This window comes from Myiozetetes cayanensis, unplaced genomic scaffold, assembly GCF_022539395.1.
Source record: "Myiozetetes cayanensis isolate MyiCay16 unplaced genomic scaffold, myiCay2020 scf1, whole genome shotgun sequence".
Lineage (NCBI taxonomy): Eukaryota > Metazoa > Chordata > Aves > Passeriformes > Tyrannidae > Myiozetetes > Myiozetetes cayanensis.
Genome location: NW_026086604.1, coordinates 85,603,265 through 85,675,020, shown reverse-complemented (window position 1 = coordinate 85,675,020; position 71,756 = coordinate 85,603,265). Strand labels below are relative to the sequence as shown.

The 71,756-nt window shown below is 39.3% G+C and overlaps 2 protein-coding genes and 1 long non-coding RNA gene across 4 annotated transcripts; 2 read left to right on the top strand and 1 right to left on the bottom strand.

Moving 5' to 3' along the window:
* Positions 1–27,049: 27,049 nt before the first annotated feature.
* On the bottom strand, positions 27,050–28,199 carry LOC126641192 (uncharacterized). Its single transcript, XR_007629214.1, has 3 exons — positions 28,150–28,199; positions 27,365–27,524; positions 27,050–27,264 (listed from the first exon to the last, which is right to left on the bottom strand). It is a non-coding gene; the product is annotated as an uncharacterized LOC126641192 (long non-coding RNA).
* A 3,350-nt stretch (positions 28,200–31,549) lies between these two features.
* EEF1E1 (eukaryotic translation elongation factor 1 epsilon 1) lies at positions 31,550–47,995 on the top strand. Its single transcript, XM_050316774.1, has 4 exons — positions 31,550–31,687; positions 34,068–34,268; positions 40,739–40,834; positions 47,329–47,995. The coding sequence occupies exons 1-4, from the start codon at positions 31,607–31,609 to the stop codon at positions 47,467–47,469; spliced, it is 519 nt and encodes a 172-aa protein (XP_050172731.1). The 5' UTR covers positions 31,550–31,606; the 3' UTR covers positions 47,470–47,995.
* Positions 47,996–48,147: 152 nt separating this feature from the next.
* On the top strand, positions 48,148–69,607 carry BLOC1S5 (biogenesis of lysosomal organelles complex 1 subunit 5). Of its 2 annotated transcripts, XM_050316057.1 has the most exons (6): positions 48,148–52,433; positions 52,736–52,832; positions 57,824–57,906; positions 59,979–60,108; positions 63,600–63,658; positions 67,514–69,607. In XM_050316057.1, exons 2-6 carry the CDS (start codon positions 52,754–52,756, stop codon positions 67,691–67,693), a joined length of 531 nt encoding a protein of 176 aa, XP_050172014.1. In that variant the 5' UTR covers positions 48,148–52,433; positions 52,736–52,753; the 3' UTR covers positions 67,694–69,607. The 2 variants fall into 2 exon arrangements, with proteins under 2 accessions (XP_050172014.1, XP_050171922.1); XM_050315965.1 differs by lacking the exons at positions 48,148–52,433; positions 52,736–52,832 and adding an exon at positions 56,472–56,691.
* The last annotated feature ends 2,149 nt before the right edge of the window (positions 69,608–71,756 follow it).

Genomic DNA, 71,756 nt, shown 5'->3' with positions numbered 1-71,756 from the left:
GTAGAACATAGCTTATATTATAAACTCTGTAGTATGTAGGTACTTCCTGGAAAAATAATTACAAAGCATTTTGTGCTTTAATAATCTATTGCTGATTGCTCTGAACAACCGCTTTAAAAGCAATACTGAAATTACTGTACTAATGTGACAAAATTGCTGCTGGGATTTTTTGTTATCAGAGGGCCCTTTATTCCTTCATTATTAGTAGTAGATGGAAGTACCAACACAGGCATTTTTCTTAATAACAATAATCACAAAACCTACTTTTAAGATCTTTCCCTTACTGAAATTTGAAGTCTTGTTCATGCACACATTCTTGTCGAGAGCTCTTTCTTTTCCTCACTATCCACTGACAGAATCAGTGTAAGAACCTCTGCTGACACAGCCTGCATGAAATTATGTCCTGTAGTCTCGCTCATACATCTGCATGCAGGTTTTCTGTATTGGTGTGCTATGGAATAGTACTAGGCAGCCTCAAGTTTCCTCACCCATCCATCTGTCTGAAGCTGCATCAATGGGGCATCTCAGCATCCTGAAACATATATCTCTATGCCTTTTGGCTCTTTCTTTGGTAATGCTGATGAAGTATCTCTCCTGTATGTGCATAGGAAGAAAAGGAAAGAGAGGAGACCATGTGGCGGTTCAAAGATGCAGTACAGCTGAATGCTTTTGTCCAGGTAGGGAAAGCAGTGAGAAGAGATGTGCTTGCCCAAGCCTTCCTGCAGATCTCAAGCAAAGCTGAAGATAACAAGCAAGAGTGAGAATGAGGGGCCAGGTCAACTTCAGTCACTGGATTCAAGTGTTATTCTTCAATATCTTAATTCGAGCCATAGAAAAACAAATCATATAACTTTCTTTACATTAATTTGAGCAACACATGTTTTATCTGTTTTTTAATCTCGATAAGCAGTTTACTATGAAATACTCATTGTAGGCTGTATTTGCCATAGAAAATTTTGTAAAGGAAATGTACAGAGAACTGGACTTACTAAGACTAGGGTTTCTCTCATATCTTCCTTTAGCTCCCAACAAGCAGCAGCCTTCTCTGGTTGGTGCTAAACTAACAACAGAGAAGGGGTGACATTAGAGTCTCCCAAGTGGCTTTTGCTACTTAACTCGTTGGCAGAAAGTCACAGTACACATCAGCAGGAACACAGCCAGAAAACAACAGGGGAAGAAAGCATGAATCAGATGATTGGAGAGGCCCATCAAGGAGAGAAATGAAAGAGAAATAATTGCTAGGAAGTTTTCTTAGTGCATTTCCAACTTAGACACATGCATAGAGCTACTGAAGACAAAGATGACAACCAATAATAATGCTTTGCTAGAGAGGCAGGTCTAGGTCACTGCTGCATTCATGCTGGTCAGATCTGATTGTCTGTGACAAACAGTGCTGAGTAATTGCTCTAATCACTCCGGTAGGCATTGTACCTTGGCCCAACAAAAGGATGATGCAACAGCGGCTTCAGAAGCCTGCCAGCCCTTCAACCTGACATCTCTGACAGCAGCGCATTGGTTTTAATGGGAGGGTTATTTGGAGTTGCTGCTGTTCAACAGGGGAGAACCCAATGAGTATTCCTAAGTTGGCCAGAGATAAGGGCCTCATTAAAGTGCTCAGGAGTACTTATTTGCAGGTTGACTTGCTGTGATGATCAGTTGGTGGAAAGCTATAACAACGAGAAACGCAAAAACATGTCATAGAGCATCGGCTGCAGGTTTGTCCTTCTCTAGAGCAGTGAACAATTAGGGTGGTGTGTCGTCAAAACTTTCACGTCAACAAAGCAGCACATTTGCTTTAAATGAGACAAAGTCAAATCTACTTAGAGGAAACAAAAACTGGAACATTCTTCTAAAGTGTATGCCACTCCAGGATGCCAGACCATTTGAGAAGAGTACTGGATGAAAGACTCCATGAGGAATCTGTAATTCCCTTCCATAATTCCTGGGTTTTTTTCTTCTTCATGTTTGCATATTCTACTTACAGTAACTAGGTTTTGTGAAATCTGCTTTCCCTTCTAAAGCAGCCTGAGACATCTACCTCTTTCCTATTACAGGATGTCTTCAAGAATGACTCTTGTGTAGAAAGGAGCAGTTTGTTTGCCTAATTGTAAAGGGATGCTACATTTCTAAAACCCTTCAGCCACTCCACTCTCCTAACCACTTGCTGCCTCTGGAAGTCAAGTATATTCAGGGCTCTTCGTAACTGAGCAAGTCTGATGCACATATTAAGTGCCTGAGATGAACTTGAGTGTCTGTTTTGCTGGCTGCTACAAGACACATCTGCCTTCCAAACAGTATGCCTTACGTGATTTTATTGCCCACTCTCTCGGTATCAAAAGCAAACTCTGCTTGCTGGGATGCACTCCCAAGTATCTCATCTGTAAACACTAAGTGAATTGTCATTGAAATATACAGCATAGCCTTCCATTACAAGAGCTAAAATGTTTAACACATGGGTGAGTCCCCTCTGGGGGACTAACACTTGGCAGAGCTGGCCTCCCTTAATAACATGTTGTTCTCCAATGGAATGGCTACAATAGATAATACTAAGTGGATGTGAGTGAAAGGCATGCTGGTAAATACTTCGTTTATTTTTACTCATGTCTGTGTTTGTGTGTGTGTGCACACATGCAGTAGTGTGTGTCTGCAAGGAGGTCAGGCTGCTTGACCTTCAGAAAATAGGTGGAGCTGCAAATTCAGCAACACTGTTGTTTGCACTGCTTTAAGCATTCATCCCCCTGTAACAGAAGAATTCCAGAGCTGACCCTTAGGGCATGTTTATAGTTTATATCACCTAGTCACTGCCAGGCAGTAGGAGCTGTGTTTCAGCTTTATATTTAAAATGCATTTTTGTCTTAATTTTTTGCTATTAAATTAGGTTCTCAGCATTTTACAGGAGTGTGTGCATGTGCATGTGTCGGTGTGTGTGAGAGAGAAAAGACTTGGAGCATGACTGAGCATCAGCCCATTTAAGGAAGGTTGTGGCTTCCATGTCAGTGACCAGTGAACAGGAAAGCCATGCTGTGCTTGGAAAGGTAGCCACATTTGCCTTCTCTCAGAAGTTTTGTCCCGGAAAGGTGAACAGATTGGCCCACACTTACTAGAATTATAAATGATTGCTGGAAGCCTGGAGAATGACCTGCAGGATCATTTTAGTAGTATCACAGAATGGTGATATTACCCAACTCTTTGCTGGGTTTGATTTTAATTTCTGTTTTGCAGATATTCAAGGATTTCTTCAGCAGTCCTGAAAATATCTCTTTAAACCAAAGTCCATTAAGTTGGGACTTTTCTGATGAAGGAAGACAAAGGAAGAAGAAAAGCCTCCAAAGGTACAGATCACAATGCAGGGGAAGAAACCTGTGGAAAAGCAAAGCCCTAGAAAAAGTATTTTTAGATCTTCTGGTGTTTGTTATTTGCTTTCTCAAAAATGGACTTTGCCTAGACATTACACTCCATATCCCATGCAAGCAGACATAGCAGCCTAATCACAGGATTTCAGAAAGAAATCATGGGCTTGCTGACGAGGCAGCAAAGGCAGCACTTGCAAGTCATACATATAAAGGGATGCAGTCTTAGCCCATGCTTTCTTCAAGACTGACATATATGCCTTCATTAAATTAAACTTAAATTAAAGACTGATCACCCAAAATGTAACCTATTAAGCTAGTGGGCTCTTACTGTGGCTTGTCACGGGTGTTCTTGGGCCACTGAAGTCTCTCCTGAGCTAACTACTGATACACTGCTATCCTTGTATCCGACTCCACTTAATTTTATTCAGGGTTACATGAAGGAAGGTTTGAAATATTGGAAAATTTTAAAAGTTATGTAGCTTCTGTCAATTGCTAATGTGAAAGCTAATTTATTTTGACTCAATGGTCCTATTTTTTTCCTTTTGTCATATCAGTATTTATGAGTGAGTCTATTTACTTCATTGAAGGTAGTTATATCCACAGCTGGTGTCCACAGATGCAGCTCCAGTGACCTTGATTTGCACAAGCTGTGGATTTGGCCCACATTGTCAGTGGACCTATTGGGGATACATATGAAGGTTAGAATCCAACCCAACAGGTATCCAGAATGGTTATGTTTTTAATTGTGGGAATTACTTGTGTAGGGACATTACACTAAAATTTGATTATAGCTGCTTTGACAAGTGTAACACTCTGTCGGAAAATCAATCCCGTTTCTGTAATGAAGAAAAACAAGTAATTTTGAAAAGGAAATATGATTATACATTCACAGCTTAGGTTGAAGAAACAGAAGGCAGCTTAATACAGTGCAGGCTTGCTCAGAGGGAATATCCACTCGCTGAGGCCAGCATAACAAGATTGGATTCCAGTTTAATGTGGTTGTGACTCAAATCCCTTTGGAGAGTTTGTTTGACAATCTGACAAAGTTATCTCAAGAAAAATAGGTTAAAAAACATAAACTTGACTTCAGTAACTGCATTTCCTCTTCAGCATGTAGAGTATTTTGCCTGGAGGCCCCTGCAGCCTGAAGCCCCATAGGTAATACCACTTTGTGCCTTTACATAAACCAAAATGTTTTAGCAGGCGTTTTGCTTCAAGAAAAGGTTTGCCATGTGATCTTAATACGGGGAAATAAGGTCTTTCTGATCTCTCTATATGAAAAAGAGAATATGAAGGAGATGAAGTGTAACTGTTGTTCCTGCAAGGACATGGGCTCATCTCCAGTAATTTCTAACTACTGTTTTAGTTATATTTGAGTAGATGCCTCATTCCCTCATGATGCATTTCAGAAATTCCTGTTTAAAGTTGAATCCTCACACTTAGTGTCAAAGCAGAATGTGCTAAGTGAAAGTGAATGCACAGGACTGTTCTGCTTCTGCATATGGGAAATGGAGGCACAGAGAAATGTGCCATGTTGCCTTTGGGGCTAATTGCTTAGTCACTGGCAGAGTCGAGTCACTCCCACACTCTGTCTTCGGGCATAGTCACCGAGTCACAACAGCAGTAATTGGAGCCTTCAAGATATTACAACCTCTAACTATTCATTACTGTCCTCAGTTGTCATTTACCATCTTTCAGCTGGTGGTTGCCAACCCACAGTGGAGCCACCAGAACAGATTATGTAAATCCTAGAGATTCAAAGTCTAATCAGACAGATCTTCTCAAGTCACCTTTACCTCCTATGAGGAAAGGCTGAGAGAGTTGAGTTTGTTCAGCCTGGAGAAGAGAAGCTTCCAGAGAGATCTTATTTTGGACTTTCAGTACATAAAGGGGACCTATAAGAAGCAGGGACACAAATATTTTAGTAGGGTCTGTTCCAATAGGAGAAGGCCTAATGGTTTTAATCTACAAGAGGGTCAATTTAGATTAGCTATAAAAAAGAAATTATTCTGGATTCTGCACCTGGGACAGGGGAACCCTGGTTGTGTGTAATACAGACTCTTCAAACTCATATGTTTTACAAATATTGATGAATTTTGTTCCTTCTGGTACATTTGAGTTACTTTTATTTAGTTCAGGATTAATGTTTGTTATTCCTGTCATTTTTCATTAGAGAGGTGGGCAATCAACAATCATATGAAGTTTAACAAGGGAAAGCACCACATTTTGCACCTGGGACAGGGCAACCCTAGTTGTGTATAGACTGGGGAATGAGAGGCTTGAGAGCAGTGCTGTGGAAACAGACCTGGGAGTCCTGGCTGATGACAAGTTGAATATGAGTCAGCAGTGCCCTGGCAGCCAGGAGGGCCAACCGTGTCCTGGGGGCATCAGGCAAAGCATCACCAGCCGGTCGAGGGAGGGGATTGTCCCGCTCTGCTCTGCACTGGCGTGGCCTCACCATGAATATTGTGGCACTTTTGGGCGCCACAATGTAAGAAAGACATTAAACTCTTAGAGAGTGTCCAAAGGAGGGCAAAGAGGACAGTGAAGGGCCTTGCAGGGAAGCTGTACGAGGAGTGGCTGAGGTCACTTGGTCTGTTCTGCCTGGAGGAGACTGAGGGGAGACCTCACTGCAGTCTACAAATTCTGTGTGAGGGGAAGCAAAGGGGCAGGTGCTGATCTCATCTCTGTGGTGACCAGGGACAGGCAGGACTCAAGGGAACAGCATGAAGCTGTGTCAGGGGAGGTTTAGGTTGTATATCAGGAGGTTTTTCACCCAGAAGGTGGTTGAGCACTGGAACAGGCTCCCTAGGGAAGTGGTCACAGCACCAAGCCGGACAGAGTTCAAGAAGCATTTGGACAACGCTCTCAGGCACATGGTGTGATTCTTGGCGTGTCCTGTGCAGGGTCAGGAGTTAAACTTGATGATCCTTGTGGTTCTCTTCCAACTCAGCTTATCCTATGATTCTATGAAATCTTTCATGATGAGGTCGGTGAAGCCCTGGAACTGTTTTCCCTGAGAGGTGGTAGATGCACCATCTCTAGAAATATTCAAGGCCAGGTTGGACAGGTCTCTGAGCAACCTGGTCTAGTTGAAGGGGGGTTGGACTAGATCACCAAGCTATTCTATGATTCAACTATCCTATCTCTGGTTTGGGTCAAGTTGGACGAACTGAAATGTGACCCTGCTGGCAGCTCTGTCTTAAAATTAAGAGGTAGTCACAAGGAGCTGGGAGAGGTAATTTCTTAAAATTCTCAAACTTCTTGAGTTACATTTGCAGTAGTAAATCTGACTACATCCTTTTTTTCTCCACCAGCAGTGCATCCCATGTTTTAGAGCACCTAAATCCAAATCAGAAAAAAAAGTGATCAAAAGAGCAAATCATTGGCATTAAAAAAAAAAAAAATTGGAACCATAACTTATCAGAATATATAATTTAATTGGGTATTAGCTGATAGCCTTACTTCATTAGAGATCCCTCTGTAGTCTCTAGAACCCTTTTCCTTACATCCTGTTACCTGCACTTTGAAGTGATAAGCAGACTGAACCCGTATCTTGTTCCACCTGTTTGGAAGTTTACTGATGCTCAGTGTGTCCCTTACCAATGACATTTTTTTCACCACTACACTAGTCATCATCATGACCTCACTTTCCCAATTTATGACCTCACATATTCTCTGCTAGGACATGCCACAGATGAGGATCTTATTTTTGTTGAACCCTATCACCTTGTTTTTCTCTCAAGGTTGAGCAGCTGGACACATCAATGCCAACAGCTGTAGCTGGCTCCCTTCTCACCTGAAGTGACTCCAAGACAGGGCCTGACCCAGCAAATCAGTGAGGCTCTGTATGCTTAAAATTTTCAGTAGACAGACCCTGGAAAGACAACCCCAACTAGATGCAAGCACTGTGTAGTAGGATTCTCAGAAGTAAGTGTGGCATGGGATATTTTTGAACGCACAAAATTACATGAGTGGTTGACCATGACAGCAGACTGTCCTGTCTCCAGGGCATCAGTTGAGCAGCACAGAGAACACAACCTTCCATGAGGTCTCTGAAACCAGCTGAAGATGACCCCAGCACAATGTTGCACTGACCCAAGATGTTGATGAACAATCAGGACAGGTCACAGGATAGAGGGAGAGGATACATACTCAGCTGATCAACTTTCACTTTGAATTCCTGCATGTCACACTCAGATCACAAACTGGGGCCCTTCCAGAGAGCATTCTGAAAATTCCAGCACTGTCTTAATGCCTTTTAAACCCAAAACTGATTGGATCCCAAATATTAGGAGTCAAGAGCTGCCACCTCACAGATACCTAAAGTCCCTTTCTCCTCAGTGTTCAGTAAGCACTGCTGGTTGGGTGGGCACCTTCCTGGGAAACACCTACAAGCTGATACTTGGGAACATTTCCTTTCATAAGCTCTCATCATATTCTGGATCTCCTCATCTTTGAAGTAGAACCTTCTGCTGGTATTCATAGCTCTTTTCACAGACCCAGATGCTTCAAGGAATAGAAAACTGCAATTCCTTGGCCTTACTGTGCTCAGTTTTATCACCAGTGAGGAAAGGTCTGGCAAAACATTTATTCGTGTCCTCTGTTGCCCGTTCCCTGCTAATGCAGCTCAGTGTGAAACACCATTCTCTGAGCATCACATCTACACTTCTCTATCACCAGCCTCTAGCAGGAAATGGGCACTTTAGCGACATAGCCAGCAATAGACCCATGTTGCCACCTGCTGCACCCTGAAAACCGTGATGCCCTGACACATTGTGACGTTCAAACAGTGCCTTGCTTGGGACACTGACATTCTGGGGCTGTTCCTGTGGTAATTACAGCCTTGTAAGTAGAAGCTAACTTTCCTCCCACAGTGGAACAGGCCATCATCCCAAACTACACCTGAGAGATGAGAATGAATGGCATATGGGATACATCGTACTCTAGGCTATCTCAGGGCACCAGCTGACATAAGCACTATCTGATGTGCTGTGAATAATTCAACGGGAATGCATGCCTGTCTGCACCAAATTTGTATTGCCAGGTGATCCAGTAATGCATAAATCCAATCTTAGTGATCATCTGACCACAGCCTAAACGTTCAATGCTTGGCTCTATCATTAATCTCACTGTGTGATTTTAGACAAGTCATTTTCCCTTCCCTGAGAATCACTTTCCCACAGCTGGAAAATGGGACATACCAGGTTCCTGTAAACCCATACCTCTTGGGGGCTTACTGTCCCACTGCAGGATATAAGTAAATCTGCAAGGTTAGAATGAGTGTTTGTAAACAACAACAAAATAATAATCATTTAAAAAAAAAAAAAAGAGATGAGAAGTGAGGATGGAGAACAGCTATGTTTTAAAGGTTGGTGAGAGGCTGTCACCAAAATAAGGAGCTTTATTTTCATTCAGAAAACAACTTTTAGAGAAATAAACCATTTCTCTGTCCATCCTGTAGTTGCAATTATTCCAAGGGAGCCTTTTCTGAGGGCTGTACTCTGAAGCACAGAGACCAGCCTCAGCATTTGCAAATGCTGGTAGTGCAAGAATCTTTATGCTTCTGTAATTAATTAGATTAAACTGAAATAATATTCGCAGTTTTATCTACCTACTCATTTTTCTGTTTTCAAATGGATACTTCTCTTTATTAGTAGACTGAAATACTTCTGTGAAGAGTATTAGGTGATTTCACATAATGTTAGCTTGTGAATCATCACAAAGTTAAAAAATAGATGTGTGGGAATAGTATGATGAAATTCTTTGTTCAGCCAAATAATTTATTTTTAAAAAAAATGAGAGAAAATGGCATCATATGGATTAGAAGTCATTATACGCCATACTTACTATCTGTTACAAAAAGCACCTTTTAACCTTCTAAAACAAGTTATGCTAAACTAGTTTGCAATGTTAAAGAAAGTATTGCATTTACGCTTTGCATTTATATACCAGTGTCTGCCATACAATGCCACTGTCACTACTGCCCTTAGTGATTAAGGGGTTTGCCCACGTTTTGGAAGAAAAGCAGTTTTAACATTATGGGCTAGATTCACTACTGTACTTGAATGCCACAAATCTGTCTAAAGCCTGTTTTAAGCTCATATATCCTTTTTGGTTTGTTCCTTTTGTTCCCTTTTTTAAAAAATGTATATCCCTATTGCACGAAACTGAGACTGACTGTAGGTGAATTAGTCCTCATTTAGCAAAACTGTTAAAGTTAGAATGTTTAAGTATGTGAGTGATCAATAAGATCGACTCCAGGGACATGAAATAAGTATGTGAATACACAGCTCCATAAATACATGCCTTGGCATGGCTGAGAAGCGGGAAGTCTTTGGCATAAAGCTGATCCCAGAGCTGCTGAAGAGTGAGGAACTACAAGTTAAAGCAGCCACCCGTGTACTGAACAATCTTCTCTCTTAACATGACCTCCTGAGTTTAGTTGTCATGCTTTGCCCATCATCATAGTACCTGAGCACACTTGGAAAGTTAAGCCGATCATTTTACACTAGACTTTAGGATTAAAAATGTTTACACTTAAGTTTTCAAGCATGGAAATTTACTTATAATACTTTCTGGCCATAGAGGGAGAGCATATTTCTTTACACACCTACCCAAACATTACTGACGATTTCACAAAAACCTCAGGCCTAGAGAATGTGAAGGAAATGTATTGTTCCAATCAAGGTTAAATTTATAATGCGCTTTGATCTTCTACTAAAAAGTAACAAATTAAGAACATTATCCTATGCCTACTACAGATTTAAAAATATTAAAAATTGAGAAACTCCTTTTACTCATAAGGATCTAATGTCTTTTACTATTGTGCAGGATTATTTCTTAATTAATATCACATTTACTAGCATTTTATCCAGCAAAGGTTTAAATGTCTCAAAGAAGGCATTTTACAGTTTATATCATTCTGTCAGTGCTGAGATAATGGTCTTACTGGTATTGCATAAAAATCACTAAGTAAGTGTTAAAAATAAGAGGAAAGGTTCTTGCCATTTTCAATGAGAATGTCTGCCATGTGTTCACTCCATGTGTCTGAAATTGAGCTGCTATTTCAGACAGTGAATTTTAGTAAATCCTTCAGGTAAAATGGAGGGCTAAGTCTCTGCCATATTACTGAGTCAAAAAAGCTGATTACTACCAGCTCCCCATACCCCCTTTTATTTCTGAATTATATTTAGGGCAGATATTTTCAGACAACAAACCTGACCCAGTGGACAGTCAAAACCCCTTCCGTGAAAGGCTGATATGTCAAAGATTTTTTTTTTTGAGATAAGCTGGTGAGCTTTTTATTTTTTTATTACAATGAAAAATGTGAATCTTTTTCTTCTGTTTGTTTTTTTTTCCCTATACTTGTTTGCTTTAAAAATAATGGATAAAATCTTGCCTGGTTTAAGCCCCTGGGAGACCTGCCAAGATATCACTCATCTAGTGCAGCTTTTGCACCGCAATGTAAGTATTATGGATGTTGAATTTTAAATAAAAACATCCTTTTTCCAAGTGGTTTTTAGCCACTAAAATTAAACAAAATGAAAACATCAAAACAGTCAAGGCTAAAAACCCTTTCTCTCCTGAACACTTGACATTGTTGCTCTTGACTCTTCCAAAGTTATAGTTTAAACACTTTTTTGGTTCCCACAGGCAGGCACGAAAGACACAGCCTGAACAGTGAACATAAAATCCCTGCTTTCTTCTCACCTCCTTTTAAAAGATACATATCAGACAGTCTTTATATGAATTTAAAAAAAAAAATGAAATAATAAAATAAAGCTAAAAAATCTATTCTATTTATGGGTCATTATTAAAACTTCAATTGGTTGGCTTACTCAGTTAATTCAACTTTTAGCTAACATTTCATTTTTGAGCAAGAGATATTGACTCATTCCTGAAGTTCCTAACAAGCAGTTTCACTCTATTCTTTTAAGTAGAGGTTTCTCACATTTTTTTAAATTGTATTTTTTTCTATATTCAGGATATTTTAGTGTTTGCATATGCACATAGACCAGAGACACTGTTAATTTAGATGATACCTACATGCAAGCACCAAATGATACTTCCTTTCTCATCAGATGGAGAGGCATTTTAAGAGCACTGGGGCAAGGCAAATTTAACTTGTGACATTGTAATAGGAATTCTTGAGAAGGACAAAGTGCTCAATAAATGACAAAGGTATCTCTTGAGAAAGAGCTGAAATCCATCTATACACAGGCATTTCTACATCATAAGAAAAGCAGAATGAAACAAATTTGTTGTTGTTATTTTTATTGATTAAACTTCCTCTTAAATTTGAAGTAAGTGTATTCAATGGCAGTGTAGTCTCTGGAACTCACTGTCTAATCCAACTAACTTGAGGATAAACTCACAACTGTACAGACAATGTGTATTAAGCAGCTATTAGGTGTGACACATACACAGTGATATAGCACAAGAAAATTTGGGAGGGCGAAGATTCTTTATGCTGGAAAGAGGCTTGTAAGGTTTCATGACAGGACACGCAAAATACTCTTCTATTAAATAAAATTAATAATATGCAAAAGCTAGTGAAGGTATAGCTGGCACATGAGCAAATGGGTTATAAATCTTTCTCCATCTGCTACATACAAGGCTTTAAGAACACAGATTCCTGTCAGGACACAGATAGGTATTGTCTTATCATATATATGTTGAAAAAGACTTGTAGATGAAAGGAACACAGCAAAACACAGCATTATCTCCACATGGCTACATGAGATGGATTTCAGAAAAGTTGGTAACTTCTTTATTAAGAGAATTTACTTAAGTCTCCCCACTTCTTTTTTAAAATTTATATGTCCCTGTGCCTCTCAGTGAGGCAATGCATCGTTCACAGGGCGTCCACAGTCTAATCACTGTAACTGTATTCGTGTTTCTTTCCCTGAGTTAAGCTAAAGAGGCCCATGCCACAGCCTCGTGTCCTCTGTTAAAACACAGCTATGGACTAGGCTTGACTGTGTCCCTGCTGTTAGTGGCCTAAGATCCTCACTTACAGATAGACAAATACAGCTGGGGCAAATCTCATTCCACCTCATCATTCCTTATGAGCACGTGAAGGACATCTCTTACTTTGCTTCAGAGAGAGCAGCTCCCGCCCTGGGGAGTAATCCTGATCTCCTTCTACGGACTCTTGCTCCTTACTTTCACTGGCAGAGTTCAGAAGTGACTTCCTAGCACAGAAGTTCTTTCCACTCTAAAACGTACCTATTATTATTTCAATGTCCTACTACTTTACAACGTTCTTCACAGCCATGTAATGTAATCTCATTTTTGTTGTCCTGTTGTGTGTGACATCAGGGGAAAGGTAGGTAACTCTCTTGCTTTAATCTGGCCCTCACCTCTTCAGTGATGGCAGATCTGAGGACTGGTGTCAAGCTCTGGTAAGGAGGCAAAATATTCTTGCCTCTTTCAGAAGTCTAATGTAAACTTCTGATACATCTGAGAAAGGTCATTTGTAGCCACTGCTCCTAGAAGGGCTGTCTGATATGGAGATAGCTCTTCTGAATTGGATTTGTCCCTGAGCTGTGAATTATGCTTTTCTGACTATTCAGTTGTTTAGTCTTCATCTTCTAATATCTTCTCTTTGAACTGATTGGGGAGGATGGAGAGGACAGAAAGTCTTTCTTTACAGACCCTTGGGGTTCCCTGTATGGAAGGAAATCTCCTGCAGATTCAGCGATGGGCTTTGTGGAGTCAGTTTAGATTGGTGGCCTGCAGGATTACCAGGCATGAAGTTCTGACCCACAGAAGGCATTTTTGATGTTTCCTCCCATCTCCTTATCTCTTCCCTACTCCCCACAAGATTTTATTGTTATTTTAGAGGACCAGTTTCTAGTGCTTCCTGTACACTATTTCATCCATCCAACTGTAAGTCACTTAAGTTAAGGATGTGTCCCTTGAAGACTTAGTCCAGTGAATAAAAGACCTAAATTTCATACAGATCAGCTGTATGGTAAGGACAAAGGTTAATGTTACCCACTAGTTCATGTGCCTAGCCCAAATTTACTGTGTTTAATGGAATGGTGATAAATTCAGTTACCCAGTACAGCAGATCCCCTCTTCTTTCCCAGACATCCATCAGTCCCCACTCAAACAATTCTATATTTATGGGGATTTTAGGTATTCACCTACAGCCACCATACAGCAAAATATAAATGGGGACAACTGCAAGAGGAAAGACAAACTGATAGATTGTTAGACAGACTGAATCAGTTTGTAGAGTTGACAATTATATTCATTAACTCAATCAGCCTTCCGTTAATAGTGTGGGTTTGATTGCAGTCTTGCCTACAGGTAAATCTCCATCAAAATTACAACCATCAGTTAGTCCCCATTTTTAGAAACTATATGTGCTGGGGAGAAAAAAAAAAAAAAAAATCTGTTGCCGTATCCTTTCTTCCAGCAGCAAAAAGCTGCTCCGAAAGCAACGGGAGGTGCGGAGCCACAGTGACCTCAGCCGGCGCTGAAGAGACCATGCGGCGCCAGCGCCCCAGCGGGGACAGCATCCACAGCTCTGCCGTGCAGTGCTTCCAGAGTGAGGGTGCTGAGCATTTTCCTGCCCTCTGGTACTGCTTTTGCTCCCTGTTATAGATCCAGACGCTGGATCTGACTGGACTGAGATCTCCTCCAACTGGCATTCTCACTCCCTCCTAGAAACAGGGTTCAGGATGGCCACGTCTCTGTTGTCACTGGGTAAGGATGTGTGACAGCAACTAGGTAGACTTTAGCTGGTACTGGTGAGAACTGTTTATCGCAGGCACTTGTAGCAGACTTTTGGAAACTGTCCCTGACATTTATTAATATAAGCAGCATACATCTTATGCTGATGTCAGCATCAAATTTAAGGGCTATGACTTGAAATACGTAATTTTCAGTAAAACTCTCTGTGAAGCAAACCAACATCATAAAAATGTTCATGTTTTACAAAATTATATGCATCATATTCTTATATTGTTAATTCTCAAGTCACAGCACAGCTTAATGAAAAAACAATGCTGAAAAGAGCATTTACATACACATTTCAAGGTGAAAGGTGATCATTTCTGTCAAAGAACTCATTTTCATATTTCTGCATACATTTGGTGCTAATTTATTGAACTGAGAAGATCATTATGTTTGCAAATAACAGAATCATCATTTTCACCAAAGAGCATCTTTTAGTTTCCCTCATGAAGTTTCTATCATTTAAAAATACATCAGGTGTTACTAAAGCTATATAAATATGAGTGAATCTTAGTTTCCTGGACAGTAGAGACCTATATTTTCCAATGATAAGGAATAAAACCAAGATTTTATTCTCAGCACAGCAAACAGATCCTGTGTAAATCCAGAATATACAGATTGTACACTCAGCTAAAACAAATACATCTTGTTCCGTATACACACATGAGGTGATGTAGATTTCCACTAATCCAAGAATCCAACTTTTTGTGTGTTCAGGGGCAATGTCTCTGTAGTCCACAAGCCTCATAAAATCTAACCCAACTTTTCCTGGCCCAGATTCACATGCTGTGAAACAGAAAGCCTGTTATTGGGAGCTGGAGTAGGTCACAGCACCAAGCTGTGCTGTAAGAAAAGGTCACTCAGAGGGCTGGAGACTGAGGGCAGTTCAGGTTAACAAGTGAGAAGAGCAAGATGGGAATGGGACACAGCCAGTGTTCACAGCAAACTAGTTCACATCAACTCTGTGACAAAGTTTCCAGGGAGCCACAATTTCACCCTCAAGCTGCTTCTCATTGCAGGAAATTTTGAGAAGGGATTCTGTGTTCCTTATTCAGAGGAAACGCTCCTAAAAATGGTGCTGTAGAGAGACATGACTTTTTTTCTTAGATCTGACATGATGTGTCTGGGTCCTTTGTATCTGACCACTTGTGTCCAGAAGCTTTAAACCTGAACTGCATTCATTTTACACAGCTGTAAGCAAGTAGTGCATGTTTCCTTCCCCCTTTTTGAAGTTAGGAATCTATATGTGCCCTTGGTTTGTTGTTTTCGGGTTTTTTCTGCTTGCATCATATGTAGAGCCGGAAACACTCTAGATGTTGCTCACGTGTCAGAAAAATGTAATTTTTTAGTCAGATTCCACCACTGCTATCAAGAGAGTAGACATTTCCATTCTAACTGCAGCCGGGAGTCAGTGTTCTTTTGCATGCTCTAATGTGCTTCAGACCAGCCAAGGGTTTTTTTCTTGTTTTTTTTGGCAGGGTTGGATGTTGGCTTATTGGTTATGAGAGCCTGTACAATCATTGCAGTGGAAATAAAAAGCCCTGACACTAGAGCAGTAGAAATAACAATGTTGGTTTCTTCCCACTAAGTGGAAATAACATGCTTTGTTCCACCAATTTGAGGTACAGAATACCTGATATGAGATGGTGTACAACATTTTGTATTTTTTCTGGGAAAATGTCTCAGCATCACTGCACTGTGTCAGAGCAAAACTGCACCAAAAATGGTCAGGTACAAGGTCAGTGATAACAGTCCAGATTCTCAGGGTTGAGGTAAGTGGGAAACATGAGGCTACAGGATTTCTATTAACTGATAATACGTCCCAAAACATATATGTCCCTGGCTAGCTGAAAGTCAGTTCTTGAGTATTGGGCCCTAATACCCATGTATGACAGTCTTCTAAAAGATTGTCTCTAAATTCCAATAAATAAATATATAATGAGTGATAGGCACTTGCAATAACTGGTCACATATAACTGACAGGAAGAAATGGTGAGCCTGGTTTAATAAATCATGCAGCTTGCTGAACTCAATAGCATCATATATTTTTAAGGTAAGCCCTCATAGATTTTGAATAAAAACAGAATTGCTCACGAAAAGGCATACTTTTGCCTGTTCCTTATCTCACTATGTTAAGGCAATAAAAAGCCAGTAGGTTGCCAGATTCACCTATTTCTTCCACTGGCCACTTTGCAGTGCTGCATGGTCACTGATAGATTGAAAAGGTACCAAATCGTTCCAGTAACCACTTTTAACTTCGTTGTTAGTATATACTCTATCTTAAAGGACTTAAAAAGAAATCCTTCTCTTTGAGGTTTTTCCATTCCCTTTTCTCCACTAATACTTTTATAGTCTTACTTAGGGCAGTTCCTACAAAGCTGTTGTCCAAGACTTCTTTAACTTTCCTTCACATTTGTCAGCAATTTATAGTGAAAGCAAGTGTCACTTATCATAACTGAATATGCACTGGGGTCAGCAGTACTTTCTTTCAGACATTGAGACTTCATCCCCTCTTTGTGAGCACAGCTGGGGCAGTACAGTGGAAGGGGATCAGCACTGCTACTTGACTGCCTCTGTCTCGAATGACCGAGAACATGAGCAGGGTGCTGGGCTATGCTGGTGGAGCCAAGGGAAGCACCTTTGAAACTTCCTGGTCATTGGACTGGTTGCCTGTTAATCGCACGATAACAGTAAGTGTAAAATCAATTGCCTTTATATAACACCCTCCATTTGTCAGCTCACAAGACAGACGTCCCCACTTTTCTGCATTGGTTAAGCTGGAGTATAAATAACTGACTCTCCAAAGATTATCGATAAAGCCTGTATTAATTAAATAACAGAAGGTGAACTAGGCAGGCAGAAGTGGTCCAGGGACTGGGGCATTAGCCCAGCATGAGAAAAACTCATGCTCTTCTGATACATCTTACCATGTTGTGTCCTGTTTGACCAGACTGGACAACTAGCCCTTCCTTGTTTCATGAGGAAACTTGATGTAAGAATAAATATATCAATGATTGGAGAACATAGTCTGTGTAATGGAGTGATGTACCCATCTTACAGCACAGTTACAGTTATGAGATTTTTTTGAAATTTGGTCTGATTACTTTACACCTTCCTTGAAATAAACCGTTTTTTCTGTCCCAATGTAATTCTATTGAATCTTCATAAAAATCCAATCAGAGTATTTGTCTGAAATTTTTCCCAGCACTGACCTGAAGGAAAAGAAAGACATCCAAGGGGAAGATGAAGCTATACATGGATGCTTTTCTAACTGTTACAGCTCCTGGATCAGATTCTCAGCTGACAGAACTACAGGGTAATTAGATTACAATTAATGTAAATTTCCTAAATGACACCAGCTGACAATCTAGTCCCATCTTCTAAAATCAGTCGCTTTTTCAAAGGACTGTGATACCTGTAAGTTTTTTTCTGCCTGTTTGTTACAAGATGTAATGAGAAAATAGAATGAGCTTTAACAGTGAACTTCTGAGCTTTTCTGAATTTCAGTTTACTCTCACTGTAATACAGTTTTTTATGTCACAACTAGACGGCAGATAGAAAGGCTGACTGTGTCGAGGGAATTTGGTGTTTTACATTTAGAAGGAACATTTAATGAATTATGCTGCCCCCAGATAACCCCTATTTCATTTGTATATAATGCTCAGGGCTAAGGATTGTCTTCCTGATCCTTCTCAGATGTTAGGCAGTACGATTTGAGAGTGGTCAAATTACTGCTCCCATCCTTACTTCAGTCCTGCAAGTGCTGAGTGCCTTAACTCTCCACTGAGGACATAAAATGGCTTTAATACAACAGTAATCTTAAACTGATCAAAAGCATGAAGTTCGGAGTGAAATCAAATACCTAACTTTTTTTCTCTGTGTGGCTATTATGTAAACATGACCTTTTAATACTATATTATTTAGTGCTTTTTAAATTATTACCTAATTGCTAGATTCTGGTTTTTATGAAAAGTACTCCAAAACATTAGATTGCTTATAAATATTCTCTTCCCTTAATCCCTGCAGGTATTACTGACACCTAGCTCCCACTAACTGGGCTTGTCAGTTTGTGATTCAACATCTTCAGGAGGGAAGGTACAGGTGTTTAAGTTGATGTCAGAAACAAACTAAGAGGAATACATAAAGTGGCCTATTGGTAAATGGAATAGCATTGGTCTTAGGAAAAAACTACTTTTACTTAACAGCCTGTCAGTAAAAAACCTGAAAAACTAATCAGACATCAGGCTTCAGGGTGCAAGTTAGTTGTCTGTCAGGGTCAGCGAAAAGGTTTCTCCTCCCTGCCCTCTGTCAAGACACTGGTATAATTGGCTCCACTCATTAAAGAAAGTAGTGCCTCTCCCCATGGCATGAGGCAATCATCAGTAGCCTCTGGAAACTGGGCTTTACCTCCAACATGCTTATCTGCTTCCCATCGTACGTTCCCATTGCGTGTTTGCTTTCATTTTGTTTGGTTTTAAAATATGTGAATTATTTGTAGGCTATAAACACATGTACATATTTGTATGTATTAGAGGTATCAAGCCAGGTGAAAAGTTTCTGCCTTTCACCTGTGAGGTTAAGCAGGTGGGTGGAAGCCAGTGTGACTTAGGTGTGGCTGAGGAGACTGACCAGCTGCAGTTGCAAAGCCCTGCAAGTGACTGGACCCTTGCCACAACTGTACAGTTTAACCAGTACAAGCAGTGTCCAGCTGCAGCTACACATCTCTGTAAAACTAAGCTGTGAAAAACAAACTAAATTCACTCTGAAAATAATTTACATTTTTAATACAAATTGCAGGCAGTCTTCTGTAACACTTCTGAAGTTTTGTCCAAGGACTGCATTTGACCTCTGATTTCTGTCCCGCCAGATGGACAGATAGAGCAGCAGCCTATGTTCAAACAGCAATATGTTCAAACACTGTCAGCCTGAGCCTTGAATTGGAAAAATTGGTATAGCTTCAGTGAATACAGTACATATCACCAGCAACAATGGAACCAGGCTAATTTAATTACCTGAGGACCTGCCCTGTGTTTCCTCAAAGAGCTCTAAGTACTTCTTCTCTTCTGTTTTAGCATTGTTTTGCTATCATGTGAATTAACACTAGAAGAGAACAAGACTCAGTGACTGCAGAAGGCTTACCCCAAGTGTTCTCAATTGAACTGGTGGCAAAATTCTCCTTGTCAAGCACAGAAGTCCATCTGGGTCTGGAATGGTGTGCTTTCATGGGATTTCCTTCTTCCTGCAATTCTGTACAAATCACTTAGCATTTCCAGTCGACATGGTAATTTAACAAGAACGCTCAAGTCCAAGTATTGGAACAGGAAAGGAATGTTTTTGAGTGGTACTGTTGATTTTCTTCCACCCATTTTCCATTTGCAGTCCCTCTTTGGTAGACTCACAAAATAAGAGCCTTTTGACCAGCAGCACTTGTTGTTGCTCCAGGACAGAGAGCATAGGACAGAACCAACAGGTGCTCCATTGCCTGTACAGAGTTCAGATGTTATAAAATGTAGCAGAAGCAAGACAAGCTGTGGAATAAAGATCCAGAGTTACTTTCTTCCCCAAGGACTCTCATACACTTGTTTCTCAGGCAAACATCAACCTGATATGTTGGAACTGAGCTTTTGGCATCAATATCAGTGTAGGATGGAAAACAGCTCTGCCAAGGCCAGCAGAGTTGGGTGCCTCCATTACAGCAAAGTCCTTGTGCATTCAGAACACCTTCTCTTCATGCAATCATGCATGAAAGCACCTGAGGGAAGCTGTAGGTCTTCAGGTTTCTCCTCTGTTATTAATATTGACCCAGCCACCTTTCAAGGTAGGAATTCATGCTGTCCATAAAACCAACTTGTATTAGGGCAAGGTATTTTTCTGATGTAAGGAAACCTGTTGGAAGATATCTGCCTGAAGTTCCTGAAACCTTCCACCTTGACTAAACTTAGCCAAGTGCAAATGAAACTTTGTCAGGAAAGTTTCAGTGATGGTGAGTTTGCTACAGCAGACAACCTTAGTACTTTTTGCAGGGTATATTGTTAGATTCAATCTCATGAATTGTTCTTGCTAGTAGATTTACTCATTTACACACAAAGATTTGGATACAGAGAAGAATAATATGTTACAGCCAGATAGATCACAGAATATTCTGAGCTTGGAAGGGACCCAGAAGGATCATCAAGTCCAGCTCTTAAGTGAATAGCCCGTACAGGGATCAAACCTGCAACCTTGAAGTTAGTAGCACCATGGTTGGTTTGGAAATATGAAGTGGTATTTATAATATTGTTAATTATCCTTCATCTGTGGAGCTTTCTGATGAGTAGTAAAGACTGATTTTTTCTGAGCCCATGAGCTAAGAAGTTAAGGTTGTGAGTCCAGTCTACAGTAGCTTGATACATAACTATTTTCCAAACACTTTTAAGATAGCTTAATTCCCTCAGAAATGCAAAGCAATTAAAGATATTTTGTTGACTCTGTTGTGTGTTTGACAAATCATTACACACCTGACAACATGATCTTCAAGTGGCATAGATAATCTTTAAGATTGCGTCTGAGCCTCTTTGGTCTCCTTACCTAAATGCTGCATCTTTGTGGAAAGATGATGCAGCCCAATCCTAAGACCTCAAAGGGATATGCATCAAGACTTGTAGACCCACATAAAAACAAAAACAAAATCTCAAGAGACAAAGAGCTTTGCAGTGCATGCACTAGGCATGTGAGGAAATGCTCAGCAGAATATGAAAGGGTTTTGTTCTCCCATTTAGGAATAATGACAGCTCCGTTGTAGTAGTGCACCCTTAGTCAGGCAAAGTTCTGCTCTGTTTAATGTCATCCAGAATACGAGGACTGATGAGTTCTAGTGAAATAATGAAACAATATGGTGGTGTTCTGTCTGAGAAGGAACAGGTTTACTATGTCTTTGAATAACTGAAACTTGCGGAGTTTTTTTACTGACGTGCCCAAGAAGTTAGACCAAGACCATATATACACAGCTATGTAATCTGAGAACATTCAAGCCACTAGCTATTCTGTCCTTATTCTCCATGTAGATGCTTTCTATCATGAAATACATGATATCTCATTCCAATCCATTCACAAATAGTTGCTTTTAAAACCTTAATGTCATTATGGCACCTGCCCTATGCTTTTGACAGCAGTTTGCTTTCCTTAGCTGGGTCAGCAAACCGAAACACAGTTCGGTTCTTCAGACTCCATCAAACAGTAGCTCAGCTCATTAACGCAAATCAATCTTCAATGGCAAATTTCAACTAACACAGCAGGCTGTGATGGAGGGTGATGGAAGGGTGGCCATGCTCTCCTTTCCATCTCTGCTGGAATAGGGGCCATAGTCTCCAGCAAAATGACAAAGCAATGGCTCCTTAAACTACCCCAGTGAGCACCGGGGCCATATCATGGCAGAGGCCATCTGAGCACACCCTGAGGGCTCACCACTCTCCCTATGAAGAATGAGTGCAGACAGCTATTGTACCATCAGTTTTCCTCTTACCTTACCCCATGCTGATCTCCCCATACAAACAGGCCTTTGGCTGCCCTTTAGAGTCTGCTTGCTCCAAGGATATTAGTTGGTCAACTTTAAAACTGTGAGGATAAGAATTGGCGTGAAAGACGCCTGTGTTATTTATAGAGACTGCTTCTGGACCCTAACCATATTACAAAGCTAAACAGAAAATCTTGCAGGCATCTGGGAACCAAAATTTTTTGGGTCAAGCTGATTTGTGTTCGCTGCAACCTACTTATGATATATTTAATTAGTCCATACTTCAGGGCTGCTGTCAATCAATTTCCTCTGTCGATTGGCCACAGATGTAGTTGCGGTGCTGGGGGAGGTTGTAGATATTCCTGGCACTATTGAGGAAGATCAGGATGCCTTTTTCACACTCTCAGGGTTAAACCTGTCACCAGACTCAATAGTAACAAGCTAATGATCTGATAATAACACGTTTCAGGACAGAATTTTACTTCAGGAAATTAGCTGGGAATATCCTTCCTCCTCTGGAGACCGGGGCATGCCCATGGTCCCATAGCTTCCTGGAAACATCTGGAAACATCACCTAAGAAATTGCTGCTTCACTCAAACTATGATGTCTTTTTATTTCATCTCTTCCTTACCTGTGGCCACATGTTTAGAGGTTTAGAATTGTTATAACAACTGTGAGGTCTTTCACTCAAAGGTCTCAAAAGGTGTATTAAAAATTTGGGTTAGTCTATATTAGAGGACTGTCTGCAGATGTAAGACACTGAATTTCATGACACAGTTGGTCCCTTTATATTCCTCCTTTCCTAAATTACTAAGAGGTCACAGACGAACCTGGGAGGCACTTCATCTTTCCCAAACTAAAATGAGCTTAATTTCTAGGTCTAGAGTACGTCAGACAAACAATGCATGTAATTTTATTTCCTGTGGCAAATGGGTAGCTAATGTTTTTCTTCACCAAGTCTTTTCCACTAAAAGACCTCAGAGGAGCAAACTGCATTACAAATGGTAGAGAAAAATGATGATCCTAATGCTGTCTCCTGATTCCAAATAATGATTGCAAGGCACATACATAACTTCTTGGCAAGGATCCATTTGTCAAAATAAAAGAAGCCAACTGCATAAGGGAAAGAGATGATAGATCTTGACAAACTTGTAGATGCTAGCAAAAATGTAAACAAGAAGTTGCTGTGACTGATGTATTAATGTAACATTGCCAGAATACTAGCTTCAAAAATTAACAACTGTTGATGCTTTTGTGACTAGTCGAAAGAGCAAGTGTCATGATTTCTGCTATGTTTGACATTTTCTACAGTTTCTACTCAATTTTAATCTCTGTGTAATACTCAATGCACGGCTTTCTACAAGAAAGACAGAATAAGTAAGATTCCCACAAATGGGATAATACATTTGAAGACAGCTGACCTAAGAAAAGAGATAGCAGAGATGAAAATTTCTTGACATTTTTATGAACTCATCATTTTTGCCATTTAATATATAAAAAGAAAAACCTATTTCCACTGATTGATTACTTTAATGAATAAATGTACTCAATGATTTGGTGGCTTGAGTGGATTAAATTTCCCTTGCTGGCAGGAAATGGCCTTGAATGAAAGTGTTTTGAGGGTTTATTCATTTTTCCCTACAGAAAAAAAAAAAAAAAAAAAAAAGAAAAAGAAAAAGAAAATCAGTGTGAATTTCAAACCACTTTGATCTCTGTGTAAATTTTATAAACCATTGTCTGAACCTCTGTGAGCTTCTGTGAAGTAAAACCCAATTACAGTTCCCCAGATTATGGGCTCAAATAATTCTAAACCAGATTTTTCACATTGTCACTGAAGTGCTGAACAACACCCAGCAGCTTATAATCATACCCTTTTTCCTTTTCATTATTCTTCCTTGCTGTAATCATTTCAAATTATCATCATCACATGAGCCTTGCTCCTCACCTCCACAAAATGCTTTCCAAAACAGCAGCAAATAAAAAATCAATTGGGGGAAAAAAAAAAAAAGTCTGTCTTGCCATGTATGGATTTGACAAGTTTTGGATGGAAAGAGGAAGCAAGACTGAAGATCACTGCAGGGATCAGTGGGGAAAAGTAGGAGAGTTCATTACAAAAACCTAAATTTAAAAAAAAAAAAAAAAAAAAACCACAACAAACCACTCTAACACCTAGGAAAAGGAGAAAATGTGTCATTTTGCAGAGATGCTGGATGACAGGACAATCTTCTATTTGCAACCCTGTTTTCTTCTGTTAGATCCATTATCAAACACATGGGTTATGGTGCAACATAACCTGAAGTTCTTAAATTTATAAGCTTTGTGTGTAATTTCTTGCTCCAATCCTGGGTCAAGCATTGTGTGCTTTAGTAGCAAACTATCATCTGACATCTCCATGCTAATACAGATTTTCCTTTGGGTGATGAATGCACTAATGTCAAACAAACACACTTGCCAAAAGTTAAATTTCTTCTCTCAAAAAAAGCTTCTCACAGACAGTGTTTGTGTTGGCCTGGGTCTGTAACATATATCCCAAACACATTTTACCTTTAAGAGTCGCTCTAATGGAAAACAATGCATTAAAAAGTTATAAAACTTATGCTTTAATTTCAATTTTATATTTTGAATATGTTTGTTTACTTTGTAGATGTAGGTCTCCAGCAACTAAAAGTTGAAAGAGACTGGATAAAGAGAAGCAAAGAACAAATGAAGGACTGTAACATTTACTTTCACTGGCAATACTGGCTTCAAGGGGCTTTCCTGCAGAAAAACCTTGTGACTGCACATAGATGAAGAAGAACTCAAAGTATGGTGAGTCATTAGCTCCATTTTTTCATTTGTCTGGTTGTGACCTGATGTTTTCTCCTGTTATCTTTATGCAACTTGTCTCAAAGCACATTTGCAGGAGGAAGGGTTTCTAAGCTTGCCTTTGAGGCTGGCTGCTGCTCAGTGAAGGGACCCTCTCGGCGTTCATGTCTCTATCAATACACCTGCCTATTCATGCTGTCAAGTCTTTGTGGCTTTTTTCTCATTTTCCTGTTCTGCAACACTTCCTAGTGAGTGGTCCCTTTTAATGAGTGGTTCCTCAATGACTCAAAGAGATGAAAAATGTGCGTGTGTGTAATATTTGACCATCCCTGTCCTATTAGAGAAAATGTACAGATACTCCAGCAAGTGTCAAAGGGTTAGATTAGAAACAATTGAAGCCTGATTCCTCTTTTTTTACTCCTGATTTACTACTGCATTCTCTAAACACTAAAAGATATAACACTGCAGGTTTATTCAAATTGAGATTTTCCCATTGCTCTTCTCAAGAGTCCAAACTATTCCACTAACTGATTGAGTAAGCAAGGCAATTGAAACTAAAGCATTTGCTTCCCCGTAACTCTCAACTGATACAGAGACACAAGCAGCAGTAGTTTAGAGAAAAGTCTAGAAAAAATGTTTTCCACCATTTGTTGTCTAGAGATGTGCTGATGGGTTTAGATTAACTGGCAACAAAAACCATCTTGCTTCTATGGAAGTGCTCTAGCCCTGCAATAGATATGATAAACTCCCTAAGATCCTTAGTATAGACTTGTTTTATTTGTGCTAATAACTCCATTAGAATGACTCTGACTGTAGAGTATCTGTGTCCTTAAAATCTAAAGAATACTTGATAATTAAAGTAAGAAGAGGTGCACCAGTTCAGGAATTCTCACACCACAGCAGGAATCCTAAATGCATCTGATTGCAACTCAAACTGAAGAAACTTTTTGTTTGAGAAAGAAAAAGCAATCAATGACCACTCATGGCTTTCCTACAACTATCATTAATAGGAAAAACCAACCAAAAAAAAAAAAACAAACTATAGGAAGGACTATTTTCAAAATGTGGTTTATTCTCAGAGCCCTGTGAGACTCACCTATGACATTAGCATAATCTGATAGTGATATGACATATCCTTTCAAATCCATCCTTTCCTCAAGGACATCAGGAGAGGTGAAAGCTGACAGCATTTCTGTTACACTGACAGAGCTGTGGGTCAAGGGAGCACCACACCAGTTTACATGAGGGCTGAATTTGACCTTGTGTCACAACAGCTCCCAGAGGATCCTGCAGTAAGCACTGATGTATTCAAGGCTGTACATACTGGCATTGCAATGAGATCTCCACTTTAAGGGCAACGTTGAGGGCATCTTTCATCCTGGGGCATCACAGAGCATTGGAAAGATGTTCTGCTACAAAAAATTTGCGACAAGCTGCCATCGTCTCCTGCAGGGCAAATACAGGAGTCTACAGTTGAAGACAAGCCATCAGAGCCTGCCTCAGGTGCTGACAGCGCTTCCTTAACACATCCACTTCTCTAACACAAGCCTTATTCTCAACAACAGCTGCTACTGATCGAGCTGTTACTGATCAGGCATCTTCTCCTTGTCGGCTAAAAGGCAAAAGCAAATCTGTCAGAAACAACGTGGCCAAGCATCCTGTGGGCAGAGGGCTAGATCAGCTTCTAGTCCACTGACTGCATCCTCATATCCAGTACAGCGAGCCAAATGTGCTTTTGTATAGGCCTGAGGAAGACCAATTGATCTTTTGGAGGCAGGAGAGAGAGCTGTGTGATGGATGGGCAAGGCTTGCTTCCAGCCACCTGACCCGCCTGCCATCTAGTGTATGTTCAGGACATACCTCCAGCTCAGAACAGCGTAGCTGGAGAACAAAGAACAGAACAAGTCTGTTCTAACATGGCATGTTACTGATAGCACATGCTGAAATAGCTTAGCCTTTTCATCCCAGGACTCTGTATTTGTACATAGGGCAAAGCCCCTAAAAACAGCTTCTTGCCAGCAGCGATTCACTTACAACAATCATGTTTTCAAAAGCACAGCAGACTAAACCCAGCACTTACTTAGCAGTAAAAGAAGTGGATTATATTTTCAACAACTAAATGTACCACATTCACACATGATAAACTAGGTGTAGCATTCTAGGTATACAACTTTTAAAATCAGTTATCTACTTTATTTATTTAGCTGCCAGGAGCAGAAATGCTTGTGCTGCATATGCACAACTGCTGAACAAACCGGTGTTCTTCTGTCACACCAAACCCTAGCATCCAGGCTGGTATGTCAGACACCAGTTTGTTCCCTTCTGTGCCAATCAGCCATTTTTTTGTAAGTCTTAATTTCCACACACCCATCAATGCTAGTTGTTTTTCTTTAATGACATCTTCTATTTTGGAAGGCAAATGAGTAATAAAGGATAGTAAATGTGACTTAAGAAATGAGGATGGACCTGAGAGTAGACTATGTCTGTACAGATCTCTCAGTAAATTTTCTATGCAGGTCCATATTTTCTTGTCTCAGGAAATCAAATTTGTGGCAATCAGTGCCTAAGAGTTGACTCTTTCTTTGTTGAACAATAAAGTTACCTGGGCTTTCTATCAATAAACACATGCAAAGGAGCACTCGAAAAACAGCCACGGCAGTGCAGAGCTAATTGCCTTCTACATGGGCTAATTACCTTTTATGCAGCAGTGCAGTAAAGCAGCTATCCTGCCTGTGGATCTGGCCCTTAAATCACTGTAGTGCCCAGACAGCACTGTGACTTGCCGTTATCTTCCAAGGAACAGAAGTGAAAAAGAAAGAAGTCAATTTTATAATGGTCAGTGATGAATCCTGTTGTCACGCCACCTGCAGTGAATGTACATATATGCATTCTATCGCTAAATTAAGACATACATGTGCATGAGATCAGTCTTCTCAGAAGTATGAAAAGTTTCCCTTGCCCTACCTCTGGTGATGCGCCATCACAGCATTATTATCACAGCAACTTTCCCTTCCCTGTTTCCTTCAATATGCACTTAGGCTGAAATCAGCTGCTGGGACAGTAACATCTCTGAGTCACTGCCTGCAGAAAGGCTTCTAACTAGAAGCCCTTTTCTTAGCGTAACCTAGTGGAAATGAGACATAAAAGAAAAAATTGTCATGCCTCTTAATTTTAAAATATTGCTTTGGAGTTGTTTTCTGCCTGACACATACAAGAATGGCTAAATTTTAACATGGACCTGGGGCTTGTGTTTCTGTTATAGAGCACAGGGTTGAGCAGAAGAAAAGGCAAGCTGAAGCAAAGGAGAGATGGCTGTTACAAGAACCATTCTTTTCATGTGTTCGATTTTCCAAGAGCACTTGGGAAAAAAAAAAAAAAGTCAATTTCCTCTTTGCTTCATTCAGCCAGTGCAGAAACCAGGAACAAATCTGGATCTCTTAGTTTGGCCACACATGTTCCCCTCATTTCAATGAGAGGGGTAACAGCAGCAAGGTCTCAGCCTCTTTTTCGTTTTTTTTTTATTTTGCTCTTAAGCCAAATGAATAGCCTGATCACGTAGACCGTAGATCAGGCAGTATAAAGAGTATGACCCACAAACATTTAGCCAGTTTGCTACACACATTAAAAACTAATCATGAAACCTTCCTGCAGCACCCTGATATTAAACCTTTGCTTGGAGAATTTTTATGAGGTTTGGATTAGGAAGGTCCTACTGGCCCTGTTAGTTGGAATTAATGTGGTATACTTACATTTTTATTTCAACAACTGTGTAAAAGCGTTCATTGGTCAAACCTGCCACCTCCTCTTCCCCAGGGGTACCTGTGAATAAGTAAGTATTAAGACCCTTGTAGTTCACTGTGCAAAGCAAGGACACAAAATGCAGAAAGTGAAGAAAGATCTGTTCGCTTCTGGTTTGGGGTAAGGGGATAAAGGCATGAAGAAGGGTGTCTCCATGTGCTGAGGCACTGGGCTGAGGCAGGAGTGGTACACACAATTATAACCTAGGCCTCCCTGAGGAAGGGTACTGCGGGAATACGGATGCTGTTGCTGAAGTTGAGAAGAGGGAAGGAAAACTAGAATTTAATTGTAACTGCAGAGGGTTCGAGGCACAGGGCAGAAAACGTTTTCCATTTGTATAAAATATAGATTTGTATGTAAATATTCAACAATAACTTCTGTAGTAATGAATAAGAAATAAATTGCTTATTTGATGTATGATAAAACCATTATTCTGCACAGATGAGGCAGATGACAATTGATTTATATTGTCTTGCAAAAGCTTCAGACAATTAAGGAGAAAACTGTTCTGAGACTTATTCCATCGACAAAATTCTGGTACAGCTAACAGCAATATGATTCACACAAGGATCATCTGGCATGTAAAGCTCGTTTTAACAGATATCAACGTGACATACGTAAAGCTGTCAGGCTTTCTCTAAAGGACAGTCATCCACTTCATGTTTCAAGTGCCAAATTAATTATATTTGACATTTAATTTATAACCTAAGGTATTTTAGATTTGGAACTTGGCTATGATAACAGCAGATTAGAGCAGGCCTCCATTTGACAGAATCGATTTTTCAATTTATTTTCCTTGTATGTGAGGGCCTTGATTCGGATTTTTGTGTATCGAGCTTGCATACAGGACAGTGATACCTCTAAGCAAAGAAGGCTTCGTTCACCTCCTCCCCCAGCCATTCCGTGGTGAATTCTTTTGCACTTAGAAGCATGTTTCTTCTACAGCCTTAATCACAAAGCTCCACCTAATGGAAAAAGGAGAGAACTGCACAGAAAAGGAAAGGGAGAGACGCTACTAAACTCTGCTATCGAGGGAAAACAAGTAGTTAATTTCCTCCACCTAATTTATAAAGTCTCCCTTTCCAAGGTCTTTCAAACTTCGAGGTGGGATAAAGTCATAAAGGGGAGGGGGGAAGGGGACAGGGAGAACCCCCAAAGCAAAAAACCTCGCAAGCAACCCCATCCTTCACCCTTTCATCTGACTGAAATTGTAACCTTTTTATTTTAACTGATAGAATTTTCACTCCAGTCTTTCACACTGGTAAGCTGCACCTTATAGGTCCCAAAGCATTTAAAAGTTATAAATATATAAAATAATCTGTAAATGTTTCCGCTAGATGGTTTATAACCAAAAGTAAAACCGCTCAATAATGGAACAATCAACTAGCTTCTTAAAAAATTGGCAATATATTTCTTTCAATTTCCCCACTGAAAATTTCTGTACAATTTTAGATCATTCATTGATATCACACAAATGGAACACTACTGGAACACTAGCATTTCAAAATATTGCTGAGGGAAAGGAGCTGAAAAATTTAAAAAACTTTGCAAAGATCAATGCCATTTTCAACTGGAGCAATTTTTTTAAAGTGCTTTGCAGATGTTAATATAAAAGATCATACAAAGTCCTCCAGAAGCTTAAAAATTCAGTCACAATCTCAGATTTGCTCTGCCGCCAGAGGAAGGCTCAGTGTCCACTTTCAGACTTTTTCTGCAACAGAAGGTACAAATCTAAATGTCACCTTGTATCAAGATAAAGTGTTTCACTGGAGAAACAGGACATTTGTCAGGATCATCTTATTTGAGATGACTAACGCAGTGACAGCCCTGAGTTTGTATTGTAAAATTGTCAGTAGTAGGACAAGACTAGCTCATTCTTTCTGGCAAAAAAAAATGTTAGTTTGGTATTTAATAGTCTTCTGTCAAGAATTGTACTTTGATACTCTGCACAAATAGACCTGCCAATTTAAAATTGTTTTAATTCCTAACATTTATGATCAGAGGTAGAAATATGACATCTGCAGCAAACTTACATTGGAAAGGTGATTAAACCATGTTTTCATCAAATCTCAAATACAATAATGTGCAGTTAAATCAGGCTATTTCAAGGCCATCTGAGATTTTGTGGGGTTTATCTCTTAACTTCATTAGTGCTATTAACAATGGTGATTAGAATGATTTTCTTAACCCTACTTCTATCCCTCCTCTTCGATACCCTTTGGTAGCAGCTTGGTTCTGTCTGTTCTTCCTCGGCTTCACAAGACCCCTGGTGATGGAGCTCTCCCCAAAACTTTAGCTTCTCTGCTAAATTTAGCTACACTTGGACGATGAGCTCACGATTTAGCAAGTGGAGGAAGGCAGGGCTGGTGTATGCATGGATAAAAGCAGTGCAATCTCATTAGCCCTGATTCCTGAGAACCCCAGGGAGAAAGGTCTGTGTGGGTAACCTGAGGGCATCGCCCAGGGGCACATCAGGGCAGCCCATTGTAGGACATGGGGTCGAGGGGCCTGGAAGGCCAGGACACCGAGAGCGGGGGCTCTCGGGAACAAAGCTGGAGTGTTTCCAGAGAAGGGCAATGGAGCTGGTGAGGGGTCTGGAGTGCATGTCCTGAGAGGAGGAGCTGAGGGAGCTGGGGGCGAGGGGGAGTTAGTCTGGAGAAAAGGAGACTCAGGGGAGACCTTATTGCTCTCTACAATCACCAGAAAGGAGGGTGTAGCCAGGTGGGGGTCGGCCCCTTCTCCCAGCTCACAAGTGAAAAGACAAGAGGACAAAGTCTTCAGCTGCGCCAGGGGAGGTCCAGGTTGGACATTAGGAGGAATTTCTTCATACAAAGGGTTGAACAGGCATTGGGATGAACTGACCAGGGAGGTGGGGGATTCGCTCTCCCTGGAGGTGTTTTGAGGAAAGACTGGACGCGGCACTTAGTGCCATGGTCTGGCTGACCAGGTGGTGTTCGGCTGTAGGTCGGACTCCACGACCTCAGAGGTCTTTTCCAACCTAACCGATGCCGTGATTCTGTGAAACGCCGCAGCCAGACCACCGAGCACTCCCATTCCCGCCTCCGCCCACGGACGGGCGGGTGGGGGCGGGTGAGGGGACGGCCCCGCCCCCCGGGGCCCCTCAGAGCTGACCCCGCCCCCTCCATGAGACCACGCCCCTGAAGGGCGTGGCTTAGCGCGCTCCTGCTCCGCCCACCGTGTGGGCGCGCGACTGTGACGCCACCGCTCTTCCCCCGCCCCCGAGGGGGCTGCAAGGTGCGAGCCTCCCTCGGCGCCTGATTGGCTGGCCTGGCCTTTCGAGCCAATGGTCGCGGCGCTTCTTCCAGCGGCGCGGCGGCTCCGTCCGCCAATGGCGTGGCTGGTTGTTGCCGCCCTCCTTTCCCGCTCCCGCGTGTCCCGCGCGCCAAGATGGCGGCGGAGCTGGAGCTGCTGGAGCGGCTGCTGGGGCTGCCGGCCGGGAACAAGTACGGCCTCCAGGGGGAGCGGAAGGTGAAGGGAGCGAGGAGGGGCCGGGAGCGGGCGGCGGCGGCGGTGGTGGCGGTGGCGGTGGCGGCGGCGGTGATGGCGCGCGGGATGGTGTCCCCTGGCCTTCCTACCCCGACGTCTGCTTCCCCCGGCGCTTTTCCCCTCCCGCCTCCCCAGCGATTCCCGACCAACAACCCGCGCGACGGTGGCTGCGGCCCCCCCAGTTACCAGCCTGCGTCTTCTCTTTGAGTGGGGTCTCGCCTGTGCTCCCTCCAGGCTTTCCTGCACTGTCCCCCATATGTTGTGGATGTTTTAGGGCCTCGCTGCTTGCGAGCCTGTGTGGGCTCTGCAAACCTCATCCTTCTGCCCCTGGAAAGGGCATCGTGTGTCGTGGAATGGATGTCGGTTTGAAATACTTGCGTTCTCGCACCGCTCTCTTCTTCCTCTGCCTTTCCCTGATGCCTGTGCGAGTTACGTCTGTGCTGCCGTAGTTAAGTTGCATGGGGGGGCGTGGGGAAAATGAGGTTTTAGTGTCGGGATCGTGTCTATAGTGACCTCATCACTCTCTACAACTCCCTGAGAGAAGGTTGTAGCCAGGTGGGGGTCGGTCTCTTCTCCCAGGCAATCAGCAGCAGGACAAGAGGGCACGGGCTGAAGCTCTGCCAGGGAGGTTTAGGTTGGATATTAGAAAGAAGTTCTTTACAGAGGCATTGGAATGGCCTGCCCAGAGAGGTGGTGGATTCACCGTCCCTGGAGGTTTTTAAGATGAGGCTGGATGTGGCACTGAATGCCATGATCTAGTAATCACAGTGGGGTTGGATCAAGGGTTGGACTTGATGATCTCGGAGGTCTCTTCCAACCCAGTTAATTCTATGATTCTATGAACTGTTGCTGTTAAATATTTTGTTCTTTTAAAGTACTCCTGCCTGAAAGGAGTTTGTAGTGAGGTGGGGACTGGTCTCTTCTGCCGTGCCTGCAGTGAGAAGACCAGAGGAAATGGCCTTAAACTCAGGGCAGACTCAGATTAGGTATTAGAATAAAAATTTCACTATTGGGGTGGCCTGCCATTGGAATAGGATGCCCGGAGAAGTGGTGGAGTCACCATCCTTGGAGGCTTTTAAAAGGCATCTGGATCTAGTGCTGGGTGATGTGGTTTAAGGGTTAAAATGTTGCAGTGCTGGGTTGGACTTGATGATCTTTAATGGTGACTCTTTGATTCCAGGTGTCTTGATGTTTTGAAGTTTTGTATGGAAACATTAAGTTCCATGGCTTAAGAGGCACCTGAGGCATGAAAAATGCAATAATGAGGCTGAATGTCACAAATTTTGTGAGGCCTTTTGCCTGATCCTCCCTCCCAGAGAATGTGGATGGAGAAAAGAAGCTGTGCAGTTGCCTTATGGTTTGGGGTTTTTTAATTGACTATTCATGATTCGAGTTCTGAATATTTATATGTATCTTTAGATTGCAAAAGCTGTCTTAATTATTTAGTAACCTGACCAGTATTTTAGTGCTATTTACTGTAAAGCATAAGGCTGAAAAAATCGAGTAACTAGATCTATCTGTAGTTTTTCTAGCTGCATGTTCAGTGGAAAAAAAAACTTAGTAGTAGTCAAAGACATTATATTATTTTTGTAGTTGTATCAACTTGTGCCTTAGTTTAAATAAGTCTGAATGTAGACAGACTCCTCTGCGTGGTCAGATACTTTAAAAGAAAACAAGTGTTGCATTTTAATCCGTTTGTATTGTTTGATGTCATAAATGACTGAATGGACTTCAGTCTGTTGCAGTGAGGTTTAGTTCATTCCCTTCATTTACTGACTTAGTGGTTCAGTTTTCTTTCCCACAGTTTGACACGTGCTGCTGTCAATAACAAGGACATGGTTAAATCTAGAGGTGTGTTGTGTTGTCCCCTCACAGTACCAGGGAGCTCCTGGCTTCTGTCAGGGCAATAGGGAATGGAGCAGTAAGTATGAATAAGCATTTCAGGAGGTGTGGTTACTGCAGTTTGCTTGCTCAGAGAGAAGTTGGATGCTTCTGACTTCACAGTCTTATGTAAGAGTCCTGAATTCGAGAATGAGTTACAAGTCAGTTAATAAGATTTCTGGCAGTGTTAGAACAAGCAACACTATTTCTGGCTAATATTGGCAGAATTTGATTAATTGGAGCTAAAGATGTCTTGGTTTGTTCATGTTCTTCTGTAAGAACTGAAAATAAACCCCAGAGAGTGAAAAGCAAACATATACTTGGTTTTGACGGTACTACCTTTACTATGAATGCTTCTAAATTCTGACTTACTACCTTAAATGTCCTTTTGAGGGGCTGTAAAAAAACAATAGCTATCGACATAGAGACTGCTTTTTTTTAATGACTTGTTTAGTCTTAACGCTTCTGTTTCCACTTCCAGGTTCCTGTTCTCCAAACCAACAATGGCCCAGGGCTGACAGGGTTGATGACCATCGCTGCCCACCTCGTCAGGCAGGCTAAGAAAGACCAACTGCTCGGGAGCACTGCAGAAGAGAAAGCTGTCGTGCAGCAGTGGTTGGAGTACAGAGTGACTCGAGTAAATGGAGGCTCAAGTAAGGAAGATACTAGAATAATTCTGAAGGTAAGGAATACTTGATTACCTTGCCACTGAGTTTTGGGGTTACTAGACCTTGAAGAAGGTTACAGTGCTAATGTGTGTGTGAACATGCAGTTAATAAAACTGAACAAATGCTAAAAGTTTAACAGTGTTGTTAAGTATACTGGCTTTTATTTTGCTTGCTGCTTTTTACTTTTATTGAGCTTAAACAGGAGGTAAAACAGTTAAAACTGTAAAATACATGAAGCAGAGCAGGCTGTTCCATGTAGTTTAGAGATTGTTCAGCTGCCTGTGCGAGCCAGCAGTTTCTTATTATCTTCATAAGCCTTGGCTATAAACAAGTTGGCCTTGTATTTCAAGATTACTCTTCTCTGATTGCTTTAAGAACTGTTCTTATTGAATTGGTAATTATGGAATACAGGCCATACTTGATGCTATGGTAATTGGCACTGATGCCAAAAGGAGTTATTAGACAGAATTGTGTGTGTGAAAAGTGAAATCATAAAGGAACCTCTACAAAACTGCCCTTTACATCGAGTTACTTTGTATGGAGACCTTGGTCTGCTGTTATTAAACTTTTCCTGCAATCTGAAGCTTACTTCCTCTTAAACAGGTGGAAGCAGAAAAGAAAATCTCAAGGGTCGCCCTGTTATTTGAGCAGCCAGATGGCAAGGAGTAGATAGTAAAACTTAGTCTATTTATCTTCTTGCTCCTTGTGACTGTTAATTAGTGTTTTTGCAGTCTTGTGGGAAGAACTTGAAGAGAAAATTTGTTTTACACTGTTAACTGCTAAGGACACTGTTTACTAGACAGTTATAAAACAGCAGTGAAATTCAGTCAGTTTTTAAAGTGATTATTTTTTTCTAACTTTGAGAGTATGTTTTAGATAGAAAGTTGTACTGCTCAGTCCTACTAGTAAGTCTGGGTTTAGAAATAGCTTTGGTTAACTTTATTTTGACTCTGGTTTGCATCTTAAAATGATGCAAAGCAAAACTTTGTTGCTCTCTTCAAGCTGACAGTCCTCTCGATCTTTAGGACTTGTAATATTACGTGTGCTTTACCAACTTGGTGAAAGTCCTCAAGAACCATTTTTCTCACTTGCACCCCAAATAATCTGACTTACCTTGATTTCCTTGTATCTGGGATATATCTTCAATTGGTTAATTATGAGTTTGTTTACAGTGCTTCTCTTTTATAATATCTCTGCTCTTACTTTCTATGTGTAACTGTTATCAAAACCTTCGCAATCATGGTTACTCTACAGATATCACATGAAAACTGTCTGCCCTTTGGGATTTTCTGAACTTGACTGGAGGAGGCATTGGCTAATCTCATTTTAATTTCAGGTTTAGCTGTGGTATGACTAGGTGGCCCTTGAAGGCCCCTGTTACCTAGTTACTTTTAAAAAAGCTTTTATGACAAGTACCATAGAGTTTCAGTCCTTTTTTTTGAACAAATTTGTGATACTTTTTCTTCCCCTGAACTGTGAGAAGACCGTGAGAGAATAGATAACTAACTTATTCACCTTTCTTGCCCTTCTATTATATGAAAAACAAAAGCAAGTTTTCTGCCTTCTTATAACAAAGTACATCTGCTCTGGATGGCTTCTGTGATGATATCTGCATTGTCAGCACATACATGTGAGTATTTGCAGAATTGCATTAGAGTGTTAAAAGCAGATGCAGAAATATGGCAGTTTGGTGCTGAAGCTCATATCTCTCTTCAGTTTTAGCTTTAGCAACACTGTCCACATAGAAAAGACAATATATTGAAATACAAATATGTAGATAAATCAAGTGTTTCCAAACAAAGCAAAGCTTCCTTACTGAGAAACAATCAGTGTCACTTGAAGGAGAATCTCTGCCTTTAAGTAGTCTAGTAGATATTATAAAGTTTTCCTGTGGTACTTTTTTTTCTTAGCAGATGTTGAATAACCAGAATTTATTTTAACATAGGGCTGCTGTGGAATTGTTCCAGCACTAATAATTTCATAGTATAGCAATTAAGAGGTTTTTTTTAATTTGTTCTCTTGCCACTATGATTAATCAGAAGAAGAGGCAGCCTACCATTAAAGTATAGTGTGCCAAAAGGGAGTACAGTTTAAAAAAAAAAGAAAAACTAAAATAGGGAGGGAAGTCTGAGGCTGTAGTTTTACAACGTGTCTGGAATACACAATGGCAGTCTTGGGACAGTTGCAGCCTAGAGCCACAATTTATAATAAGCTGCGCCAAAAACAGTCACTTCTGCTATAAACTTTAGGCCGCCTCTGTTTAACCCTTAACTGAGGTGATGTGATTCTACAAAGTGTCAGTAAATAACTGGGTTAGTGTTTGTTAATTTTAACAGGAAGGATCTGTTGGCCCTAGGAAAATAGGTTCTTAAATTGTTCTTACTGATGTGTTGCCGAAAGCTGTTACTTGGTTTGAAAACAATGGTGAAACAGACCATCTCAACCAGGTTTTTTATATTCATTCAAACAAATGCCATACTGTTCACAACGGGCCAGTAAATGGGCTTGTGAAGTTTTGACTAATTTAGATTTGTGCTTCTGTACTGGACAGAATAAATGGGAGCAATACTTCTGGACTGTTCTATAGCAGATATGTAGGATGATGAATGTCAATAGCAGTGATAGCATAATATCCAATGCATTATGTTAACCTCTTTGCACAGGATAAGAGAGTATTTTCCTTTGTTTCTTTCATGTTTGGTTAGTGGTAAATTAAGCTGCATAGGGGAAAAAAAGCTGAAAATTACTGAGCCGAAAATTACTGAGCCGAAAATTACTGAGCCGTTTTTCTTGATAACTAGTAGTTTTTCTGCTCCTCAGGGAAGGAATTGAGAACCTTTGTGAAACACTTGTGCCATCAAATGTCTACTTAGATGTTAGTGAATTCTGTTCAGGAGGTTTTAATGTCTCTGCTTTGGCAATTTTAGGTAGTTAAAACTTGAGCGTGTTCCTCCCACCCCTCCCTCCTTCTTCAGTCAATATTCAGCGTCTGTGAAATAACTGGGAACTTGGGCTTGAATTCACAGGAACGTATATACCTCTGGTCCCTGAATGATATTATAACCAAGAATTTTTCTGTACTACTTTGTGTCTTATGCAAAACCGTGTTCCATGACTTCAGCTAGCTTTATCCCAATCTCCTGTGCTGTCTGGCTGTAAGCATGAAATCCAATTAGAAATCTGAATAAGAAAGCTTGAACTCCTGTCTAATGTGCTTGCTTGAAAAATGACTGTTTCCACAGATACAAAGGAAGTTAATCCGTGCTCTGTCCATGCTGTTAATCCACAGTTCTTGTATACTGTTTTTTGATAGAGTTCTAAATGCCATGCCTACCCACTTTAGCAAGCTGATCCAGCAAGTATCTTTTATTTAAACTTCAACTTTCTGTGTTCACTTCTCTCTCTCTTCTTTAAGCACCAGGATACTTTTTTATGCTTACAGGTTAAAGAATTGAATTTCGATTATTGGAGCAATATTTGATGATTATTTTTCTTCTCTCTTTTACAAGAAACTTGGCATGTTAAATACAATATTCTTCTAGATCAAGTGTAACTTGTAGTTGCCAGTTTGACAGAAGATTCTTGCATGAGAATTAAAAATATGGCTATGCACCAACAGTGCAGTTCTGCTTTTCTTGAATGTGGCTGCAGGAACTCTTTCTTGGGTTCTGCATTGTCAGGGGCTTTCCTGGGGCATTTGAGAGTGCTCAGCTTTTTGTCTTAGCATGGTGTGATAGCTATAAAGGCACTTAGGGCATAAATGACCTTGAGAATCTTGCTGACTGAAAGGATGTGCTTCTGCGTGTAAGGGAAGTATATACACAAGCGGGATGTTGTGGGCAAAACATCCAAAACAAAATTGGAGTATGGTTAGGGCCATTGCCACTGAGTTGTGGCAAGAAGCAACTGTTACTTATCCGAGCTGCTCTTCCAGCTTATGGTGACTGGAAATGATTCAGTTGCCTTAGTGGATTAAATGGATTACAGGCAATTAGATTGCATACTTAAAAGATAGTGAGCAATGCTGTGGGGTAGTCAGAAGTGTGCCGTGGATGGGATGTGTTGAGCTGTCGCTTGATATGGGCTGTAAATTGGATTTTTTTTTTCCATAGAACAAGCAAATGAAAATCCATCAGTTAGTCAGTCCATAAATAATGCAGCATCTGTTGTTACATTGCTCTTTCGCCCTCGTACCTAAAAATGGAATTTGAATTGCTGCAGTAGTTCGTTGTATCACACTGCAGCTGTGCCATACATACCTGTTTGAAATTTGAGAAAGAGTTTCTTGAGAGATGGCAAAAGTAAGTTTATATAGTTACAAGCAGCTTCCAAGACCGTGGTATTCAGTACATGAAAGACAGTGATACAGAAGACAGCTAACAGACCTGGATTTCCTGCATGTAATAGAAATTCAGTATGGTTTTGTATTCATATTTTCATTAATGTCTCCAGGACAGAAACATTGTTTCACTTTAATACCACGGTCACTTCAGAAAACTTGACTTTCGGGAGTTTTAACACAGTTGGCTATTAGCCAGTAAAGTAATCATCCATGGGAAGGATAACCCAGGAGGCAAGGTTAACTAAATATGCCTAATGCACATGGAAAAAGAATTGCTGTGGTGCTTCTGAATTATCTTGACTTGCAGAATGAAATAGGAATATCTGTCTATATTTTATGGGAACAAAATACATGTTCTAAGCCAGAATTGTAAACTAATGCTAATTTATACAAGACTAAACCATTTTTGTCAAATTTAATTTGCTCTGTTAACTGACTTCATAAAATTTGATAAACCAGAATAAATAATTGTTCACGCTGTAATGGCTTACCTTACCTTTAAAGTTTTAGGATTTTTTTTTAACTGATGACTGTTTTGAGTGTACACATGCAGTATAAAACTCAGAATTAGCATTCTGTAATTTCTTTGATGCAGAAATCCAAAATTTTGAGCAGAGAAATAACTGAGATTAGTGTATCTTTAGAGATAATGAGCTTTTTACTTTACAAAATCCCGATTCCATAGCCTAGGCTAAGAGCAACAGGAATGGTAGGTGGGAATATAATTCTAGTGGTGTTACTTTTCATTACAATGCATGTGGAATTTCTGGTTAGTTGAAATGAAAAATGCTGGTCAAAGAACTCTGTCAGAACAGACAAGTCTATGGGTTTTTTTTTTCTAGTAAACAGATCTCTCGGTTGTGTTTTTTTCATCCTGCAAGTTTTTTCTTCTTAACGTTGTATTTGCCTTTGTGTTGTGTGTAGGAAATTCCACAGAACTGTAGTTACATGTTTAAAGTAATTTGAGTGCTAACTAACATGAATAAAGCAGTAAACCAGTCTAAAGAAAAGAAGCTACATAGCCGGGGGCAATTGACCTTACAGAATTTTTAACTATGCAGGGGTTAATATTTTTCCCTGATTTGCTCTAATAAAAGAAATCAAAGCAGACATGAGGATGTTTAAATATTACAGAAGTACAGGAGTCCTGTCATGAAGAGGTTATCAAAGAAGTAGTAAGGTGGCATAATGGAATCAAACTTGTCAAATGCAAATGCAAGCTCAGATGTCTTAAAGTCTCAGCATTTCAGTTTTGTGTTTCAGTCTTGGGGTTTTTTTAACGTATATGCTGTAGGATATCTCTATATCGGTAAAATTATGTAACCACAAAAAGTGCAACATGCTTAAGGTTAATATAATTTTTTAATTGTTCACTAATTATTAACCCCCTTCTCCTTGCCCTAGCTGTGAGGGTTTGTTTTTGCCTTTTTTTTTTTAATAAGAGGTTGTCTCAAAATGGAACGTGCTGTAATTGAGACTGAAAAATTTAAATTTTTAAAAATGCTAGTTACATTTAACTAACTGCTTCGGGAGGCAGGGGGATGGCTTAAGGAGATGTCTGAGAGGAAAAAGAGGAGTGACAACTAACAAGGAGAGTTTCCAAATTATCAAAGAAAAGCTGGGAAACTTGTTTTTGTACATTTCTGAAAAGAATACTGTAAAACTAAAGCTTGCTTATGCTGGGATCAGCATAAAGTAGGTAATTTTCTTTGTGGTTACATTTCTTTCTTTAGAGGGAAGTAGAGGGCAGAAACATGCATAAATTGCATGAGAAGTTGGTAAGATGTAGAGAAAAGAAAGGAAGTATTTCTTCGGAGTCATCTTAAAATAAATTACACTTGTATTTACAAAAATTTGTCTAGATGTAAAGCCCTTCTTTTAGACACCAGCATTTAAATTTTACCTAATCCTCACTGTCAAAGAATGGTGATATTTTAGTTTCTTATCTTGTCACTCACTTTTTGGAATGTTTTTTCTTCTTTTATTGGTTTTCTTATTTGCTGAATTGGGATAATTTAAAGCTGATGTTTATTTTATATGCATGGTCTGCAAAGAAAGTTTCTATTATTTTTAACAATTGCCTTAATGTATTGTTTCACAAAGTCAGTACTACAGCAATATAATGACTTTTTTTTTTTTTAGGATCTTAACATGCACCTTGAAGATAAAGTGTACCTTGCAGGAAACATTTTTACCTTAGCAGACATTTTGATGTACTATGGATTGCATCATATCATGGTAAGCGTTACTTGCCTTATTTTTATATGTGCAACTGCCATAATGGTTATTTTTCTGAAGAGCATTTTATTGTTGTAGAAGTTGGCCTACTGAATTGATCAGTGACAGTTATGGAACAGAACAGAGAAAAATTAAACTCATTTTTAAGTTGTTCGTTTTATACTTCAGTATCTAGCTATGGATCTGTCAGAAAGAGTGTATTACCTCCTTCTGAGGAGAGGATAATTTGAGGAAGATGCCTCCGACAGATGCATGTGTCTGAGAATCAGTGAATTCAGTCAACTTGGTGAATGGTTACTTTTGTACAATTAAAAGCAGAGCTCTTGAAGGAGAGTGGAAGAATGCTACATTTCAAAATGGAGGCAGAAGGGAGGGGGAATCAAGTTGTGAAATACTACCAGAAATGAGAGAGAATTTATGTATCTGTGTCTTCACTATCCATGAGCAGGAGTTCAAATGAGAGAGGGTCAAGCAGGGGAGAGAGAACTAGGAAGCTTCATTTCAGAAGGTTTTTAAAACCATGCTAGAATAAGTCACTTAGAATTAATTCTGTTAAATCATATTTGCCTTGTAAAATATCCTAAGTAGTAGGATAGATGTTTTGACTAAAGTGTCAGAATGTGTTACCTTTCACATATGATATGCAGATGTAGAAAAAAAAATGCTGAAGTACTTTCTAAAAATATGACTGTATATGCTGTAAGAGAGTAAGAGTTCAAATGAGATTTTTAAAAAAAACTTCAGGGAAAATCCAAGCATTTTTAAATTTAGAGTTTGCTCTAGAGTAGACTACCTAATCAAGAAAAAAAGATACAAGTTATTGCTTTGGGAAATAGAACAGATGGTAAAAACAAATGACTTGGTGCTCCTGGGTGCCTGCAACCGCCCAGACACTACTTGGGACAAGTTTATAGTACGGCATCTGTTTCTGAAATGTTTGATTTCATGGAATATAATTTTGTGAATCAGAAAGCTGTAAAGGGCAAGTAATGGGGTTACTATCCTAAATAAATAAGAAAATCTATCAGCTACTAACTAGGAATTACATATATTTTGAAGCTTTCAGAATTAATTCATATTAGTACTTAACTGTATAGGTAAAATCTTGAACTGTAGAATCCTGTGATTTTAAATTTTTTTTATTTTTTTTTAATTTTTCTTTTTCCTGTAATAAATAGAGTAGATCCAGGACTGCTGCTCTGCCCTAAGCTTTACTGGGGAGGCAGGAAGAGCTTCTGTATCTCTTCATGCGATGTGGTCCAGGGCAGCAGTTGGTCATATCCACCACTGCTTCAGCCAAATTATGCAAAATATCAATAAATGTTTCCTGTAGTCCTTTAAGGAAGGAGGTAAAAATGGGAGGCATGGGGAGATCCACAGATCTTGCTGTCCATCAAGTTGTCTAGAAAATTGATCTGAAAATGTTATGGATAATGACCTTTAAGGCTAATATCTGCACTTTCGATTAACTATCTGTGATGCTAACACAGACATTGCAATAGAATACTGGAAATATTACCCACATACCATGATCACCCTGAATAAGCCAAGTAGTAAAACTTTAAAATCCTTCTGATGCACATCTCATTGGAACAGGTTTTTAAGACCAGCCAAATCCTTTTGCTCAGTTCATCTCCTGTTGTATAATTTTCCTTTCTTAGTGTTTCTGAGTATAGATCATGCGTCTTTGTATACATTCACTCCTTCCATCTTCATTTTGCCTTCCCATTATCCGGGGAGAGTTCTGGAGTCTGATTCTTTACTGTCCAGGCTTGTCCATTTGAGCTGACTAGCTCAGTTTGTCTACTGACCAGCAGCAACTCTCAATGCTGCAGTTGGGTGCTTTTCTTTCATTCTCCCTGTCCCTTCTAGTTATCTTAAAAAGTAACATTATTAAGTACAATAGTACAATGATTTAAAAATCCATGTTGTGTCAAAATAATTAGTATTTTAATCGGTGAGAGTCAGATTCACAGGTAGTGTTTCAGGCTTTTTGCAGACAGGATCTATTTTCAGTCTATTAATTAGAAATACTCACTCATAGTAATAAGGCAGGAACTAAATTATATGCATCGTTCTGCATCATAATATAGGTCACAAACACCCAAAAGTGTAATGCTTGATACTGCCTTGTCATATGTAATTGATGTCTCTATGTATGTAGTATAAATATTGTCGTCTTAAAGACACTTCAATTGCTTAAATATATATAGATATATATATATATGTGGATAAATATGACGAACAATGAAATTCCACTAGGATAAAGCATAGATTGCAGAGAAAACATGGATTTGGAAGCATTGCTTGAGGATAGCTCAGACAATCAGTAAGCATTAAATTCCCCCTGTGGTAATGAACTTGTTTTCATATCTGTTTTTTAATTTAAAATTATGAAAAAAAGTTTCCCAGTGTCTTTATTCTTAAGTATTTTTGAACAGTACAAGTCCAATTCTATTTTAAGAGAAATAATCAATGTGTAGATTGATCTGCTTTTATACTTCAAAAAAATTGTCAGAACCAAAGAAGTGATCTCAAATCTATATGTCTGACTTCAAAATTTCTTTAATAATGTCTGGAAAATAACTTATGGGTGAAATTTATATTTGCAAATGGAAGAAGCCTCAGTCAAAATTTTGGGGTCAAATCACATGCAGTCAAGTACAAAAAAGCCTAAGCTGTTCTCCTTGAATCACAACTACTAATACTGAACTATAATGAGACTGCAATAATAGTTTATTTTATAGGGTTTTTTCCATAATGAACATTTCCTATAATAAACAGATTGTCATGAATTTTTGTTAATATTCACTGATATGCTGCTTATTTTAGTACTGAGATGAGGCTTTACTTTTAAAGAATGATGATAAAAATGATTCTTCAACTGAATTGCAAAAAACCCCAGTTTTAACTTAAAGATTTACTTTTAAACCTATTCCTTTAACAGCAGTTTAAACAGCATGAAAGCACATGTATATCATTAAATATACCACCCAGCTGTTGGGTTTTTTTTCCTTTTTCTCCCATATCTAAAAGCTAAAGTTAAAAAGTACACTAGTATCTTAGTCTTTCTTGTTGCTGAAGAGTTTCAGATTAGCCATGTATTTTTAGACTTTCCACGCACAACGTAGAGAGTGGGAATGGGAGTTTGTGCCTGCATCCCCAATGCTATAGAAAGCAAATATAATTAAAGCTTGTGTATTTATAGCCCTTGCAGCAATTCTTAAAGTTGCATTGTATGATGACCACCTTGGTTCCCCTTTGTGAGCTTTGTGGTGGAAGAACAAGACTTTTTTTTTTTTTCTGTGTCACGGAAAAAAAAAAGCCTGTCAAATTGAGTGTCTGCTTCTTTGCTATTAAAATAATTGCTTTAATAGCAAATAATTATTATAACAGAAGAACAGCAGCCTTTCTTAACTTGGGGGAATTGTCTAATTTAATGAGGAAGAACAGAAAATACCCATCTAACAAAATGTTGTAAAAAATGCCATGGAAGTGATCTCTAAACAATTAACCTAAGAGTTATGTTCTGAGTAAAAAGTAGAGCATGCCACAAAGTGCTTTTTAATATATTTCACTGATAGAGTACATTATGTAAATAAGTAAAAATATCTTGCTTGTTCTGCCTAGAGTACAAAAATGGGTTTTATTATTAGAGTAGCTGTCTGTTTTGCCCTTCAGATGTTTTTTCACTATGCTAACAGAATGAAAGAGGACTAGTTTTCCAGACTTTTATCGTTGATTTACATTGGAGAAATGTAAAGACTGAAAATTTTCAGTGTAAAATTGGGGGAGGAAATACTGTATCTGCTTCAAAACCTAAAGTTTGGTTCAGCATTTTCATAACCAGGTGCTTACCCATTAAAGACTTTGAAAAAGGGTACTGTAATCTCCAGGAACTTAAATTGTTGGCATTTTAGTATCTGCTCATACTTGGATACTTTTCTTCACTTTGAGTAATTTTAGACAGCCTTAGAGTACACACATTGTTCTTTTCATTCTCTGTGTTACTTCGTTAATGGTTCTGCAGCTTCATATCAAGCATCAGCTTCCTACTGCCATTAGTTATAATGCATTGCAGGTGATCAAAAGCATCTTCCCTTAAATGGTACTGCCTTTTTTTTTTTTTTTTTGGTCCTGAATGTACTGCACTTGCAGAAACTCAGGCAATTTGTGAAATACTTGGTGTTATATTTTAATAGCTTCCACTTTTGTTTGTAAAATTCTGGAATTTTTTTTTCTCACTTATTAGTGTTACTCTCTTCCACTTACCTTATTATTCAAATAACTCTTATATTTCTTGATCAGAAAAGGTGTGGCTGATTTTAATTGATTTTTCTGTACATTTCTATCAGACTATACAGCTGTAGGAATAGTATTTACATTTCCATGCCAGCAGCAAGAAAAGCAGATTTTCTTATACTGAGGTTCATAATAGTTCAAAATTGCAGAACGTGTTGTGGAAATGCACGTGTAGTGCTCCACTTGTAGGCAAGTAAGTTCCATAGGAAGAGCAGCTCCTTGGGTTTAGGAGCAGCTGCAAGATCCCTGCTTTCTGGTTGTTGCCACAGTTACTGTGTTCTTAACTTCCTGTTAAAAGAGCTTTAATGCTATATGCTATTGGTTGAGAATTCCTTCCTGCAACTCCTTGAATTTTTCCTTGGTGTATTTCCATTAGTTCATTTTCCAGTATATATCCTTTTTTATTTTCCGGCTTCACATTTAAATCTTCCCAGTTCTAAGCCAAGTGCTGGACTGTGTGAGAGAACAGCTAGGAGAAGTAGCAAATGTTAAAGGCAACTCTTAAAATCGAAAGGATGGTGTGTCACAAGGTCAAATTTAACATGAGGCTTTGTTTTAAACAGCAGCTTTTCACTTGTAGGTAGTATGTATAGTTCTCACTGTGATCTAAAGTTTGTTTAAACAGATTTGTTTCCAGCTGTCCTGTGCCCAAGACCAAATTGCAGTGAATCTCCAGCATCCATAAAATCTAGAGTTTGTAAAACAAAGCATAAGGAATATGCCATCTGTATAGCTTTTGAGGAGGGGATTAACTTTGAGTAGCTTCAGAAATCTAAACATGGAAAAATATTGGGCATGTGTGGGTAGCGATTTTGTGTTAAAACTGTCCTCTACAGATGTGCCCTTTCTCATTGACTGCAGGCGTTGTCAAGACTTAAGCTTGATTGGCTAACTTGGCTAACTGAAAATGAAGTGAGGTGAATCCCATGCTGATTGGTTTTAGTATTGGTGAGATAAAATAGAGTAGTTGATGTGAAGATCGCATTTTGTTCTTGATGCAGGTTTTGTAGGCTGTTTTGAGGACTACCCCGTTTGTAATTCAGTTATAGTAGGTTAATGTGAGGATTGTTAATGATTGTTATCTAAACTGATAAACTAACTTGATTACAAAGCCATAAGGAGAGATAAAATTGTTAATCAGGGAATAGTAATACAGGTGATACAGAATAGGAATAGTTCTTCTGCAGCTGGCTTGAAAGACTGAAGGAATAACAGACGTTATATAAAATAAATAAATAGTGAAGCTTTGAGGATGCTGCTGACCTGAACTTAGAAGACTTTTAAAGGTAGAGTTTGGATCTGTAACTGTAGATTACTTTATCTGAGCCAGCCCTATGATTAAAGATAGGCTTGAAGCTCTGCATGTATCTTAGCCACAATTCCTGTGGCAAGGAGCTGTTGCAATTGATAGTGTGTGATAGCTGTAGACTTCTTCCTGACTGATTTTGCAGCTATTTAAATCTGGGTTGAAATAAGCAGGTGACTGTGCTCTTAACTTAAGAACTCTAGTGAACAACAAGATCTCAAACTGTAGGACTAGGTGATAGTACTTGAAATATTTTTATGAAGCATGGACAGGTTTCCAGTTTGTTTTACTGTGATAATTTGAATCATCCGACTGTAATAATGTGAGTTAGTACATCTGAACAGTTAAGTGTTAAGCTATTCTGATTCTTAGTAACTATTCCATATTAGGCAATAGTCGTACAAAACAACTTCCAATTACCTATCCAGTCTCAAATTGCTTGAAAAAAACTTACTCCTGTACGTACAGTACATCTGGAAATACAAAGCAGTCAGTTTGCCTGTGAGACAATACTGTCTGTCTTATAAATTAATGTGAAAGGGTTGTGCATGTTGTGAAACTCTTTCCCTGCACCCCTCAATACTGTATCCTGATCCCAGAAATAGATAGATACATTAAATTCAAGCAAGCCTTTTCCCCCTCTTTACCATACAAATGTATATTCCACCTCCAGGTCTGTTCATTTGAGTAAATGAAAGGCTCTTACATGTTTGGGGCTTAAATATTAATATGTGAACTTAGGATGCAGTACTGCTGGATTGCAACAGCCTACTTGAGTTTAAATCACTTGTAAAACTATCTACTTTGATTTTGCGTTACCACGTGTTATGACACCAGTGATGCAGTGCCTGGTATCACTGGTGCCTTGTGTTTATTCCCCATGCAGGTGGACCTCACAGTGCAAGAAAAGGAGAAATACCTTAACGTGTCTCGTTGGTTCAACCACATTCAGCATTACCCAGGTGTCCGGCAACATCTGTCTAATGTCGTCTTCATCAAGAACAGATTATACACAAATGCTCATTAAGGAAAATCTTAATGTCGTGTTGGAAGGAGGTTTGGGAGTTTAAAAGTTATACTGTCCAAAGCCACTAGTAGCAAATACTGTTTTGTAACCTTCTGTATGTGAAACAAAACTGTTAATGCCTCAGATAATACAGTTGCATTGAATTGCTGTTGTTCATTCAAGAATTTGAACTAAAGAATTGTGTCATGTATCTGATTAAATGCAGCCATGATAGAAAGATGGAAACTGAGTTTTAATTCACTATTTAAAAAAAAAAAAACTTAAGTTCCTATAATTAAACATTCAAGTGGAATTACATGATCTTTATAGGAAATAATTGATTATTTTCCTTCAATTATCCACTTCTTTCACTATTTATTGAATTTTTATGTACGTCATCCCGCTTTCTTTTCATTTTGTTTTCCATGGATGTTTACACTAGTTTTGTAAAAGTTAAGAGCTATATTGTGTGCCAAGGATGTGAAAAAGGGAACATGCAAATGTTACAAAGTATTTATGTGACTGAATAAATTATTTTAAAACTGTAGTTTTAATTTGGCTGTGAAACTTTCTAGTTTTTATTCAGTTAGTTAAATGAATATTTGAAAGGTTAGTTCACTTCTTACTTCATTTTGTCGTATACTGTTTTGATTCTAGAAACATTGTCTTTCAAAGTGGGTAGAAAAGTTAGCATTCTTAAAGATTTTTGTGTGTTCCTCACTTCATTTCTTACTCAAGTGTCAATGCAAGTTTCCAGATTATAAAAAACCAACCAAACCCCACCTCAACAAAACCAATCAAAAACCTTAGCTTAAGATAAGCTGAACTGGTCTGTCAGTTCACTAGCAATGTTTTAACGTTGGTTTTAAAAACAGCAACACTCTTGTTGAGTCACACATTTGGACGGGTCATTTAAATGTAGAATGTGGTCCCTCCATTTTTAACAAAGTTAAGAGTGCTAACTTTAATTGCTTAAATATCTTTGCACAATTCAGTTAACATTTCTTTTAACACATGAAAGAAAAAAAATTATATTTTAATTGATAAATTGACTTCTATATTGGTTTCTACAGCAGCACTTAGCAGACAACTTCACTTGTACATTCTTTAGTCTTAACTTGTGTGCTGCTTTAGGAACTTCCCACCAAGTAAATATAAATACGAAGATCTGTCTTGGATAGATGTTTTATAACATTCATAATGCTCAGTCCTTAAAAAAAAAAAAAAAAGGTAGGTAGATAATTAAAATGTGTCCTGACACAGAAATGGACACAAGAAAATTGTACAGGTAAGCATAACCTGGACAATTCTGGGCTCTAATAAGTGTTTTCTGTATATATATAATTTTTGATAGAGGATTTACAGGTAGACCAAGTTACTTTTAGAGTGGAAATACTTAATTTCAGAAATTTCTCATCATTTTTCAGGGGGCTTAAATCTCTGCTTCTGCCATGTCTCATGTTAGCTACTCTTGTTCCTTGCTATTTAGAAACTCACCTTCTGTACTTACAAAGATCTCACTGAAATCTTGAGATCTGTTCGAGAATTGTGGAGTGGGCTTTAGTACAAATGTGTTGGAGACTTCATGATCCAATTTTTTTCGTATTTGACTACCTGAAAGCTTCAGGTGTTTGCTGTCAGTTCTTGCACTCTTAATTCCCAGTTTATTCAAACATTTTCTACCTAGTATTATGTATACAAGTGAGTTTGCTTTTCCCCTCAACTATGTGTGGGAGCATGTGATGATAAGACTTAAAAAAATACTTACACTTCTACTCAATTCTACTGTAATGAGCTGGTTTCTGTTTCAGAAGGGGAGCATGGGTGTGAATCATCAGTGCATTTGTTCAGGGTTTAGGGAATTTCACATTCATCTTACAGATTTACTGGTTTTATCTGCTATTCCAAGTGAGAATTATTTATGTTTTGTGAAGTATCTGTGCAAGTCGTCGTCTGTGAGAACAGCAGCTTATGTTACAGCTGAGACCACTGAAATGCAACCAGAGCTAAATATTGCTAAAAACAATACTGTCATCTTTATGGGCGTCTTTTGTAGAGATGTTGCTACAAAATGTCATTTCATTAATCCCAAATAGCTGCTGTTTCCAAGTATTGGGATTTCTCACGTTGCCTACATGCTGCCACTGCAGTATCCCCTAGCCTCTTGTGCCAGTTTTATTTTCTCTGGTGTAGAACAGAAGTGTTACTTGCTGCTGAAATACTATTAAAAAAAATTCACCTACCAGAAAGATGAAATGTTTAGAATTGGATTAGTAGTATTTAACTCTTTACTATCTAAAAAGCATTTGGTCATTATCATATGGTTACTTGAGCATATTTCAATTTTCTCTCTCCTGCACAGAGAAACTTAAAGGGATAGAGGGTTAAAAGCAAAGAAGAATGGAGACTTTGCCTTTAGAGAGATGACTGGGAAAACCAGATGGTATTGATTTTTCTCCCATCTCCCCCTTTCTGTCTAATGCCTTTTGATCAAGGACAACCAAATCTGTAAAACAACTTCTGAGAAATCACACAGATGTAGCGTGAGTCTATCTGAGACTGTATGAGGTACATTTTTTACAATTATACTTCATAATTTTTACAAATGAGGTGTACTGTAGCATGAGCTTTCAAATTAACATTGATGGTCAGTATAAAGGGTGTACATGGGCAAATCTTCAGCTGGTTTTAAAGGTACTTCCCACCTGTCTTTCTATAATATTTTATTATACTTTCACTGAACGTTAGTAAAAGAGACTTTCATCCCTCACAACCCCTTTCTCCTTTCCTAAAACTTCAGTTGCTGAAGGGCACTGTGATGTTTTACTTGTGTTGCTTTGCAGTTTGATGATGATGATGACCACAGTGATGTGTGGAATTTATTTTCACAGCGTTTCATAAGCAGCAACACTTTCATTTGTTAACGTATCTCCTTATTGCATATTATTATTTTGCATAATTGTTCTAATTTATTCAAGGGGCCTGACATGTTATGGTCTTTTAAGTATGTGCCTCTGGGACTTGAGGTTGTTGCCATATGGTGAGATAGTGCTTCATGACAACCTTTCAGCAACTGAAGAATTCAACAGTGAAATAAATATGATAATTTTAAGCATTCCGTGAAATCTTACACTTAACCACTTTGACTTGTCTTTTTCCTCATAATGCCAAGATAACTACTGCTTGCAGACAAGCCAGGTTGAAACAGGTGTTTGAGTTTTGCATCAGATATGTTAGTAATGTATTGATTTTTAGTTGTCTTTGTATGTGTAATAACTTCATTTTTAAGTGAGAGTTCGTGTTGACTTCTGAAGTCTCTAGGGGTAGTTATTGCTCTGAGACTTATAACTGAGCAACAGTGACTTTCAGGAAAATTTGAGTTTAATATGGGATTAGAAAAGAGTGAGTAGAAATAAAAAATTTGAAAAGATTACTCTGAACAAAAAAAAAATTGTTCCAGTTTAGAGATGGGTATTAAGAAAATCTGACCATTCAGATGGAACCAAAGTGTAGGCTTTTCATCAGCAAAATTGTAAAGAATTATTTATGAGAACTTAAATGTACAACATGCTTTCTGTTACATTCCTGTTGTGTCCTCAGTGATTTACCTACCAGATAGGCATAATTTCATTTTATACAGAGAAAACAAGTTAGGAGATACTACTTCTGGTTTACAATTGAAACAGTCCAATCAAACAGTCCAATCAACCACAGTAAATATTTGCTTTTGGGAGCTTTGCACCTATCAAATTGCCAGAGATTCTTTGTGTAGAATGTGTAATTTTTTGCCAGTGAAGTCTGCTAGCTAACATCTTAGTTGTTTGCCTGTAAGGGGTGATATTTTCATATGCTTCTAATCTTTTTTATTTTGTAATCCTTTTCTATAGCTTACCTCACCCTCTTCAAAATATTTTTAAATTGAGTAGCCTGTCTCCCAGGAATTTCATACTCTTGCCTGAATCTTTGGAAGCTCATAGGCCTAGAAATGGGGAGCCTGTTTTTTGTGAGGTACATCTTAAACTTCCTAGTAGGTGTTACAGCCCATTAGAGTATTTTTATAAAATAATTCTTCAACATTAGTTTCCTTCTCTCTACACACACATACATTAATTTCAGTTATAGCTGATGGAACACTAATTTACACTCTTCAGTGTGGGTGTGGATCCTCAGTTATTACAGGGAACTCTGAGACTCTAAGTAAGGTGTAATATAGATGTACTTTGCAATTCAAATGAGACACTCCCTTATATTAACTATTTTATATGAAAATGTGACTCAGAAGTGCTTTTGTCCGTGAAATGCACCCAAGTAAAAATACAGATGAAGAAGCGGTAGAACTTGGGTATCTTTATTCTCAGTTAAAAGACAATAGATTATCAAAAATCTGCTTGTCAGTGCTGTTGATTTGGAACAACAGTATGTTAAAAGAGATTAACTGAGAAAGATGGAAATAAAGGAATAGAACTGTAAAATCATCAAGAAATTCAGTTGTAAGCTCTTCTATTCAAAAGCCTGCTTCATATTCTTTCTGATCTGTTTGCATCTATGCAGGTGATATATGGTTTGTCTGCCGCATAAATGCTGAAATTGGAAGTAGATTTTTCTCCAAGTAAATTTGCTTAGCCATAAATAGCCATACATTGATTTTATAATTGTATGTGTATACAGAACCTAGTATGTAATTTTTTCTACTTTTTTTTTTTTTTTTTTGCTAGAAAGAAGGATCAGTAGGCCTATTTGGTTTTTTCCCCCTTTTGGTTTTTAATCTTATCACTTCTTTTAATCTTTAGTGTGTTTCACAGTCTTTAACTTCAAAGTGTAATTGCAGTGATGCAGCTGCTTAATGGATTGCTACATTTAATATTTTCCCCCCTAAGAGCAGTGTTTCTTCTTTGCATCTCTAATTGGATCATGCTGCTGCTGTCCCTGATGGAAATGCCAGGCTTCATATTCACCATACACCTGAGCACATGCTTACTCACTAGGTAATCCTAAGTTTTTTATTATTATTATTAAAATTGAATTGTATTACGTGTGGGGGTTTTCTTGTGCTTCAATTTTATTGCAAAAGAAATGTGAGGGGCAATGCTGTCATGCACCTTTTGCTGCGCCAAGCTTTCGGATTCAGGCTGGGTCTTTGTACCCAACCGCTGCATGTCTTAAATGTTAGATTTATAGTACTTCAGAGCCCAGCTCCAGGGCGAGATATAAAGACACCACAGATTTGGGAGGGGGATTGATTTTGTAGCAAGCATTACTTGTTGCTGCTCTGTGCACATTCCTGCAGGCGTGGCCTTTATTTTCCATGCTGGTAGTGACTACAGCTACCGCAGCTGCTGCGGAACACTGCGCATCCCATCTCCCACTCGGCAGGCAGGCAGGAGGTGAGTAATTGTTCATTGTTGCTGCATCTGAAGGATTCCCCTTTATCCTCCCACACTACCTTGGACCCTTTAGGAAGATTTTCATCTATTAAACTTTCCCTCCTCTATTGGAGGAACTAAACCTCTTTCAGCATTTTCAGGCTGGTGATCTAATTTGACAGCTCGTAGGTGATGTCTGTTCCTCTTCAAAGAGTCAGGTAGCCCCGGGCTAGCCAGCTGCATTGTGGATTCTGCAGATTTGGCTTGCTGTTCCTGCTGGGTGTCATCTGTCTTCTTAGTCTTGCGGTGGATAATTTTTGTCCTCCCTAGCATCATCTGCCTGAGCAGTTTCTGCCTGGCAGGCCTGTCCATACAGGTTGAGCATCAAATACAGTAGCCGCACGGCTAATGTGACAAGGCACTCCTCCAAACAGCGCAGCCCCGGGCCTGCTTTGGCCAGCATCAGCATCGCAGCCCGCAAACCTCCAGCCATCATGATCGTGGTCTTGGTCTCCCATCACGGGTGCAGCCCATGGACTTATTCTGCTGGCGCAAAGTATGTCCCCCGCCTCGCCCTCTTAAGGGCCGTCGCTCCGATTCCTCCCATCTGGGCAGATGTCTGCCTCAACAGGTTTGGGTTTCCCTGCCTGTTGCCGGCATTTGACTCGGACACCGCCACTTGGATGAAACAATACTTTAGTGGATTATCATTGCTAGACAGCCTGTGGGGGAAATGACAGGACTCGGCACGTTCATCTGAAGATTTTGCAATTCAGAGTGCTGCTAACGCTAATGGGAAGTGGCAGGGTGATCCCTAAAAGAGAAAGCGGGTTCCATTGCACGGCAAAAGTGACAGAGGTTGTTTAGCCTATCTTCCAAAAAAATACATGATGACTACATATGTTGATTTTCATGCTCCAAGCCATAGCCATTTCCATATTTTTGTGACTTGATGACTACTTTCTACAAACTGACAGGTTAGGGGCTCCACAAGTATTGTCTTTTTATAGCCATCACCCCTTTAAGTCCTCCTTAATTTTTTTGAATATGTTTTGAAAATATGGGGCAGTGAGAGTGAGCAGGGAGTGGGGGGGACAACAAAAGAGACATAAATGCAACAATAAAGCATATTCTTTAAAAAAAATATTCAAACAAAGGAGGAATGGTTTCAGGACAGTAGTCCTAGAAACCAATGCAGCTGCCTGTCACAGGATTTGCCCTTGTTGCATTCCCATAATTCTGAACCTGACATTATTCATGATGTAAGAACTATTTCCTAGAAATGCAGCAGTTGCAAAGCCCCTTAACTACAGGATTTCCTCCTTAAAAAATAAGAAGCTGGAACATAGGGCTTAGAGGGGGAAATAACTTGTTTGAGAGAAAGACTACGAAAGAATGGCAGCTAGGCAGGAAAGGGATAAAATTAACATTTGAAAAATTCTACCCCAGATTATTATTTATGATGGAGCCAGCTGGAATATCCTACAGATGTTATTAATATATGAGCATTAGTGTAATCTAATGGTGATTGTCAGTTGCTTATGTGCTTTGAATTCAAATGGGAAAATATAAATACTAATCTATAGGTTGCAAGAGGTGGTTATTTTGAGGTGAAAAAAAGATCATGTGGAAGGGAACTATTTTTAAAATAATTCTTATATCTGTTAGTTGCCTAATTAATATTTACAGATTATGTGACAGTGAAGGAGTGAAATACTTTTAGATTATGTATTTATACTGAATTTAGTAATAATGTTAAGTATTGAACACTTCCCAGTGTGAGATGCATTTTATTATTTAAACAGATTCTAACTGTATTTTGACTGATTTTGGAGTAGATTGTTTCAACAAAACCAATTCACTCATTTTTAACCCTGAGTTTAGAAGATTATAGGTATTGTCATATATATATATATGACGACATATATATAGGTATTGTCATATATACTAATTTCAGTGAACAGTTTCTGAGCTTTGATGATGGGACACAAAATTTATAATAGGATCATTTTTTTGTGTCAGTTGTAATAGCTCTAAAAACTTTTTTTTTTTTTTTGGCCACACCATTATTCCTGCACATAAAAGCTGTGGAGAGTAGAACATGGGCAGAACTAATTTCTAAGAAAGGAATATATATCGCTCCTGTTTTCTACGAATAAACTAGTAATTGTTCCTGCTAAACTGGCTCCTTTATGGTATACCAGGTCAGAATACTGAAGCTGCAGCAGGTGTAGCAGAATTTGTGGTCCAGTTCTTCCTTCATTGTAACCAGGATCAACCTATTCTAAAAGTCACTGAGTTTATGTGGCATGAAGAAAAAAATCACAAACAGAAGTTAATATACTGTAATTTATAAGGGAGAGGTGGTAAAAGGGGGCAGGAGTGGGTATACTGAAAATATCCTGATGCTGTCAGAGTCACAGAATGGGTCAGTTTGGAAGGGACCACAGTGGGTCATGTGCTCCAACCTCCCTGATCAATCAGGGCCATCCTAGAGCACAGGGCACAGGATTGCGTCCAGACGGTTCTTGAATATCTCCAGTGAGGGAGAGTCCACAACCTCTCTGGGCAGTCTGTTCCAGTGCTCAGTCACCCATGCAGTAAAGAAGTTCTTCCTCACATTCAGGTGGAACTTCCTGTGCGTCTGTTTCTACCTGTTGCCTCTTGTCCTATTGCTTGGCACCACCAAGATGAGCCTAGGTCCATCTTCTTGACACTCTCCCTTGAGATACTTGTAGACACTAATGAGGTCCTCTCTCAGTCTTTTTTTCCAAGGCTGAACAAGCCCTGTTTCCTCAGCCTGCCCTCATAAGAGAGATGCTCCAGTCTACCAATCAACTTTGTAGCTCTCTGTTGGACTTGCTCCAGGAGCTCCGTGTCTCTCTTGTACTGAGGAGCCTCTTTTGTACTCTCAAATAGTCTTAAAAGAAATGTATAAGGATTTTACATAATTTTTGCCTTTTTGTTGTTGTTGTTGTAAAAGACTGCTCCTCTTATTCTTTTCTTTCAGCCCATGCGTTCAGAAGTTGTTACTCGTGTTTGCTACACGCAGAAGGCAAGTGGGTTTCCTGAATGTGTGTCTCTTACTATATTTATCTGAATCACAGAATCAATTAGATTGGAAAAGATCTTTGAAATCATCAAGTCCAATCTATGACTGAACACCACTCTACCAACTAGACCTTTCCACTAAGTGCCACGTCCAGCCTCTCCTTAAACACCTCTGGGGATGGTGACTCCATCACCTCCCTGAGCAGCCTGTTCCAATGTTTAATCACCCTTTCTGTGAAGAAATTCCTCCTGTTGGCCAACCTGAACCTCCCCTGGGGCACCTTGAGGCCTTTTCCTCTGGTCCTGTCGCTGCTTGCCTGGCTACAACCTCCTTTCAGGTAGAGAGCGATAAGCTCCCCTCCCCGAGCCTTCTTTTCTCCGGGCTAAACAACCTCATCTCCCTCAGTCGCCCCTCACAGGACATGCGCTCCAGACCCTCCACCGGCTCCGCTCCCCTTCTCCGGACCCGTGTCCTTCTCTCCTGACAGAACACCCATCAAACAGCCGAGGTCCCGGGGGTGTGTTTGGGGGCGGTACCGCGGCGGGGCGGGCGCGCCGCGATGATCTCACGCCGCGGCACCGGGGCCCTGCGGAAGCTCTGCGGGCACGGCCGGCCAGGGCCAGGGCCAGGGCCAGGGCCAGGTCCAGGGCCAGGGCCAGGTCCGGGCAGGGCCAGGTGGTACCGCCGCGCTGCCCCCGGGGCCGCCGAGCGCCATGAGCGGCGCTGGCCCCGCGTCCCCCGGCCGCGGCACCGCGGCGGCCCCGCCGCACGGCGACAGGAGGCGGGAGGCGCCGGCCGCCGGCTCCCCCATCCAGGCCATCATAAAGGGTAAGGGCCGGGCGGGGTGTCACCGCGGCATCAGCAGCCCGGCTTCGGCCGCCTTCCTGTCCCACACCCCCCGGGGCTCCCTGACACGTTCCGAGGCTTAAAGCTGGAGACCTGCGAGTCCTAGGTGGCTTTCACCTCTCGGAGCTTGAAGCTAGGCGTTCCTTCGGGAAACTGAGTCTGCCACCGAGGCCTTGCCACCGGCGTGCGAAGTTTCCTGGGAAGCTCCTACTTTGGTCTTGTTCGCCCCGAGTCTTGGCCTGGTCCATCAGCGCACAGGAGCGTTTGGACTGGGGAAGGATCTAGCCTGTGTTTTATTTGCTGCAATCACGTCATTCTCCAGATGTGGAATAACCGTTCTGCACCTTTTTTTTGAACGGGGTGGGAATCGGGATGTTGAACAAACAGGTGGATACAGTAGCGAGGGAGAGCCACGAGGCGGGTCCAACAGGTGGGGCAGGAAGACATCCTTTACATGAGACATCCTTTCCAAGACATCCTTACAGTTTGAAGCGCTTGCTGGCACTACGCTGCGTATTTCTTGAAACAGTCTTTATTTGCTGTGCTCTCACACTGCCTTTTGATTTAACGGGCTTTTTCTTTCTCTGTGACAGACAAGCATGATTTTCACACGTACTTATATTGTAAATTCTCTTTTTCGAGACTTAAATTTCAAGTCTTTGGCCCTGGAATACAAGAAAATGCTGACGGCTTTCCTGTGTAGGGAGCATTTTGCTTCTCTTGCTGCAGAAAACTCCCACGTCCTAGCATGTAAATCTCTATTAGGCTGCAGAGTTTAGTTCTGTTCTTTTACCACTATCTACAGTCAGATACAGAAGCTTGTACTGAGAAGAAAGAGGGTTGAAACGAAGGGTGCTGAGGCACAGAGGAGAACTTTCAGCCTTCCCAGAAAGGTGTCTTTGGCATCTGGTATACTGATTCGTTGCATTTTATCTAAGTTGGTGATTTGCTGAATAGATAGGTTACTCAACAAACACTGTTCTGGTGCTCTTTTCGTTTTGCATGTATTTTGTAGTCCTTCTTCAAACTGAGGTATGGTGTGCTACCATGTGTTGTGTAGCCTGGTGTAGGAGTGAGAGAAAAACTAAAATTCTGGCTTTCATTAATCTTCTAGATGTTGGGGAAATCTATTCAAGACTCTTGGATCACAGACCAGTAATTCAGGGAGAAATACGTTACTTCGTTAAAGAATTTGAGGTAAGTATTTGTATCTTATTGGATGCTGTCATAGTCTGAGACTTTCAACAGTGTTAGCATCTCTTTAGATATCATAATATGTACATAAGTTTTGCCAGAAGAATTTGACATGTTTGGTTTTTTTCCCAAAATAACACGCTTGTAGTATACATCTGCATCTTTAGTAAACAAGGCAGTAATTTAGGCCTTTTTCTTTTAAAATTTTTGGAAGGGACATAATTTCTTTTCCTGCAAAACACTGGCAGGAACTCTGATGCTAGAGAATTATGAAATCCTAACATCTTAGAGAAGTCCAATTGGTTCAAAGAAAGTACTGTTGGCCAGTGTAGGTTTACATCTGACTGAGAAACTGCTTTAGGCATCAGCTGGATTCAACTAGCACAGTTGTAGTTTTATTTTGCTTTAATTTTTGTTACACAAAATAAAGTAATATTAGTGGAAAAGAAGAGCAACGCTTTATGCAAAGTTAGAAAATCATTAAAAAATTAATGACTTCTGCCTGATTGGCTGCAAGTAAGGCTTAAGTTGAAGGTGCAAAAGTGTTTATATACAACTTTGCTTGGAAAGTGTAATTTGGTTTCCACAAGATGGCAGCAAAAGTTTAGAAAAGTCACATCTTATGTCAACAAAAGGCTGTTTCTGAGTAGATTTTCATTCTTACAGAATGTGGAATTTAAAATCAAAACCAGTCCTGAAAATGCAGTTACACCTCAAACTTCCAGCAAGCAGACCTGATTTGAATGACCTTAAGAATGTCTTCCCCCCTCATCACAGATTGTAGCTTATATTTTAAGCAGGTCTGTTTTGTCTCTACTGGTTTAGCAAAATACACACATGAAATAAACTCTCATCAGATCTGTATCATGTGGGCTTCAGAGTCATAAGAAATTATTTATTTTCTCTGCCTTCCCTACAGTAGGTAGTTTTACATGGCATTCCATGGGAAGGAAAAATTTAAACTCCATTAAAAAATTAGAACTCATATCTTTATAACTATAATTCATATATTTCTCTTATTGCACTTGAAGTCTTGTTCTGTTTCTTAGACAAATTTAATACATTCTTAGACCTTTTATTGAAATTCAGTTGCTGGTTTTTACTTTTAGGGGGAAATAACAAAGCAAAGGGTTGTTTAAATCTTTGCAACTTAAAATTTCTTCCAGAAATTACTCTTGTTTGTAACTTTGACATATCAGTTGTTTTTTTGTTGTGGTAGGACATATGCTTATTCTTTCAATGATGAGCACCTAGTGTGTAAAGAATGTAGATTTGCATTCAGAAAATCTGGAGCCTGTTTAATTAAGTGCTTTTACTTGTCTGTGCCTCAGTTGCTGAAGTTTTAAAACAGATATGTTGATCCAATTGCCCACTTTGTGGAATGCAGTATTTTTTGTTTATCTGGAGTAGTCATCTAAAGAAAAGTTTTGGTGAAATTGGGAGTGGAAGTAGCACTACGACTTCAGAAAAATAGATTATTTTTTAAATGGGAACAATAAAGCAAGATCTTGTTGTTCTTGTAATTAATCATGATCAGCGGTGATCCAGAAGAAGGGCTGCTCCTTTAGTCAGCTGTATCATATTATTTTTTAGTCTTGACTTCGTTGCTTTACTTCAGTTAAAACAATTTTACTTGAATTGTTTTAATCTCTTCCAATGCTGAGTGTGGGTCAGACATCAAGTAAGCAGAATCACTGCTATGTTGTTTCTCAGTAACAAATGAGTTATAAAACTGCAGTGTTTTCAAGTTTTATTGCTCTGTGTTTTGATATGCTGCAAATAATCTATACAAAACAGCACATTTTTCCACACATTGTTTTAGCCAGTTAATACTGACTTTTCTCACAAAGGCCAGAAAGGTCATTCAAAGAATTCCTGTATTTTAGTGTGAAGAATGGAACATTGCTCTCTTTTTTTCGCAAAACAATTTTTTTAATTGTGCTAAATAAATAGAGTAACTCTTTAGGAGACACTGGTATAGTCTTTAACATGAAGTTTATGAACTGGGAAACCATCTTTAGTTTGTAAAGTGGAATTCCTTATTAGCCACTCATTTTCTTTCCTTTTTCTGGCAGGAAAAACGTGGCCTCCGAGAACTACGAGTACTTGAAAATCTAAAGAATACAATCTTTGAAACAAATGAACACGTTCTTCCTAAGTGTGAGCAGGCAATGCATGACAATTTGAATGAAACATTCAAGAGATGTAAGCACATTGCTTCTTATTTCTCTTATTGCATCATTTTAAGGAGTGATTTAAATTGTTTGAATTCAAAATGTAGAAAATTTTTAGAAAAATTATCATAGTTGGATATTTATGTGCTATTTATGTGCTTTGTTCTCATTTCTGTGACATTTTAAAAGGGAAACAACAGGCACATTTTTTGTATTGGTCCAGCCACACAGCTCTTGCTAAGGTTACATTAAAGCTTTTTGTTTATTGAAGTAAAAGCTGTTTCAGCTCAGTTGTTTGCTACTCACTTGCAAATTTGGTCACTCCATGTTGACCAAAACCATGGACAAAATTTCATTTTTCTGAAATTTCAGGGTTTTTTTTCAGTTTGTTGCAAACATGCTGCAGTGTGACCTTCAGGTTTCTTAATTTTCCCCCAGGAGTGCGTAATACTGTCCCCTGTGATTTAAAACAAAACCTACTGCTCTCTAACTGTGAAATTTATTATTATCATCATCATCATCTTAGTCACAAATAGTGAAATAGGAGTAATTGCATGCTAATCTTAGTTTCATCATTATAATAATATATGTTTTTATTGCTCAGATTTTAAAAGAAAATTTATAGTTTATTTACTAATTTTTCAGTATCTTTTCTTTTTTCTTATTCATTCAGCAGGATGGCTTCTTAAAAAGAGATTTCAAGAGAGTGTGGGTACCTAGCTTTAGCTGCCAAATTTATGCGGTTGAAACTTGCCAGTGTAGGTTGTGTTATATTTTATATGTGGCATGTTGTATAAGCATTTAATTTCTTAGAACTTACTTATACAGCATCTGGCATATGCAGAACAGCAAATGGTAGATGATCCCATGCACACGAAATGATTGCAGGAAAGTATTTGAAACTTTAAATTTAGTCATGCAAATAAGACACACGTTCTAATACCATCTGACTGGAGTGAACCTCTGATGCTGCTTACTGGCTTTCTAATGGGTCAGCTGTGCAGTACGTCTTTAGTAATAGAATCATGGAATTGTTGAGGTGGGAAGGGACCTCAGGAGGTCATGTTGTTAAGTCTCCTGCATGCTCAAGCAGCAGCAGCTAGAGCCAGGACTGTGTCCAGTTCCATTTTGAGTATCTCTACAGGTGGAGACTCCACAGCCTCTCTGGGCAACCTGTTCCAGTGTTTGACCACCCTCACAGGAAAAAGTGTTTTCTTGTGTTAATTTGAAATCCCATGTATTTGATCTTGTGCTCACTGCTTCTTGTCCTGACAGTGAGCACTACAGAGAAGGGTCTGGCTCCCTCATCTTCATTCCATTCAGATATTTATTACATTCAGATATTTATTCACATTCTCCCCTGGGCCTTCTTTTCTCCCATAGAACAGTCCCACCTCTCTCAGCCTTGCTTCATACAAAAGATGCTTCAGTCCTTAATCATCTTTGTGGCCGTGTGCTGGACTTACTCCAGTAAATTAATCTCCTTTGTTTACTGGGGAGCCTAGAAGTGGACAGACTACCTCAAGTGTGGCCTGTGTTATTGGCCCTTGTTATGCCTTGCTGCCTGAGATTATTCCTCTCCAGATACAGAACTTGACATTTCCCTGTGTTGAACTTCATTAAAATTCCTCTCAGCCCAATTCTCCGGTTGCTCAAGGTCCCTCTGAATGGCAGCACAACCATTTCCAGTTTAAGTGTCCCCTAACCTGGTGCTTCTTCACAGACAGTAAGTCTGCTTTGCTCTGGACTTACCCTCTGGTGTCAGAAGCCTGGGATTCCTCAAGGCTGGTCTTTATGCTAAAGACTAAGGCAAAGAAGGCATTGAGTACCTTGGCCTTTGCCATGTTCTTTGTCACCAGCTCCCCTACCCCACTGAGCAGAAGAGCATTTTCCCCAGTTTTCCTTTTGTTGCTACATACTTACAGATTCCTTTCTTGCTATCTTTTGTACCCCTTGCTAAATTTGACTCCTGATTAGCGTTTACTTTCCTCATGCTGTCTCTGCTCGATCAGACAGCATGACTTGCCCCTGCTTCCACCTCCTTTTTAAATTTGAATTCAGTAAGGAACTCCTTGGTCATCCATGAAGACCTCCTGCTGCAGGCAACATCCATGCTTGTTGGGATGGACCTTTCTTGAGCTTGGAGAAGGTGATCCTTGTTACCATCATCCCAGACTTGGTTTGCCTACCATTGGTTTGTCCCCCCCAACTTTTTTTTTGTGAATCACTCCTTCACCTGTCATTTCCAGTTTAAAGCTGTCTCTACCAGGTTGGCCAGCCTGCTGACAAGGTTACTTCTACCTTGTTTAGTCAGGTGTATCCCATCTCTTCCAAGCATCTGTTGATGCTCAGAATGGGTCTCATGGATATAGAAACCAAACCCCTGCTGCCAACACCAACTGTGCAACCAGCTGTTAACCTCAAAAATCCACCTAGTTCCCCTCAACAGGAAGATTGAGGAGATCATTACCTGGACCCCCGTGTCTTTGACCACTGTCCTCAGATCCTTGTAGTAATTCCTGGTGTTTCTCAGGTCACCCCTGCAGTATCACTGGCACCTACATGGAAGAGCACCAGGAGTAATAGTCCAAACTTACAACATCCCAAATGTGAGCCCCTGGCAAGCAGCAAACCTCCCTAAATGACAAAACATATTTAAAGGTGGGGACCCTCTATCCCCTGTCACAGGGAGTCTGCTACAGCTGTCATTTGCCACTCTCTTCTAATGGTCCTGAGCAGCTCAGGATCAGCCACCAGATGCTCCAATTCACAGTGCTCCCAGCTCCTCATCAGCTATGTGGGCAGTGAACCTGTTCTGTAACTGGAAGTCCTCAGGGTGGCAGGAGCCTGCCTCCTGGTGTGGAAAGTCACCAGCTTCAAGATGGTGAAAAATTAGTAAGGTATTTCTCAGTGCCAGATTGTGTTAGTGGGAGAAGTGACTGCTTTGGGGAAATTAGTTTCTTTAATTCTACATTAATTAAATGTTAAATAAGTTGGGGAAAAAAGTGCAAAGGAATACAATTCCTGTTTCCATTGACAAGTTTTCCCAGGCTTAGTCTCATGAGAGAAGAGGCTGGCTCCAGCATAAAGATGTTCTCCATGTAAAGTGTATACTACGTCACTTTTTACTTTAAAAATAAGAAAAAAACTGAACCAAGTAAAACATAGAGCTAGGTCACCTGTTTCTACTTACTGACTTAAGAGTGTTTTTTTGATGTCTTCTGAGGTGCTGAGCAGTGCACTCTAGCTCATTAGCCACACTAGGGAGTGTGGGCGCAAGAGGACCTGTCTGCTTTTCTCTTTTTGGCTTCTAGAACACACAAAGGTTAAGCTCAGTGATAAGCCTACGTACAGTTGTAAGTGTAAAGCATTTTCTGCAAGTATTGACAACTCTTGTGCAGTTAAGTGGCACAGTGGAATATAATATTTGATTTGTAATAGTCTCACGTCTTTTAAATCCCTTTCAGGCAAGTTTCTTTGATTTAGAACAGCAGACTGATCTACTGCAATTTGTTGTTTCAGTGCAAGCTGCCAACGACATGATCCATAAACTCCAAGAGAAAGAGTGTGAAGTGAGAAAGGTAAAAGATGGGTGGATGGATACATTTTTTATAGTGTGATCTAAGTCGGAGTCTCGTGCTTCACAGCAAGTTCATCTGCCTTCAGTATAGCAAAACTTCAAAACATGTTTTTCTATACCTTATATACTTGCAGTAAAACTTCTTCTGGGGTGATTTCTGCACACTGCAAGTGGATCTAGCTAAGTCTTCCTACAATCTCCTGATGCATGGAAACTATTTTTTTTTATTTCCTTCACTTTATTTTCCCTCCTAGCTCAGACTATAACATTTGTCACATACAGGGAAAGCTTAAATATAAAAAAACCCTTATTTTCTGTGGAACAAAAAACACCTACTAACCTACCAGAATGGAAATGTAAATCTTTCCTAGTTAGCTGAGAACATTGACCATATTATATATATTGCTTGTTGAAAAGGAAGTGTGTTTTTCACTTGTGGATGGGTTATTTAATGAAGGGCTATATTATAGGAACATGCGAATCATTGGAACCTTTTCAGTTGGCTACATTTTGCTTATTTGAAATACATGTGCTTGGAATCTAGAAGTTGGAAAATTATACAAGAAATTAGTTTCATGTTTTCCCATTACCTCCTCATTATTGTGCTCCTGGGTTATCTCTTAACCTGCAAAATGCTATTTATAATAATTTAGTTCAGCAAAACTGAAGACGTTTCTGTGGCCATCAAGCAAAACAGGCCGTTCATTGATGTATGTAAGCTGATAATTGTGTTTTTCTTTCCTTTTTGCAATCGATGAAGATGGGCAGTCCAGTTGCAATTGAATACTGGCACTGTGCAAACAGCACACTGCTGAACCCTGACAGAGTTTGCTTGTGTCTATCACTAGTGTAGATACTGGTAGAGAGGTTAAATAGGAAATTCTTACAGTTCTGCTACTGTTAGTTTGAAGTAAAACTTTAATAAAAATTTTGTAACTTATAAAATGAACACTCAGTAAGAATGGTGACTATTCTTTTTTTAAAGTATTAGCTGTATGCTTCCACTCTTTGGGTTTTTTAATATGTAGTGGAGGAATAGTAATAGCTATTCAGGATTTGTAGCATTTCTTTAAGCCAATATATTTTTTGGCTTGAAACTTTCAAATGTGAGTAGTAACATTATTTTAAAATTATAGATAAAAGTTGTCATTGTAGTGCAACCACTTAAGAAGAAATATTTTTTCCTTTTCTGAAATTGCGTGTTCTGAAAAAATGATGGGATTTTGGTAGAATGTAGTGTCAAGTTATTAGTATTAGCAACCTTCAGTGAAAATAATTCAATTTCTGCTGAATAGAATGAATTTTAAGATTATTTACTTTACTAATTATCTTTTTCTTAGAGTTCTTTTCAGCTACTGGCCAAGTAACAAAACGGAAATTATGTTGCCCCTAACACACTCTTAATTAGGGTGTAAAGTAATATGTGATTGTGTCACTGAAAGAAGGCATACGATCAAATTCTACATGGTTTTGTTTTCCAGAAAACAAACCTTTTCCAAATCTATAAATTTAGAAATTATGAATTGGTAGTATAAAACACACTCAGTATTGCCTCTACAGATCACTAATTATGCTACTGTTGGAAACTGTTTTTGCTTTTTGAAAGTGATTTTTGACTTAACCAATACAAATCCATGCCAAGTTGTCTGTACATCTTGAAAACCTTTGTATTTTAAAGATTTTTCATGACTGCCAAGGGCATATATAACACGAGAGATGTGGACCTCTGTGCTTTTTAGCTAGGCTGCAGTTAGAACACAGTATTTTTGTTATGGTCAGTTGAATAAAGCATAAAGTTAATAGTGCTGGATAAGAAGAGGATGTGGTAGAAGTGGAGAACATTGTGGTAAGAAAGCACAATATGTATAGGGAAGATCTATGGGTAATTGCAGAGTGACAGTGTGGAAGTCATCTTTTTGTGCTGAGAAACTGAATTTTTTGTGGCTGTAGCTCTAGGTGTCAGTAGTTGTATGTCCTGCATTGGAGCCTGGGTTCTCAAGAGACTCTTAGTGTGACACTGCTAAGCAAAAGGCACAAAAAAAGCACAAAAAACTGTCACAAGAGAGCAGAGAAGGCTTGGATGAGGGAAGCCTTTTAGCACCTTAGCTTCAGGGATAGTGTCTGTGGCAGCTTGGGTCTTGCAGGTGGATGTGGGCAAAGGAGGAATCTGTCTTTGGTCGGATTTCTCTCTCATTGCTCTGTCATGCTTAACGAGACTAAGTGCCCATTGAAGATTATCCCACGGCAATAACATTCATAAGTCTCTCCTGTGTGGATTCTTTAACTTCTAAACCAGCAGGTTTGCACTGCAGCATGTTCTTCAATTGAAAGACTTGTGTCCTAAGGCACTCATCTGTTAAGCATCACACTTTATTATATTTGCTTGTTTGCACAGCTGTTTGTCTGGTACAAAGAGGAATATTAGTTTCAAGATTGTGACTGTCTCACACATGCAAACATACCCACTTGGCAGCCATAAGTATTAATGATCTGGAGATGCTGCTGACCATAGCTGGGTTTGAAGTTGTTTCGTAGGAAGGAGAGCTGCAGTGCCCAGTGAGCTTCTGGCCTGGAGTTTCCCACATTGTTACTGGGGTGGGAGAGTGAAAAAAGGATTCAAGTCCTCGATGTCTTTTACTTGGTATTTCTTATCATTCTTACTCGCTTGTGCCAGCATATCTTAATTTTATTTCTCATGTTCTAGAAATGTCTCAGGCTGTTCATTTTATATCCTTGGGTAGAAATGGTGCAGTGGAAAACAAAGGTAGAAAGTAACAACATCAGTTCCATGTTCCTTGCAAACTATTCATGAGGAGCGTGAGATTAGTCTAGATGAAGTGTAGTTTGGGTCGGTGCTGTGTAATCCTGTCAAAAAGTGTGTCAAACACCAGCATTTCAAAGCCTGTTGAATACAAAGTAGCACACCAGTCAAAGTGGTGTGATTTGTTAGTAACTGTTACTGCAACTGCTGCAAACAAAATGGATCTTGGTATGATCTTGTTGAAGTGTATAAAATGCTGCCCTGCAAAAATTGTGTATTTATATGTGTGACCTTGAAGAGCAACAGAGAGGCTGTTTAGGAATACATAAATGGATTTTCAGTGCCTTCCATTGACAAAGTGCCAGATATCGATTAAAGCTGTATGCTAGTGTTTATTCCTACACAGAAGTAGTAGCAAACTGTCATGGCTAATAGACCAAAAAGGAGAGGGGCGTAAAAGAAAAGAAGATTTAATCCTTTCTTTTGCTGGAAGATGGAGCAAATGGAAGAACACCTGCCTAGATTTATTTTGGCTTCTGCATCTATAATATAAGGAGACCAAACTGTTAATACTGTATGCAAGCAATCCACTCGAGTTCATTGCATTATGACATGTGAATTGGATTTATGTATGATTTCTCTTTCTGGAAATCTAAACATTTTTTAATTTTTTTTTTCCAAGATAAGAAGGTGAAAGGAATCAGACTTACCAGAAGCCAAGCAGTAGAAAAGTATGAGGGAAAAAATAACTTATTTATCAAGGAAGACATTAATCACAGTGAGAGCTAGCTGGCTAAAACAGAACCACTAGCTGCCAGTTTCAAAACATTTAATATCTCTGTTGTTATATTTTGTAGAAATATAGCATAGAAAAGCTATCATTGCTAATGCTATCACGATAATAGTATTGCAGACATTTTACTACTTGTTTTGATTGACTTTACAAAACTAGATGTTTTCTTTTTAGTTTCACCTTTCCATATGTTTTCTTGCTATTTTCCAGTTTCTCTGATACTTTAAAATTATGTAGCCCTCATTAAACCTCTTGTTTTAGTATGGAAATGACTGTTAAAAGTTCGCATTTCCTCCTCTCAGCTTCAGGCAGACAGGGTGATGGCTCGAGAAGAGAAGTGCATCGCCCACTGGGAGGAATTCATGAAAGAACAGCAGAACAAACGTGCAGAGGTGGATGAAGAGCACAGAAAAGCTATGGAGCGCCTCAAAGAGCAGTATTCTGAGATGGAGAAGGAACTGGCCAAATATGTTTCCTTTTAAAACCTTTTTTAATAATGATGGATTTGTGCCATTACTCAGTTTATTCTGACTTAAACTGAGGTTCTTTTGGAAAGCTGAAACAGATAAGAAAAAGGGAGAATTTTCTCTACAGGCTTGGTATGGGAAGAAAAGGTTTGCATACTTTGAACTTAAGTGCCTAGCTCTGTTTGTTTGGTCCAGGGCAGATGGAATGCCAGTATTTCTTTGCTGGAAAGTGGAACTGAAAATTGTGTGACTGCATCAGCTCAGGGAGTTGCAAACTGAAATTCCCTCCCATCAGCAGAGTATCATATCATTTAGGAAAACAGAGACTAATGCAGAGACTAATGTAATATTAACAATCCCAGTGTGCAGCCACAGCCCTTTCCCTAAAAGTAGGTTAGTAGGTTCCAGCCATAGTTGAGAATTCACTGGGAAAACTATATATCCTGCTTGTAGATTTCAAGAAAATAAACTTGTCTTACGGAATATTTTACTTTTAGCAATAAAAGATCTCAACAGAGTTTTAAATCCAATTGTAATTCAAACTTTTGGGTTGTTCAGTATTATGAAATAGAGCTGTGATTGGAAAGGGTTTTGCTACCATAAAAATGGCTAAATAAGCTTGGACAACAATTTCTTTTTTTTTTTTCTCCATGTAATTGTCTCAGGCCTGTCTTTAAGCTTTACTGTTCTAAGCAAAGCCAAAACAAGCTTAGAAGTAATCATGAGAAGCATATCGGTCCTTGTATTAGCTTTGTAGCTAGTACAGTATTTACCTTAAATATTTATCATGCTTTTGGTTTACTTAGGATAAGCTTGTCAGAACTTTATGAAGCAATTGAGGTAAGATTTTTGGTTCTTTATCAGCATAACAAACGAGCAGATTAGTGGTAAAATGCCTGTAGTACTGATCTGCTTTCTTAAGTCTTACAGGGGATGTAAAACTCCTGTATTGCTTTCTTTTATTCAAAACTTGCAGTTTACAGCAATGTAACTGAAGAAGTTAACTTAATCAGTTCATTAACCAAGGAAAATGAGACTTAGTACCTTAATGAAATTTGCTGCAAGCTAACCGTTAGTACAGGAAATATCTTTCCATAATTTAGCTGGTGTCCAATGTAGAATGGAAACAGGCAAAAATAAACAGAATTTACGCTTTACCTGTATTGCAGCAGTAATATACCAACAATGGTTGCTTGTATAAGCTTATGGCTTGGTGTCAAGGCTCCGTTCCTGGCAGCATGTTGATAGTGTGATTAAAGTTAGTAGAGGAGATGGAATAAGTATTTGAGATTTCTTTCAATAACACTGAATTCCTGCCAAGCTACTCTGCCTGCTACTGTAGACCCAACAGCTTCATCAATCATCAGCATGTATCTGGACTGAAAAGAGGACTTGCCAACCGTGGGACATGCTGGAATGTTGTTAATTCTCTGTTGTGGATGGAAAAAACATAGATGTCTGTCTCAAAGGTATCCCACACATGAAAAATAGGAAAGCCTCTTTTAGAACAACTCCTATCTGAATAGAAGGTGACTTCTTGTAGTATTTCTCAGTTTATGATGAATGTTGTAACTAAGCTCAGACTTTTCATTTAAAAAGAAAAAGTTAGTTCTTGCGTGTCTTTAGAATCGGGTGTGGAATAATTTCATTTGGAGCACAGATTGGAAGTGGCTTCCCTCTTACCAGATTATTTGATGTATATGTGCTCATAGAATCCTCAAAGCCCAAATATCTTTGTAACAAAATGCATTTAACTGCAAACTGAATTAATTTTTATTTTTGCACTGATAATTTTTATTGAGATATAGATATCTAATTAACTGTGCACTGGATTTTAGTATTTCATCAATTTGAGGGCTCTTAAGCAGTGATACAAGTGTTACAAGCTGGATATTCACTAGAAAATAAAGTGATATTTCCCAAACCTTCTGAGTTGTGTGGTCCTGGTTTTTTGGAAAGCGTCTAAGTGCTAACACTGAAGATGTGTTCTTCTTTTAGAAGGTTTTATGCTGAGGAATTTTTTATGCTGAAGATCATTTGAAAGCACTTTTCTTCAGTCTGTGTCTCCCTCTTGGCCCACTGTTATTCATTGTGGGGACTACAGTAAAAACTATCTGTTTCTAAAGTATTTCGTAACTTTTTTTTGTATGATATGTTGTAGGTTTTGAGGTACCTGGACGTGCTTAATCATCTTTGAAGCAACTTGCCAACAGTAACAGGAAAACCTGTTTTTTCTGTCCAAATGCTTAAAAAAATCCCAACCCATACCTGATGTGTCTAATACTGTGTCCAAACAAAACATGTCTGACTGATAAAAAAGGATTTTTATCTTCTGCAGTTTTTTATCAAGGCAGGATTATGGTCTGCCTGGACACAATAGTTGTCCACAATGCAACTTTTTTTACAAGGTTCAAAATCTTGATATTCATACTCTCTGTCATTTAGGAGAAATAGAAAAATGAGTAGTTAAATAAAATAGTTTTAAAAGTTTGCTTTATGTCATTGGTCCACAAAGGAAGTGTTTTAACTTTCAGTTTTACATGACTGAACTTCATAGTTTTAAAAACCTTGAGGATTTATTTAATTCCAGTTAAACTCGATAGAAGTTTGCATTGGAATCCAATAGGAGTTGGAAAGGATCTTCAACATTGTTAACTTCTAGTAACTTGACAAGTGAGTTTTGCAATCTGTCATTGTAGCACACCATGTGTGTAGGTTTTTGCTTAACTATTAGCACTGTTTGTTATGCTGAACTGTCGGTGTAACTGAAAGTGGGGCTGGGTGTCATGTAACCACTGGAATATTTTCTTAGTCTTTCTGCCCTAATGAACACATGGCAAGAAGCTGGTATCTTCCTTGGAACTGCTGTATGAAATCTGCTGCTGTATTCAGGAGTAAAAACAAATTGAGGAACTGAAGAGATACTTAAAGGTTTGGGGTTTTTTTAAACTGGCTTATGTTAACAATGAATCTGCTGTTCTTCTTGGAATGTTTTATATCTAAGGCCTATCACATTATTTTAATATTAGGAATGAGGGAGAATGCTTATTTATATGCCTTTCCTCTACTTCTTTCTATGGTGACATTTGGTAATACTTTAATAGAAAAAGTACAGAACTACAACTGGAACATCACATCTCTGTTAATTTATGCCTTATTAAATATTTCCTCAAATACTGTGAAGTTTTTTTCGTAGTCAAATTAAATAGCAAATACGTGGCATAATTGGCCGGTAAACTGAATCATATATAGTTCACTCCTGGGTTGAAAAGCCTCGTGTCTCAAGGGTGTGGATTGTGAGATTGACAAATGTTCCCCAGCAGGTGTCAGTACAGGCCGGAGAAGGAACGTGAGGAAGCCTGGTTTTATACGAGGTATGAAATGTAAATGCTGCTGTTCAGATGTAACACGATGTTTTGTGAAAGTAAAGGACATTTTATAGATGAAGCCACATGCTTTTAAATATAAAGTGGCACTACTTATCAACAAAATTTGCCCGATTAGTCCACAAAAAACCTTAGGTCACTCCTAAAGTTATTTGTGTAATGTATACTGACCTGAACAATGTTGTCTGCAGTTCTTGTGCGTTCTAGTTAAAATATATTATAATCTGAGGTTAGACTCAATGTCAGAGATTAAAAACTTCAAGAGCTGCATTCTTACACTGCTGTTTGTTTTAGCGGATCAGGTTTTCTGAACTTCTGAGGCAAAAGTTTGTGCTTTTTGATAGAGATTGCACCTTAATAAGGAAATGGGATCTTCTGCAAATAAAATTTGTGAACAAAATCATCGTACCACGCATTTTTAAAATAGGCCAGTTACTTTACTGCTTATAATCAAATGAACCTCTCAAAGTAGTAAAGTTGCAGTACATTCAGTGCTGTGAGTCAGACTTCTGATCTGTGTGTCAAGATGCAGCAGAATCTACAGGAAGATGAAATTGCAGCTGCTTAGGTAGATTTTAATGAATAACACAAGTTTCATAAATAGTTTAGTCGAAGATTATTCAAAAATTCCATATAACGTAGACATTTAAAAGAGAAGGGAGAAGTCAAATCTATTTTAAAGCAATTAACAA

Coding starts and splice junctions, on each gene's coding strand:
- EEF1E1 (XM_050316774.1), top strand. CDS start 31,607: ATGGCGGCGGAGCTGGAGCTGCTGGAGCGGCTGCTGGGGCTGCCGGCC. Junction 34,269..40,738: donor ATACTAGAATAATTCTGAAG/GTAAGGAATACT, acceptor TTTTTTTTTTAG/GATCTTAACATGCACCTTGA. Junction 40,835..47,328: donor ATGGATTGCATCATATCATG/GTAAGCGTTACT, acceptor TTCCCCATGCAG/GTGGACCTCACAGTGCAAGA.
- BLOC1S5 (XM_050315965.1), top strand. CDS start 56,577: ATGAGCGGCGCTGGCCCCGCGTCCCCCGGCCGCGGCACCGCGGCGGCC. Junction 56,692..57,823: donor CATCCAGGCCATCATAAAGG/GTAAGGGCCGGG, acceptor TTAATCTTCTAG/ATGTTGGGGAAATCTATTCA. Junction 57,907..59,978: donor ACTTCGTTAAAGAATTTGAG/GTAAGTATTTGT, acceptor TTTTTCTGGCAG/GAAAAACGTGGCCTCCGAGA.